Raw genomic sequence first — 70,568 nt, 5'->3', positions numbered from 1 at the left:
TGCACCCTTGGCCTGCTTCTCAGCACTTTCCTCGCCAGTCGCACTTTTAAGGATTGTCTCTAATTAAACCAAGGGGGTGAGGACTTCTGGTGGTTGGAGGCATGGGCTGAGCAGCTCCTGACTTGCTGTCTGACCCTGGGGAATGTCACACAAGGTCCCTGGGCCTCGGTTCCCCCCCTCTGTGAAAGAGGGCTAATAAGACCGGCTGTACCTTCCTCCCATGGGCTGAGGTTGTGGGGAAGGAGCCCCACAAAGCGCTCTGAGACCCGTGGAGGAAAGGGGCTAAAGAAATGCAGTAGAGGGGTATTCGTGCCCTCTCCTGAGGTTGCAGAGAAGTCAAAAGGTTGAGTTAGCAGCATGAGAAGCTGCATGGTTGGGGGCCTGTACCGGTGGGGCAGGACTGGCATGTCCGAGCAGGAGCAGTGGTTGGGTGATGTCTGTGTTTGCATCAGAGCAAGGATGGGCACACACTACCCGAGTCTTGTTTATTTTTTCAGCCTGCTCACCTGGTTCTTAACAGGATACTCAGTGATCAGCTCTACCCCGTCCATAAGGGAGGGGGAAGAGTCGGGGGGTGATGGCTATGGTGGGTGCGCTGGTTGGAGGCTGCACGGTTGGTTCCTCTCACACGTGGGGTATCCTTTCCCCTCCCCCAGGTGTCCAGTTTGAGATCGACCTGCCCAACAAGAAGGTGTGCATCGACTCGGAACACAGCGTCGACACCTTGCTGGCCACGCTGAAGAAAACCGGGAAGAGCGCCTCCTACCTGGGGGAGAAATAACCCCCGAGCCGACGGGTCCGAGGGTCAGGCTTTCTCCACACCCCAAAGGAGGTCAGTCTGCTGCTCTCCTTACACAGCTAGTGGATGCAAGACACTGAGGAGGAATCCTGAGCTCACCCGCTCTGCCCAGGGTCCCACGTGAAGTGATGTTGGGTCAGGGCAGCCCCGACAGTGCAGTAGCAGCAGGGTTTGGGCACGTTCCAGCAGGCTGAGCTGTGATGTCAGTGAGGTGGGACTTGGGGAGTCATGGCCAGTGTCGAGTTTGGCACGTAAGGAAGGTTTGGCCGGTGCTCAGCTGTGGCACGGGAGCTAAAACCACCGTAACATCCCACTCCCCTGCCCTCCTTGCCACGAGGCACCAGCCCCTTGCCCCATCCGGGACAGGATCTCGATCTGAGGAGGAAGCGTTCACAGCCAGCATGGCCGGAAGCCTACAGACTGGCCCCTCTGAATGCAGAGCTGATGCTCCCGCAGCGGTGCGTGTGTAGGGCCAGGGTGAGGGACATTCAAGAACTGTTGCTGTTTCCTGGGGGAACCTTGCGCAGACTTCACATTTGGAAACCTGTCTGCTTCCCTCCACCATGTTGACTGGCTGCAAATATGAGCTTTGGTTCTAGCAATTGCCCCGTTGTGGTTGCATCACTGTTACTTCTTCAGCAGCCACATGTGATCTCTCAAAGGGTGAGTTTGGGGGGGTTGCGTGTCCCCGGGCTCTGCTCTAGCAGGCTGTTCAGGGGAGCCAGAGGGTGGCTCCTTCCCTTTCCCACCCCGAGATGACCAAACACTGTGTGTATAGGGGGCGGGATGAGGCTGAGAGGGGCTCTCTCCTCCCACTGATGGTCCCTTCTGCCCTAGTATTAGACATGGCCCCTCATTCCGAGAGACACCCTCCTCCGTGCCAGCATGTCAGATGTGACAGGGGAATGGCCAGGGAATCTGCCATTCTGCTGGGCTGATACTCCTCCCAGGCTAGACTTTCTCCCCTGGTTAAAGGATGCCTTTTGCAGCCAACATTTCTGCCACTGGAACAGGAACTGGGGAAGCCTGACTAGGCCTGATCCTTCTCCTTTGAGCCTCCGTTCAGAGAGAAGAATGCCTTGTGCTCGCAGAGCACTTCTCATCTGTAGATCTCAGGGCACTTGACAAAAGAGGCGAGTATTGTGATGGGTTGGATCACAGAAACCCCCTTGGGAGCTGCCACCTGATGTGCAAAGACTACCTCTGCTCCTGTTTTCCCTGCCAGCTCAGGACTCCAGCACCCTGTCTTGCTGAGCCAGACACTCCCGTCTGCTCCAACACAGACCCAGGGTCTGAATCACTTGCCCCAAAGCTGCAAGTTTACCTGAAAATAGCTCACAGAAGTTTGCTTGTCTTTAGCACTCAGCTGCACAACTCCCAATGGGGTCTAAACCCAGATAAATCTGTTTTACCCTGCATAAAGCTTATGCAGAGTAAACTCATAAATTGTTCGCCCTCTATAACACTGATAGAGAGAGATGCACAGTTGTTTTCTCCCCCAGGTATTAATACATACTCTGAGTAAATTACTAAATAAAATGTGATTTTATTAAATACAGAAAGTAGGATTTAAGTGGTTCCAAGTAGTAACAGACAGAACAAAGTAAGTCACCAAGTAAAATAAAATAAAATGCACAAATCTATGTCTAATCAAACTAAATACAGATAAGTTCCTCACCAGTTCCAGAATGCTCCCTTTTACAGGCTAATCTCCTGGGTCCAGCAATCACTCACACCCCCTGTAGTTACTGTCCTTTGTTCCAGTTCCCTTCAGGTATCCTGGGGGGGTGGAGAGGCTCCTTCCTTAGCCAGCTGAAGACCCAAATGGAGGGGTCTCCCACGGGTTTAAATAGACTCTTTCTTGTGGGTGGAGACCCCCCTCCTATGCAAAGTCCAGCTCCAAGATGGAGTTCTGGAGTCACCTGGGCAAGTCACATGTCCCTGCATGACTCATTCTTTACAAGCCGAAGCCATTGTCCACATGGTATCTTGCATGTCTCCAGGAAGACTTCTTATGTGGATTGGAGCATTCCAAGATGCATTGTTCCCCAAGTGTTTCCTGATCAGGTACTTAACCTGGTGAATTCCTTCCTAAAGAAGCTGACCAAATGCCTCACAAAGCTTACTTACAATTTGTTAGTCTCTAAGGTGCCACAAGTACTCCTGTTCTTAAAGCTTACTTAGAAACCAAGCAAGCATACAGCCCATATTCTTAATCTCAAGTAGAAAATGATATATATGTACAAATAGGATGAATAGATATAGTAGACCATAACCTTTACGGAGATATATTACGTGGCACAGGCAGCACAAAACATATTCCAGTTATGTCATACATACATTTATAAGCAGCCTCCCCCATAAAGCCTTATGGGATACACTGTCACAAGTATCACTAACCCCATTTCTCAGATGGAGAATCTGAGGCACAAGGAGGGGATGTAACTTGTCCAAGGTCGCCCAGCAGGTCCATGGCAGAACCAGGAAAAGGACGGCGCTCTCTGGATTCCTAGCCCAGTGCCCTATCCAGTGGGCCACATGAAAGAGGGGAAGGCTGATTCAGCCAGTTCCAGCAAGCTCAGGGAACCCTGTCTTTGGGTACGTCTACACTTACCTCCGGGTCCGGTGGCAGGCAATCGATGTTCTGGGATCGATCCCGGAAGTGCTCGCCGTCGACGCCGGTACTCCAGCTCGGTGCGAGGAGTACGCGGCGTCGACGGGGGAGCCTGCCTGCCGCGTATGGACCCGCGGTAAGTTCGGACTAAGGTACTTCGAATTCAGCTACGTTATTCACGTAGCTGAATTTGCGTACCTTAATCCGAAGTGGGGGGTTGGTGTGGACCAGGCCTTTGCCTCTAGCGCTTAGAGACATGACTAGGTCTTGCTTTTAGTGCTGTCAGAAACCAGCCCCTTTTCCCTACAGGGCCCTGGGCCTTCTCTGCTACTAAGCCCAAGTAATGCTGAACACTACTTCAGTGAGAACAAGCAGAAAAGGAAATAGTTTGAATTTCATGGGACTTTTAATTGTTTGGGCTAGTTTTTCTGGGGAGGTGGAAGAACACCAGCCTAGCACCATTCCCAGCTGAATCGACGCTCTGCTGGAAAGTACCATCAATGAAAACAAACCCTGAACAACACAAAACAACCCAGCCAACAAGGTCCCCGGTGTCTCAGTAGCGCTAAAAGGGAGCAGGACATAGACCCAGAGAGACCAGGGCTCAGGAGATTGCTCATTAACTAAAGAGGCGCCAACCTCAAGTCAGTTTTTTAACCTAGTTGAGGACTTGAATACGTGAGGGTGCAGAAGATGGAGCACTAAGCTAGTAACGGTTTGGTGGACACTGTGAAGGAAGACAGTGGGTTTCAGTCTGGTTCCTTGTGGGTGTCAGTCCAGTTCCTAGTGGGTAGATAGCCAAGAAGCCATCACTGCAGCTTGCACGTCCTCTAAGACCTTTAGGGGAGAGGCTACAGACTGAACTGTCCTCCTGCCACAAGAGGTTGTTTCTCCAGGGCAGGGTTGAGAGACAAGTGGGGTGAGGTAGGGAGGGGAAGCTGACACTTTGCTGTACCTTGGATATCCCAAGCTGTCCATCTGGCATCTGGGCTCATCTACATTAGCAAAGTTGCACCAGTTTAATGAAGTAGATTTAAGATCTATCTAGTTCAAGCAGTGCAGATCCCTAATGTAGACGCATTTAAACCAGTTTGTGTTGGTAAATTCCTGAATTAAGATAAAGCAATTGAAGTGAGGATTAAACTGGTTTAAGTGTGTCTGTGTTAGGGATTTGCACTGCTTGAACTAGATGGGTTTAACAAAACTGATATTAAATCAGTGCGACTTTGCTAATATAGACAAGCCCTGAATTCTTCTAAAACGTTGTTTGAAGAAAGATCCTGGTTTTAAGAAAATGTCATTAGTAAAAAAAAAAAGAGTAACACAAAAATTTATGAAATCTCACAGTTTTTAAACATAAAACACTGAAGAAATATTCCATGAACAGGAAAGAATAGGAAGCCAAGAAGTCCTGAGTTCGTTGCTCTGCAGGTGACTCATGATATGATCTTGGGCAAGTCACTTAATCTTTTTATGACTCAGTCTCCCTCTCATACTGTTAGCGTCTCCCTACCTGAGCTCTGATTGGCTAAGTTCTCAAATTATGAATATTTATGCCCCGCCCATCATTCACCATTTTCTAACATACTAAATGGACAACTAATAAGAATCTGAAAATATTTACTTACATAATTGCTTAAATAAATGTACATAATTATAGCCTACCCTCCTAGGTAGCAAAAAGATGGACCAAATCTATTGTAAAGGCTCTGTCTGTTCAGTTGTCAATCAATATGTGTTAGTGGTTATATCAACCAATGAGAATGCAGACCTGAAGGGCAAATGGAAAAGTTGATTAACATTGATTATTTAGATTGAGGCTTTCCAGTTGCTGATTTAAATTATGATTTAAATCAATCCACCCTGGAGGACTCTTTGCTTAGGGTTAAATTTTCAGGATTGCTGAGCACTGACCCATCCGACTGAAGTCAATGGGAGCTGCATGTGCCCATTGCCTCTGAAAATCTGGCCCTTATCTTTAGTGTAGCGCTCTGACAATTGAAAGCACTGGGTAGCGAATGGACTTGGGATCACGTACATGATATTTGTTGCTGTTGCTACTTGAAAATCACCCTTCGAAAATCCTTCGTCTACCCTTGTTACAAGGAACCTCCTAGATAAGTGTAGCTGGAGGACAGTAAATGTTCTCCTCTCTTTTCTGGTAGTTTGCTTTACATCTGACACAATGCTTCTCATACAGCCAGTTACTTCCCGCGAATATTGCACACTGCAAGAAGGGAGAGGATTTTTTCTTTAAAATGAGGATACTAGTTGTGAAACCACCTGCACTGGCTGGGGGGTCCCGGGGGGAGTTAATACCTGGAACTCTTCAGTTCCTATTTTGAAATTGACTAGATGTCAGGTTGCTGAGTTTCCTTTAAGGTTTAACCAGCAGGGGGCACCCCAGTATAACTCCCCTCCCCACTGTCCTTGTTTTTGCAGGAGTGCTAACATGATGGCTTCAGTGAGAAGATGGCCTGTATACAGATCTGTCGACACCCTCTGTCATTTGACCCCGGTTACCCTGCCAGATGTTGGAAAGAAGAAGGCTGGGAGGAGGAAGGACCCTCAGAGTAAAGGACCAGGATCTACTTGAACCATAGTTTGTAAAACTCCCCTCTTGAAATGTAGGGTTCAGGTGTGCTCTCCCTCTCTGGCCTTGCAGTAAACGAAGGAGCCGCTTCTATTTTCAAATACATGTTCTGGTGCCCGGTGTTTTCTTCAGCCGGGAGAGGTGGCCGATGCACAAGTAGGGCTCTTAGAAATAGGAGACTGCTTGTTACTTAGGAGAGGATCTCCAACCTGCTTGTTCTCCAGGGAACTTGCACTGAGCCTTGTGTGCTGGCTACAGAGTCGGCTTGAGATAATGTCTCTGGAGAGCTGAGTTCAAATGCTGATTAGGTGATAAGTCACATGAGTTGGTGTCTCAGTGGACCTTTGTTATAGTCAGACTTTGCAGCGGGGGCCTCGAAATGTGGGAGAAGCACAAGATTTGCTGAGTGGATCCTTTGGACAGTGGAATCAGTCCCTTCCTTTTAACAGTATCATTTCCCCCATCCAAGGGAACAGTTATATTACAATAGCACCTCGTGATCCCAGCTGGGAGGTGGTGGAATCTCCATCCTTAGAGGTTTTTAAGGCATGGCTTGACAAAGCCCTGGCTGGGATGATTTAGTTGGGGTTGGTCCTGCTTTGAGCAGGGGGTTGGACTACATGACGACCTGAGGTCTCTTCCAACCCTAATCTTCTGATTGTCTGATTCTATGATTGATTCTATGATCAAATGCAAACCCTGCTAGTATTTATGGAATCTTTCCTAAGAACTACACAGGATGTGCATTGGAGCCACGTTCACGGAGTGGGTGAAACCTAGCCTTCTGGAATGGCCAGCCTGTTATGCACCCAGTTTCTTCACCTCACCGTTGGGTTCACATTAACCAGCTTTATTTATTGACTCGATGTTCTTTGCTTTGGATTTCCTTCCCGCCCAGGTCTGGCAGACACGGCTGGGCATTCATTTTAGCAGCCAGTCATACCGTACATGCATTGACTATTTTTTTTTGAGGGGGCGGGGAAGTCTGGCGTTAGCTTGACAAGGAGGTGAAGGGAACGGTGTGACGGTGTGACGTGAAGGCACAGCTACCCGCTCTGTCTCAGTGGGAGTTAAGTGGAAACAGCAGTCTTTAAGGAGCGAGCCCTCCCTGCCAAACCAGCAGGCGCTGCGGCCTTGCTGCGTTGGTAGAGGAAAATCACTGACCGTCCCACTATAAATCAGAGAATTTTCCCTCATGTCTTTGCTATGGCCGCAGAATCCACTCCCCAGCTCTTCCTTTGTTTTCCTCTCTCCTCCCCTCTTGGTGTTTCCCAGAGATGCTGGCCCCCTCGCTCCCATCAACGTCAGGGTGGATTCTCCTAAGCTTTTGCCCACGAGCCGTGCACCTATGGGTCCCATCTACGCTACCGATGGCAGAGCAGTGGATCTCAAAATGCGCTAGGCACAGCAAGGGCTTGACTGTGCCGTGGCTCTGGTGGCGCGGTGCCCCATGCTAGTGGGGCGGTGGGCAGGTTCAGTGCTGCCCAGAGCTCACCCGAGGCAGTCGCTGTACGACCCTGATCTGCCACTGTGGCTGGTAGCTTGGTACAGCAGCCGCACTCACTCCCGTGTGCCCAGCCCCTACCCACGGAGAGATGGGCAGCCCCTTGGGAGCTCTCCTTGGGCCCCCATTTGCAGACGCACATGGGAGCCAGGTGCAGAGCACCTCTAGTTAATCAGAAATGAAGTGGGAGCCTCCCCCTGTGGATAAAACCGATTCAGAGGGACAAGGGGATGGGTGAGTGGTGGTCGAGCACAGCATGGCTGTGACATGTGCCAGCCCAAGTATCGGCCTGTTTTACAGAGCACTCTGGGGCGCCCTGCATACCAAGGGCTTTCTGACTACCCAGCTTTCTGCAGCACTTCACAATCCCCCCAGATGCCATTAACCTCTGCCCCTTAGGCCTGCCTCTCATTCACTAAAAACACAGGCAAGCGGAAGCCGGTTTATTCCTTAAACGCCAGTAGGCTTGTTTGGGGCGGGAGATAAGGCCTGGATTGGGATTAAGCTGCTGTGTGTGGGTGAAGCTGGGAACAATGCCTTGACTCCCCCAGACTGTGCAAACTTCTCGCTATCGGTTCAGATGAGCATCTGCTGGGAGCGGCGGGTGCATGACAGACCCATCATTGGTGCCTGGATGCAGCTGACATAAATTCACTGTAGCGAACCGATGTCCCGGGGCTGATGCCCATCCCTGTGCCCCTATCTGCCTTGGGGTTTGAGAAATGCCTCTGGATGTGTCTAGCTGTGGGCGATCGTTATCCTAGGACACTGCTCTCTTCCCCCTGCCATTATCTCGTAATGAGAACAAAACCCTGTCATTACGGCCTCCATAATTTTCCTGCTGCGCTCAGCCTGGTGGGTTCCAGCAGCAGCCTCTGTGCCCAGTGCAGATGCCAGTAACAGCAGCTTGCTGTGGAGACAAACCCTCCCAGCCCTTTGGTGGGTAGGATCGCATCCCACAGCGACGTGCTTGGGGGCTTTTATGTGCTAAACTTGGCTGGCACCGGAGGTTGGCGTCTTCTCGTGCCTGGGGTGGCGCAGAGTGGGCAGCGGCAGTGCGTTCTCCCCAGGGCTGGCACCGCTGGAGGGCCCAAGAGAGAGGAGTGGGGTGTTCATGCCCAGCGAGAACAGACCCTGCCAATGGTGGTGTGTGCTCCTGCCTGGTTGGAACCAGACAGGCATCCGTCACTCATTTCCCATGCACTTCAGATCCGGCCGGGCACTGGGGTCTTTCCCTGGCCCGGGTGTAGCCTGAGCCAATGGGCTGTGTGAAGAGCAGGTCAGGCAAGGCTTAACCTGTTCTTTGCTTAGCTGTGGCTGAGAGGGGGCCTGGGGCAATACCTGCCCTTAGGTGGTGAAGGAGCATAGTCATAGAGCCTCCCGCTGCTTGCTCCCTGCCACCCCCTTCCCCCCACCTCCTGCCCCCAGGGAGCAGAACTTGGAGGGCTCATTGTTCCATAACCCCTTCTGCCCCGGAGGGGGTGTGCTGACCAGCAGGGTGTTCCCCCGAGCACAGAGCTACTCGTACCAGGGGGCCGTTAACACATGCTGCAGCGCGGCGGCATTCCGAGCACGTGAATGTAAAATCCCCAAAGAATGCAGCAGGATTAATGTTATGTGAGAGCAGAGCAAGCGGCGCAAGCCTGATTCGCTGCATTCCCCCTCCCCCGAGCAGAGCCTTGGCCTTGCGGGACAATGGGACGGCTCCCGGGATCCCACAACCTTGCTAGCTTATCAAAGGAATGGAGCATTTCATCCAGTCCTCACAACAACCACAAGGACACGCTCTTCCTCGCCACCTTGCGTCCTTTCTGATAAGATAATAAGCATTTGTGGGAGCCTAGTTTTCTCGCTGTCTCAGTTACCAGCAAACCACTGTATTTTATAACCCATTACTCTAGGGATTCCCGGTGCCACACAATACCCGTCCTTCCCCAAAAGCATAGTCTAAAGATACTGTCATCATCCTGGCGTTGGCGGGTGGATAACCTTTTACCTTTCAGTCTTAAAACAAGAATTTGTCTTTGTTTGACGGCAAGGTGTAAGGGGGCCCAGTCGTGCATTGGCAAAAAGCAGCCTCGCCGGCTATTCTGTAGCCGTTTAAGGAACACTGGGTTTTCCACTCTTTGTAATTAACAAGGGACATTGTGGGTCTGGTGTAGGGCAAAGGAGCAGTTAGCTCATGCGGAACAGCCAGGAAGTGAGAGAGTTTCCAAAATAACATTGCCCGGTGTGTAAAGCAAAGGAAGGCGACCACAGACAAATGGTCTTTCTGATAGGTCTGGAAGTGAAAACATTGGGCAAACTGTAAACTCTTAATGATCTTTTTGAAAGAGGAGGGATGGTTTGGCTTATGGGAATCTCAGGCTTTCTTCCTTTGGTAACAATCCAGCTGGCACGTGGTGTGAAGGGCAATGAGTGTTAGCCATTTACAATGGGGGATTCATTAAACCGAGACAGGGATTTTCTGGCATTTGCCTATTAAAATTTCACTTTTAAATTTGTGCTGTAAAACAACATGCTCAGTGCAACACACAGGCAGGCTCACACCTTCCAGTTTGGCTCTGCCCCCCAATTCTGCTCTGGAGCAACCATGAGCTAGAAATGCACCCTGGGTGATGCTTGACATGCAGGCAAACACGCAACCCCCCCCCCCACACACACACTTTGCTTCAGCATCGTCATGTACTCTGGCAAGTTGCCTCTGGAACTGGAGCAGTGTTCAGCCAGGCCAGATGTGCAGCCAGAGGCACGTGTTTCCCTCTGCTGGCTATTGTCATAATTTATAAACACCAGTCCAGGTTGCGCTACAGCCTCATGCTGATGAGGCCAAACATGACAAAACACACGTGTCCGTGTTCCCTCGGCGGAAGATCCAAGTGGAGGGGTTCAAACAGGGAAACTGGCTGGAGAAATTTTGGGTGCCTCTCCGAACTGAACCTGAACTTCGGCCTTCAGATTCACCCATTCCTACAAGGGAGAACCCAGGGCTTAAGAGAAGGAGGAGTACAAAGATCCAATCCAAGGACAGGACCAGGCTCAGAATATTCTCTACCTGCCATCAAACAAATAAAAGGAAGTATTTCTTCACACAACGCACAGTCAACCTGTGGAACTCCTTGCCAGAAGATGTTGTGAAGGCCAAGACCATAACAGGGTTCAAAAAAGAACTAGATACGTTCATGGAGGATAGGTCCATCAATGGCTATTAGCCAGGATGGGCAGGAATGGTGTCCCTAGCCTCTGTTTGCCAGAAGCTGGGAATGAGCAACAGGGGATGGATCACTTGAGGATTACCTGTTCTGTTCATTCCCTCTGGGGCACCTGGCATTGGACACTGTCGGTAGACAGGATACTGGGCTAGATGGACCTTTGGTCTGACCCAGTAGGGCCATTCTTATGTTCTCATATTCTTATTATGCTGACCCGGTCAGTTACCTCTCTGCACCTGATGCTCACACGAATCCCAAATGAGATTGCCGGCATACCAAGACACCCGTGCCAATGCACATAAGCACGGTCTTCTGACCATGCCAGGCAGCTGTCTGTGCTGTGAATGTAGCACAAGAAGGGAACGAGGACACAACTTGGCAAACATCTGTTACAGGCCCTCCCCCAAACAGATGCTAAAATCAGTAAAAGAACATCTATTAAATAAGCTTAATTAATGGTGTCAGAATATGGAAACACACACACCAGTGAAGCCAGTGTGCAAATATTTTATTTCAGAGTGACTCTATAAAAGGCTTAGGAAAGGTGGTCAGGGCCAAGTTAAAAATAAAGAGCAGAAATCACATCTCCCAGCTGCTGTGGAATGTAGAAGCACCGCGAAGAGCTGTTGTTTTGCTTCTCTTTTCTCCGGCAATTTGGCCTGGTCTAGCTCAGGGCTTGGCTTTAGGCTCCCACTGTGGAAACTGAAGCTATTCAACCATTTTGCTGAGAGCAGATGGGGAGGGAAAGAATACAAAGTCAAATGAGATGCAGAAATGTAGCTCTGGTGGCGGGATACGTTTGTAAGAGCCCCGTGCTTCTTTGGTCCTTGGTCTGATGGAGAATGTATCTGACTCCGGAGGTGCTGATTAGCATCGCTGCTTTCACGGCCCGGCAGCTGCCACAGGAAGTGGCATTTCGGGTGGCAGTGGGTAGCAGCTTGGGAGACGTCTCTCATGAATGATCAATACAAATGAATGGCACGAAAGCCTTGGCGCCTTCGCTAAGACACTCTGCCAAGCGTCCCACTCTTCCTGACTCGCAGAGAGCTGGTTCAGTTCTCTGGGAGGCTTCACAGGATGCAAGGGACGTGCTGAGCTTTGGCTGCTGTGCTCGCAAGGCAATTCGCCACTGCAACCAATACAATACATAGACTGACCATCTATCTAGCTCTCTTTCAGGGCACAAGACAGTCTCTATCTAATGTAACTTAGGAAGAAACTTTCTCTGTGGATAGACTGTTCCATAGCTACCCACAGCAGGGTTTCTTGCACCTTTATCGCTGCCGTTTCTTGGAGACAGGTCACTGGACTCAATGGATCACGGGTCTGAGCCCATCTGGCAATTCCTACGTTACCATCTATCTGCATACCCATTGCACTCATGACTGTAGCACTGTCCGGTGTGTGGGGAAGATGCTTTAGAACAATCTCTGACACTACAGATAAGTAGGGCTACATTGTGCACTTCTTTCCACCCAGGCAATCCTAATAGAAGTCAATGGAGCTGCAGTGGGTAGCTAAGGGCAAAATTTAGCCAACGGTAAGTGGAATGTTGCAATGCTTAAAACAAAACCATCCTGCTTCCCTGCTGCTATAAAATTCCCGGTGCAATACAGTCTGTTCCGTACAATCTCAGAGTTCGAGATCCAGTCGCATATTTTAAACCGATAGATCGAGAGTTGGTAAATGCATGGAGACTACGGTTTGTTCCCCTGCAGAAGAAGAGAGGAAGAGGAATGCAGAGAGGAATCCACTGCACCCAACAGTGTGCCCTCCCTATTAGATCCCGGGGCTAAATTCCCTGCTCAGCTGCTCTTGTGTGGCTCTTACTGAAGTCCCGTTTTGCCATCCGCAGGCCTCTGAGGGCAGAGTTCGGCCCCTAGAGCCCGTTGTCAGCATCATGCAGGCTGGGATTAGGTGCACAATGCCCGGTCATCAAAACAGGAGTCGCTCGTTTAATCCGTCACGTACGACACTAACAAAGTGTGCAGCTATTGTCAGAATCATTCCATTGATTTGGTCAGAAATGTGTTTAAAAACCTGGGCGATCTGACCGCAGCCTTAACGCAGACAGTGACTACTGCAGAGCGGAGGATAACAGCACAGAGTGCTCAGGATTGGGCTGCACGGAGCGGCTCTAAGAGCCTTGAAAATGACAGGAGGCAAGTGAGATGTAAATTTCAACCTCTCTAAGTGAAAAGAGGTCTTTGTTATCAAGGTTCTCCGTACAGATGCAGATAGCTTGGAGACACTGTAGTGTGTGTTACTGTTATGGCTAATATGATCGGTGCCTCAAGATAATAGCCAGAAATAAATAAATATGCCCTGCTTCTAGATATGGCCGTGTTGCATTGCTTTCCCTTTACATATTTTGCATGAATAAAGAGCATGAGATAATATTAATAGACGTTTCCAAACCATAGAGTCTGGGAGACACCAGCACCTGCATGCAGAGCAGATGGTTGAAGCCAAACCTAGTCAAAAGAGACATGGGACAAAATTGCTAGAAAACTTGCCACCAATCCAAGATCACCCTCTGCTGAGGGCATCTGGCCTTTGATCATCAGAATGGTCCAGGGCCCTGGGGTCCTTCAGGATCCAGCATTGCTAGTAGTTACTCAAATAGCTACCCATGGCTGCTAAAAAGGCCTTCTTCATGTAAGGGGGGACTGTTGTCCCCTTACTAACGTTCAGTGGGGGTGTTTGGGTTGGCTAGCTCCCAGCACTAAAAGAAGGGGGGGAGGCCAATGCTCCAGGTCAGTCTGATTGACAGGGCAGGCAGGCTAATCAGGGAGTCAGGAGGCCAGGGTGGGTCCCGTCCTCCCTGTGAGCTGGAATTGCCTGGGTCAGACTGAGTGGGGCTGAGCTAAGGAGAGAGCAGGGGCCCGAGCTGAGCTGGTGACCAGAGCCAGGCCAGCTAAAGGGGCCAGAAAAGCAGGCTAGGAGGCAGGTCAGAGCTGGGAGCAGAGTCATGGAAGCAGCCCACAGAGCAGACCCTGTGCTGGGAGCAGGGCTGAGCCAGCCAGAGACACGGCCCAGGGGGAGCAGACCCTGTGCTGGGAGCGGGGCTGAGCCAGCCAGAGACACGGCCCAGGGGGAGCAGACCCTGTGCTGGGAGCAGGGCTGCAGCCACAGAGCCAGAGGGGGCCAGAGAAGCAGCCCAGGGGGCTGGAGGCAGAGCAGCAGCGTCAGTGCTGAGGCCGAGTGGAGCCGGAGCTAGAACAGTGGAGCTGGGTCTGGAGCAGTCTGGAGCCGGGTGCGGTGAACAACTGTGTCCAGCCAAGGGGGGGCCCTGGGCAAAGGGTCCAGTGCACAAAGACACCCCCAGCCAAGGGTCCTTGCAGGCCAGACTGGGAGGGGGATCTCAACCCAACGGGGGGCTGACGCTAGGAAGAAGGGTCCCACCACCCAAATCCCGGAGGTGTGTGGCCACCACCAGAGCAAGTGTCCAACCCCCAGTGTCTCTGCAGCACAGCCAGGGCCTGAGAAGGAGCCTGGGACCTACAAGGAACAGACTGTGAACTGCCCTGACGTTCCAGAGACACTGTTTGTGATGTTCCCGGCCACAGAGCGGGGTGATGTGTTTCCTTTAACCTTTCCCATTTTTCCTTATTCTTTTTTAAATTAAATGCTGATTAAATAACTTGTATTTGCTTTAAATCATATGAAATGATCAGTGGGTCAGGGAGGTGCCCAGTGCAGAGAGAGTACCCCGGAGTGGGGACACCCTAGCCCCTGTCCTGGGTGATCACAGCAAGGTTGGGGGTCGAGCCCCCCAGGAATCCTGGGCCCAGCCTGGTCAGGGTTACGAGGACGCTGCCAGACAGGAGAGTGGAAGGTGGAGTCCTCAAGGGCAGGGAGGCCTCTGGGTAAAGGAAGTGGGAGCGAGGACTCTCATCCTTCCGCTAGTCCATTTCACCGGGGTAGTGCAGAAGCCAGGAAAGTTCCCCACAATAGCAGGATCATTCCCCCGCTTACATTCAGCCTCGGGCTGGTCAGGAGGCTGCAGATGCAGACGTGGCCATGGTGATCCTGGCATCTGGGATCTCCAGGCTTCTATTGCAGGTTGCAGTAAGTTGTTCCTAGGACTCTGACAAAAGCACCGATTGATTCAGAATGTGGCAGCCCATCTAGTAAATGATACACACCACTCAGAGCTCATCACCCTGGTGCTCAGCTCGCTGCACTGAACATGGAGTCAAATTCAAGGTCATGGTGCTAATCCTCAAAACCCTCTAAGGGGCCAGTACCTAAAAGACACCACCGGGACAGGAGGAATGGAGCTGTCAACAACAAGGGGGAGGCTAATGAATGCAGGAATGAGAGCTCCTTTGGTAGCCGGTCCTGGCCTGTGGAACTCACTGCCACAAGAGATTAGCATGACCACAAATCTTGCCTCACTCCAAACAAAATGCAGAACCCATTTTGTCTTTGATATAATAATAAATAATTATAATTATAATGCTACATTAAATGCTGTCTCTAGAGGAATGGAGGCTGAGACCCATAGACAGCAATGTGGCCTGGTGGATGTGACAGTAGAGCAGGAGACCTGGGTTTAATTCCTGGCTCTGCTGCTGCTTTGCTGGCTAGCCTTGGGTGAGTACTTTCTCCTGTGCCCCAGTTCCCCCAGGAGGGTGGTAGGGATCAATATATTAACAATGATGCAGTATTCAAATGCTACAGTAGTGGGGGCGATACAAATAACTTTGCCAGCGGTCTTTTTACTAACGGGGGCATCCAGTCTGTATCTGCAGGGTCATCTCATGTCAGAATCTTTTGTGCAGGTCTCCCCTCTAAGACCAGAGAAAGGGAGGATTTTCTTAAAGAATTTTTGTTATTAACTAAAAAGGCCTTTTGAAGAATTTAAATCATCCAAGGGAGCTTTGCTCGGAGTGAGAGCACTGGGCTGGGGGTCAGGATTTCTGTGTGCTCTTCCCAGCTCTCACGCTCACGTGATCTGTGACTTTGGGTAAGTCTCTGACGCTCTCTGGGCCTGGTTTTCCCAATATGAAAAACTGTGATCTTCACATCTGCCTTTCCAGGAGCTGAGTAAAGCAAAGAGATTGCAAAGGGTGACCACTCAATCACTTTTCTATGGAAGCCAGACAGAGGGGAATGAAAACAATTCTCTGAGCTGAGCAGTTCTTATCTTCTGTTTGTTTTGGGAGGGCACAGTTGGGCCTCTCCTGCCTGCATTCCAGCCCCCGGCCTGCTTTCAGCTCTGAAACAAAAACAAGAGCTTGGGCTAAAGAGTGCTAAGATGGGAATAGTGAAATCTCAGGTTTCGGGCCATCAGCTGATGGCCACAGGGAGCGGGGAGGCATTTTCCCCTCATGTGCATCATTGCATTTCTGGCCAGAGACATGATGGGGCTTTTCACCTTTCTCTGAAGCATCAGGCACTGCTGGATTGATGCTCTGGGATCCTACCTGAGCAATTTCTTTGGATCTTGGTGAATCATTTTTTTAAATCCCCTGAAAACCTGCAAGATGCATATATGCCTAATCCCTGTCTTCCTGCCAGCCCTCTACCCCCATTAATGAGGTTCCTTTCTCAGGCTTGCTACCATCCGGGGTGCTGGAGCACGCTAGCACCTCTCCCAAGTGCTGTCTTGTGCAGCAGGATCTCACCTTTCACTTAGAAAAACCAAGTCAGTCTCTGGTTGCCATGGCTCCAAAGAAAATCTTGAACATCTGAAGGGAGTGTAACCAATGCAGTCATGTCTGCCTGCAGAGAGCCTGAAACAAGGGCCTGGCTCTGAGAGGAGTGAACAGCCCTATTCATCTCAACTCACCAGGCAAGCCCTCCGAAGCCCAGAGAGCATGTGTGATCATATTTTAAACATCTACATAACCTACCCTGAGCAGCATCTCCAGCAGGTGGGGCTTATTTTATAGGCAGAGCTTGGAAAGGTACTACCATTTTTTTAATCCCTTCTGCTATGCGGGGAGCTGAACTCATGGCACCAAAGGTGGGAAATTTTAGAACAGAAAAATGCTTATTTTAGTAGACAGTCTGTTTCCAGCCTGCTGATCCATTTACCTCCCTAATCCTGTCTCCCAAGAAATGAGGCCTCCCCCACGTCCAGTGACTCATGTCAAGCCAGGCTATAAGCGTTCTTGCAAGTTTTTGTGTCTCAGGGGGATTCTGCTTTTGTTACACTTGTGTCTCTTGTGAAAATAAAACACGTAGCAGGAGTGTCCGGAAATGAGATTATCCTGCAGTCAGGGAACAGATGCAGGCAGATTTAGGGACCCTTCCCAGTATTTCTCACTGTAATCCCTTTGGGGGGCGCAGTAGACATTGGGAAAGTGCAGAACAGGCAAAGCCAACTATTATTCATTGGTATTGTGGTAGCACCTAGGAGCACCTGGACCCTATTGCGCTAGGCGCTGTACAAATGCAGACCAAAAAGACGTCCCCTTCCCCAAAGAGCTTACAATCTACAGTTTCCTCTCCTTGCAGGATAATAATAATTCATTCAGCTCTCTGGCCTCACTGTCAAAGTTCATGCCTATGGGGATCTTGGCAGCATATTGCCCTGTGATTTCCTCCCCCCGGTGGAATGAAGGAAGTGGGATATTGTTGGGGCAGGGGAGAGGGGGGCCCCAGGCTTTGCTCCGGTGTTTTTGCAACACAGCCCATGTTTGGCTGGAGGGATCTGCCCTAGTCTCAAACCACTCAGTTGAAACTCATCCAGAAAAAACATCATCTCCCAGGGGGGTGGGATAGCTCAGTGGTTTGAGCATTAGCCTACTAAACCCAGGGTTATGAGTTCAATCCTTGAGGGGGCCACTTAAGGATCTAGAGCACAAATCTGTCTGGGGATTAGTCCCCCTTTAAACAGGGGGTTGAACTAGATGACCTCCTGAGGTCCCTTCCAACCCTGATATTCTATGATTCTTTCTTACCCCCAGCACCCACCTGAGCTGGGGGGTATAGAGCTGGGTCCCTGCTTTATGGCAGCCAAGGAATCCCCCATGCTGAGGGCATCCCAAGATGCCAATTTAGGGCAGCCTTTCTACTGGCACAAAGGGACCTGAGCATGGACTGGAGCAGGATCCAGCCCCTTTCCAAAGTCCTTCTCTGGGCTACTAATAGCTGCTGGGCTTATTAACATCCTTTTTAAAAAGGATGCAAGTCTGAAATGGCCTTGTCTGTGGCAGCACACAAGGGGCTGAGAAACGGTGCTCTGCAGGGAGGGGTCTCTCTTACCTGGTGTCTGGCAATGGCTGCAAGGCTGGGCCGTGTTACCAGCATACAGAGAGAGGCTAAGGCCGTTTCGTCGGGTCACTGCATGATAAAAGACGAGTAAGCAGGTGAGTGGGGTTTAGGCTGGCCTTCCAGGCCATTGTATTGACCTAACTCCACCCCACTAGGTTTTATTCTACAAGTGAAAAAAGAGTTTGAAGTTTCTCTTTGATGGACAAAATTCCTGGATGTATGTTGGACTTGACATTTCCCCTTATTTATGTCGTCCCCGGGTCCGGTGTTAAAACACCTGTGCCCTCCAAACTGCAGCCAAAAGAGAACAAAGCAGGCAGCTCAGTGGGAAAAAAAACTTGATTTCCAGGGCCGTATTCAGTGGGCTGAATGCTTGTGTCAGGCCCGTCCTGGACAAGTCTGGGGCTCCTTTCACAGCGCCACTGTTATTACTTCTCGGTTTCCTCTCCGTTTGGTTTCTTCATTCAGCTGCTGCTCTGCCAGAGGAGAAGCCAAGGAAAGCAGACGCGCGGCTGATGGGGTTTTTGGGAGGCGAGGGTGGGTTTCCTTGGGGGAGGGTCGATTGCTTTTGAAGGGGCAATCCAGCCCGCCTTAGGTTGTTTGCGTAGTGAGGGTAAGAGGTGATAGACTGAACGTCTTGGAGAGTGAAGCTGGGCAAGGGCAGGGTCAGCGATATCAATAGCGCCACCCTGAGCTGCGCCATCCTGCCAACAGACCTCAGTCCTGGCCAGAAGAGGGGCAGTTCAGACTCTGTGACCCACTGAATCTTTGGTCTCTAGCAAGGTGCTGGAGATGTGAACACCTGTCCACTGCTGTACATGGCTGTCTTAAATTAGGGACCTGGCCCTTCCCACCCTGTCTGGCTTTTCCAATCTCCAGCACCAAGTCCTGCCAACTCCTCCTGCCCCTGTAGCTGTTTCCCTTCTCTGCCCCATCACCAAGAGCTGCACCATCTGCACAAGACATCAGCATGGAATTTACCAAGGCAGGTCTCCACAGGGGCTCAGAGTGGAGTGCCGCTCAGCCCCTCTGAAAACCAAGCTCTTATTACATAGCATGAGAGGGTTGCATTCAAAGAAGCCAGCAAACAGCAGCGGCAGAGATGCAAACTCTTGCCTGGCTACAAAGCACATTGGTGAATGGATAGACTGTGCTAAAGGGACAGATGCCAGAAGAAAGAGAGAACCTGGGCAGGCTCTGCTGTAGAGAATCATCTATTTTCTATGGGTGGAAAAGAATTAGGGACTCTTGGGTGTGTGATTTTAAAACATGTCCCTAGTGGGGGCTATTGCAAAAAAAACCCCTCCAGCTCTTCTTTCCAGGACTAGGATGGCAACAGGCTGGGAGCTGCTGATTAATGGAAAAATCAAGGCCAGAAAAAAAAAATCCATTCAGCTCCCTGCAGAATGGACGGGAGACTCAGAGCCGGGAACGCGCAGGGATCTCTCGGCTGGCTCCTTGTTATCACTAACGCGTTGTCAGAAAGTTTGCAGGGTAGAACTTGCCTTTGGGAGCAGAAGGAGGCTGGGAGCCAACCCCCTGACACGTCAGCCTGTGATCATAGGGATCTGCTTTCATTCCAGATGCAAGTTATCACTAGGCACACGCAGAGAGATGAAATTTCTCTCTTTCTCCCTCCCCCTCTCCCAGGACTGGAATGCTAGGAACAGCGAGACTAGAGCTGTGGGGAAAATGGGGATGTGCTTTTTAACTCCACTGAACTACATTAAACTAGGAGAGATTTGGGGCAGGCAAGAGCAGAAAAGTGGTTAATCTCTCTCTGACTTGCCATCCATCAGAAAAACAAACTCCTTCGCGGATTCATCACTTAGCCCCTCTATTGTTAATTCCCTGGAAGGCGACAAGTTGGAGCGGCAAAACCCTTGAGCTCAGTAATGTCACAGTAAAGACGGACACACTGCGGAGAGCTGGCTGGCTGGGATCTTCTCTCTGTAAAGTCCACTTGGAACAGGGTAGCATGGGCCAGGTAGCTTGTGGCATATCCCTGGGAGCCAACACAATTGTCCAACCCTCAGGTCACTTGGGAGGGGAAAGGACTCCTGGCTAGTGTCTGGATAGGTAGGTAGGGGTGGGGTGTGTGTGTGTGTGTGTGTGTGTGTGTGTGTGTGAGAGAGAGAGAGAGAGAGAGAGAGAGAGAGAGAGAAAGGGAAACTTCTCTAGAAGAGTACTTGTGGCACTTTAGAGACTTTGTTAGTCTCTAAGGTGCCACAAGTACTCCTGTTCTTTTTGCGGATACAGACTAACACGGCTGCTACTCTGAAACTTCTCTAGAAGAGGGTTGCAAGCTGCCTAGATTTGAGCACGCGCCCGGCTGCAGAGCTAGGGCCTGATTCTGATCTTACATCTGTTTTACACGGGTGTAACCCAGCAGATTAGGACTCTACCATCCAGCCTCTAAGGCTGAGTTGGTACGTTCCTACCTCTTTAGCTATCAGCCGGCTCCCCAGTGATACAGCAACAGAGTTAACTGGGATTCTGATCCCGGTTACAAAGTCTGTCTCGCACTCAGAGCAGGGCTCAGGCAGGCAGGTTAATACAAGTGAGGGAATGAGGCAGGTTTCTTGGGGCTGGGCTGGACCAGAGAAGCAGCAGAGGGGCTGCTCCTTATGGGAGCTGTGCGGGGGAGAAACATCACCAACATGCTTCTCTTCCCCCCTCCAAAATTTTCCACCCCGAAAGTCAAGAAAAAAAATTCTTCAGCTGATGAGGAGTTGATGCTAATGAACAGGAACAAACATTAGGACGGGACAATTCTGATTGGCTAGTGAAGGCTCCCACTCTATAGATGAGACATTTTAAACCGGTTGTTACAAAAGCGTCATGTTAAAACCGTGTTTCTAAAACTCCATTTGGACCCGATTTTTTAAACAACAAATAATAACTTGCTAGCAGCCCCCACCCGGCAGCTCCTTATTGTGGGGAGCCAGGGGGCGGAGAGCTCGGAGAGTCAGCACTTGCATTCAAAGCATTAACAGCTGCCAGACTGAATTGTACTGCGAGGGCAGCCATCCCTGCAGGGCCAGGAAGAGAGCTCACAATGGGGAGTCTTTGTCCTGCGACTTGTGATCTGGACCCAGGCCACAACAGTTTGGATTTAGTTCCAAACTGCCCCAAAGCTCTGGGCTCTTTGGATGCAGGTGGGTCGGTTCAGACCCACCTCTAATCTGATCTCTTTCCACACCGGACTGGCAAATGGTGATGGGTAAAGACACAGTGACAGTCACTCCTGGTGGGGAATGGGAAGCCACTGCTGGTAATTCACCAGGCTCCTGGGACCCGTAATCACTCACTCCAGCTTCACCTCATATGCTGCTTTCCCAGCTGATCAATGGATGCAAAATGTTTGCCGAGCTCATCGTGAATTTTCTCCCCCACACACTTTATTTAAACAGCTGCATTTGTCCAGCTGTGATCAGTTCAGGGAGGGTCTAGGCAGGGGGCATGAGTCATGGGTTATAGTAGGGTGACCAGACAGCAAATGTGAAATCAAGACGGGGTAGGGAGGTAATAGGAACCTATATAAGAAAAAGACCCAAAAATCAGGACTGTCCTTATAAAATCGGGACATCTGGTCACCCTAGTTATGGTGATGCTTCAAGGAGAGACAATGCCAGTGGCAAAGGACTAATTTCAGTATATAATTTGGTTAATTTTAGCAATCTTAAAAGTGAAGGATCACAGAGTTAGTTAGAGCCAGGCACGGGATGGACAGTCCTGGTGCAATCTTCCACTCACACAGCTCTGCCAGTGCCTCTCAGTTAGGGTGACTAGATGTCCTGATTTTATAGGGACAGTCCCGATTTTGGGGTCTTTTTCTTATATAGGCTCCTATTACTCCCCACCCCCGTCCCGATTTTTCACATTTGCTGTCTGGTCACTCTACTCTCAGTCTGAGTCCTGCAGCACCCCTGCTATTTCAGTTCTGGCCACACAAACACATTCGGCTTTGCTGATGCACCTCTGCCCCGAGGCACGTGACATCCCCTCTTCTATCTGTCCCAAGCATCTCATGGACAGAGCACCAGTCTTGCCAAATTGTGCCACACTCTGGTGGTTGCCGATATGAGCAAACAACTGCTGCTGGAGGGGCTAGTCTGAGACCCACCCAAACTCATTTCACTGCAGCAGCAGTTAACCCAGTACTCAACGGGTTCTTTTCTGCATCATCAAGGACTTAAAAAACAATGTCGCTGTCTCCGTGGTAAAGGATCTGAAGTATTTTATGTTTGTTAATATATTCTGTTGGGTTATTATATTTTTAACCAGACTAAGTTTCCGTGTTTCTGTGCTTTCTGATTTCTTTAGCCTTCCTATCAAAAAAATCCTATCAAATTAAATCCACTCGGATTAAGCAAGTAGTCTCTTGGTTCATTATTCCGTGTATGGAATGAAATATTTATGCATGGCCATAAATATCTGGGTGGCTGAAGACAAGGCAGGTGAGGTAATCTCAAGCTTGTCTCTCTCACCAACAGAAATTGGTCCAGTAAAAGATATTATATCTCATCTTGTCTTTCTAATATCCTGGGCCGACACCACTACAACTACACCGCATACAACAATGGATTGCCAAAGGCATAAGAACTCTTATGTACATCAAATTCTTCGCCCTTTTCTCTCTCCACTATAAAGTCAACGTTAATCACCGGCCTAGCCAGAGGATTTTATAATGGCTCATAACAGTATTGAGAAGAGTCCGAGAGAGCTTGGAGATACTTGTGACCGGGACGCTGGGGCTTTCCTGCTTGCTCTATTGGTTTTTGGTCTGTTCCTGAGAGATACTGAGCATTCGCAATTCAATAGCAGCAATGAACAAGCAACAGCTCTCTGCATCAACCTTATTGCTTTATGCCTGAGAGAAAACACTCAGCCAGGGGCTGATGGCTTTCCAAGGATGCCTGGGTCCTTTTTAACCATTCCCCGGGATCAGCTTGTGCTGTGTTTACAATGTACAGTCTCTTTCTTCTAAACAGGGATGTGGGGCCCTACCACATATGCTGAGCTTGTTTGACCAAAATCAATCAATTGCTATCCACTTGTGGAGCCCTTTGAGTTTGGAAGCAGGATGTTTTGCTCTGTACGTCTCAGGTTGGAGGGCATTTTTCAGCACTCTTAAGTGGCCAGAGATGTTGGTGTGACAGCCCTAAAGATGGAAAGTCTGCTTAGCCACAGAGAGGGTTAAGCACAGACTTGCCCAAACCGTTAACACAAGCAATACAAATGCCACTCACATAATGCACAAATATAAACACACGCTCTGCCAGTGTGCCTGTGGTATGTCTGTTGTAAAAACACACACACACGCCCGACTCTGTGTACCATGCTGCAGAGGCTTTGTCTGGGGACGAGCCAACGTTACTGCTGATGTACAGACTGGTTACCCTTACACGCACACTAATAACAGCTTGACTGTGAGTGATGCCAGTGGGGACGTGGCCTCCTGGGATCCCTTCAACTGTATCTCCCAACTTATACAACCACATCTGCAGAACCACGCCCCTTGGGCAGGATATGGACATGTACTGTCCCCAGCTGCAGGGCAGCCATTTTGTACAGCTGGCAATAACACAGGAAGGAGGGAGGGTGGGGGAGAACTCACACAGGAGACACCCAGTGCAATCAAGTCACTAAACTACTTACAGGCTGAGGCAAGAGGGGGGAGCATTTAACAAGCGTTCACTGAAGCTGAGTGCTATTAAAAGGACAATAAAATCCCATCTTCCAGCTGCCACAAGGGAATTACTACATTTTCCAGGCTTCTGTTTCATTTTCATGTAAAATCACTCGCCCAACACCCCCCAAACAGCCTCCCCTAGTCTCATTTGTCATCAGCAATGTGCAGGCCTGAACACAGTTTTTGTCACTGTTCTGGTTCAAAGCAGCAAACTTCTCCATTAGCACCTCAAGAAACCAGAACTTCCAAGCCTAGGCCAAGATTTCCCAAAGTCTCGAGTGGTTTGGGATTGCCTCTGTTTTTTTGGGAGGTGGGTGGGTGTGTGTTTTTTGGGGGGGGGGGCATACGGAGAGGCCTTAAATGGAGCCTGATCTTCAGTAAGTGCAGAGCACCTGCCCTCTGCGAATCAGGCCCCTTTAAGGGCTCTCAAGTTGGCAGGCCCCAAAATGGAGGCACCCAAGCGCAACAGAAACTTTGGAAAATCTTGGCCTTTGGCTGTAAAGGTCACTGTCGAATCTGCAACATGGAGTGCTGAGTGAATCAAACAAGGGTCGGCATCATGGGCCCAACCAACATCCTTCATCTGGAGGCCTCTGCTCTTTCACCAGCTCCATCCTAAGCAGCTACAGCCCTCTCTTCGGGACACTGCCCTCCACGCAGTAGAGCTCACACAGGCACTTTTGGCCCCATTCTTGTGACTAGCTGGACTCCTAAGGGGAAGCAACAAGAGGCCACAACACATGTATGGTGGCTCCCATAGGGACCAGTCTTGCAAGGTGCTGATCAACCTCAACTTCCATTGACTTCAATGGGAGAGAGCTCAGCACCTCCTGGAGCAGCATCTTTCAGGAGCGGGGGCATACTGTGCCTTCTCTCCTGGACTGGTCTTTTCAGAGACTTGCCCTTCCCTATATAAAATTTGCAAGGCCCCAGAGCAGTTGACTTGATTGTTTCTTGGACACCTCTCCTCACCTCAGCATCGCCTGCCTTTCTCCCCATCCCGCAGGACATCTCCTCTCATTACAGGCGGCATCTGCCATTTCTCCCCAGTGAGGCTTGTTCACAGCATGCACCCACTGTCCCTGGGACTAGCAGTTGCCTGTCAGGCACACGCCAGCCCAGCACAAGAACAAGGGACCCCGTCACTCTGTAGCTTAAACTGTTCCTACTTGTTATTCCTGCTGCTTTGGCCTGCAGAGGCCGGGTGGCCAATGTTTGGATGTTATGAGGAGGCCCGGCCCCCGCCCAGGTGTGTACATCACCCCTCCCTTTTAGAAGGGCCAGGTCCTATTTATCCAGGCACAACAGCTACCATCATCCCACTCTCCATCCAGACACCTCTCCTAGTCCAATGCACGTCAAGGGCGTTCGACGGTGTATCCTGTTTATCTCCTCCTAGTCATAGCTTTCAAATGCTGGCCATACGGTACGTGCGTCCACAGAGGAGCCTGGAAAGGTTCTCAGGCCAATCTGGGCCAGGTGACGGGGGCTGCCCAGGCGTTGCCCTGTTTGTTGTGTCCCTCACGCTGAGCCTTCGTCACCCGTTTTAAAGGCCAGCGGCTTGGAGGGGAGAGAGCAGTGCTAGCACAGCGGTCTGATCTGGGTTTTGCTCTGAGCAAGGGGTAGCGGCTGGTTGCACTGCCCTGGGAGCGTGCCAGGAAGCAGACGGTGACGCCCAGTTCCTGTCTCTGCTGGGATATGCCCTACCCCAGCCCTATGCCTGGCCCAGCATATGTCTGTTGATTGGCGCATCAGCACAGTTGCACTAGACAGTACATGGGGCGAGGGGGTGGAAACAGAATCAAGACTTCACCCGTTCCCTGCCTGCAGCATAGTTGGGTGGGGGGCTGTAAAAACCCTCCCAGAGATGCGCCTCCCACCCCACACAAGCGTCTGCAGTATGGCTAGCCTGTGCAGATGAGTCGGGGGCAGCTCACAGCCATGGCGTGGGCGCTCCGGGGGCAGCACTGTCTGGTCCATAGGCTGCAGAGAAGAGTTTGGGGGTCTGAGCCTCTGCTTACAGCACATTTGCCTACCAGGAACAGGACCTGCGAAAGGCCTACAGGCCTGACTGCCCGCTGGGTGACCCCAGTGAAATCAATGGAGTTATATCAGCAGACAGCTGGGTCCGTAACTGCCTGAAAAGGAAGGCTGATACCTCAGCCTCTACCCAATGGCCAGGAGGGGTTTATGGCTGGACGCTGGCTATATTTGAGACCCAGCTCTGGATGAAGCTGAAAGGAAGTTAAAGCTGAACATGTGGGCGCTGAGGGGGTCCTATGCCAGCGTCGCTCTGAGATCTGCTGTGTTCCAGAGGACGTGGGTTCAACTTCCCCCCAAACCGCTGCTCCACCAAACTCCTGGCGGGGAGAGGAGGTGCAGTTGAAGGAGATGATGGAGAAGGTGTGTGTGTGTTTGAGAGAGAGAGAGAAGAGACAGCCTTCTCCTTATTCAAACATGCCCACGTTTCATGTCTGTGAGGCGAGGACAGGGGAAATGAGAGATCTGCCCTGCTACGGGGTAGAATGCATAGCGAGGAATGTGGGCTGTGACTCTCCCCCCATGGAAAAAGTGAACTATCCCGCAGTAATGAGGAGCTGCGTCTGAGCAGCAGCAACAAGTCTCTCCAAAGATCATGATTCACCACACAGTCATGCACCGCTGGATTGATTCCTCCCTCCCATCTCCCAAGTCCCTGGCATGCTGCTGGAAAGCTTTGGGGTTGCAGTAACATCTGCTCATCTTGCTGCATTGCTCTCTAACTAATCAGCAGCCCCACTCGCTAGTCATGTTCTGATTAGAATTTAAAACCTAATGCTTGGGCAAGCCCCCCAAGGCTATTTGCAGAGCGGTGGGTTCCCTCAGGCTCTCACTAGACTGGACTGTCACTAGAAAATATCTTGCAGTGGTAGATGGATGGGCTAAATCAGGGGTTCTCAGACTTTTGTACTGGTGACCCCTTTTACACAGCAAGCCTCTGATTGCGACCCCCCTTATGCATTAAAAACACTTTTTTATATATTTAACGCCATTACAAATGCTGGGGACAAAGCGGGGTTTGGGGTGGAGGGTGACAGCTCGCGACCCCCCATGTAATAACCTCGTGACCCCCTGAGGGGTCCCGACCCCCAGTTTGAGAACCCCTGGGCTAAATGGATTAGTAGCTCTGTTCCACCCCTTAATGTAATTGCTGTGATTATGCTGCAGTGCCTAGAGTGTACCTGCCATACTAGGATCCAGTTGACTGGCTAGTGTGGGTTCATCGGTCCCCATGATGACAGCACATGCAATCCTGTGATGTGAGCATTGGGCAGTCGTGTGCTTTAACACACATCCAGCCAATCTCCTTGCCCAGCCCACTAAGTTTCTTATAAATGAGGCAAAGGGGGAAACAATCCTCAGCCAGGAGCTAATGACACACTCTTGGTGTGCAAAGATGCCTGGGCTGTGCAAACATTCCCTGGGATAAGCAAGAGTCCTGTCTGTTCTGCATTTACTATTTCTAGTCTTTCTTATAGACAGGGCTATGGGTCCTCACCAGACAAGCATAAACCATTCTGAGCAGTGATCATTAAGTAGAATATCATAGTTGGAAGAGATCTCAGGAGGTCATCTAGTCCAAACCCCCCCCCTGCTCAAAGGAGCACCAATCCCCAGACAGATTTTTGCCCCAGATCCCTAAATGGCCCCCTCAAGGATTGAATTTACAACCCTGGGTTTAGCAGGCCAATGCTCAAATCACCAAGCTATCCCTCCCCCCTGATTTACTCTGGGACAGTTGCATGGTGTATGCAAGACATTTAGTGTTCAGACTCCTATCAAGCAGAGGCTGATATATCCAATGACATTCCTAAAGTGGTCCCTAAGTGTTGTATTTATTTATATATGCCCTGCTTTATATACCGTCCACTCATGCGCTGCCGATTGAGACAGTCACTCCATTTGCTCTGGAACTAAGTCGCTAGGGAAATTCTTCCAAAGCTGAAAGAAGGAGGCGCTCCTTGTACTGCAGGATTTGTGAATGGGAGAGTCTGTCCTTTTTATTCTCTGTCCCCTGGCCCTTCCCACAATTGCCTCATGCACAGGACTGCGAGGTATCACTGCTGCTCTGAAGAACTGCAATGGGGCTGTGATGAAGAGGCACACAGCTCCAAAGCATTGGGTCTCCTAATGGATAAGTGTGTCCCTTCTAGAGAGCAGCACATTTCTTTGGAAGGGGAGGCAGCCCCATAGGTGCTGGAACAATTTGTGCTGAAAGCCATTGAACAAAACTGTAAATCCTGTATATGATGGAAACCACTTCAAACCAGGGGGTTGCTGCCACACCCCCAGCACCCCTAGTTCCAGCACTTGTAGGCAGCCCTCTAAGGGTACATGGTAAGGATCCGATTGTCAACTGGGTGAATCGGCATAGCTTCATTGACCTTTATGGAGATAAACCAGTTTGCACTGGCAAAGAATCTGCTCATGGGTTCCTCTGCATACAGGGGATCAATGGAAATTGTGTGAACAAGGCAAAAACATTTGTGGTCAAACCACAGACTGTTTCACATGTTACATATGGTGATTTATTGTCATGGAGGGCACTGAGCCAGTCCCTCAGATTGGAAGGATCACAGCCTGACGGAGATCTTTCAGAATAACATAAGCCTTGAAAAATCAAGGGCTGGCTGTATATTTCAGTCTGGTATCTGGATTGAAGAGGGATGGTAGGGAAAGTGAAGTCAGTAGCCAAGCCCTCTTCGATTGGATTGCTGGTGAAGCAGTAGTGAGTGGTGTTATCACACAGTCAGGACTTAACCTCACCATCCATGTGAAAACAGAACCATGTTATGCCGTAGAGCTGGAGGTGTGATCGTGCAGTGAGTTACTGTCGTGTCTAGCAGGCCTGAGTTCAAATCCTGGCTCAGGTTAAGAGCGAAAATGAGTTTAAATGAGTCTTTCATCTTAGCCCCTAGCGGATATTTAGCCCTATCATGAATCTCTCAAAATGATTGACAGTCTCTGATCAGGAGAAGCTGGGGCTGTGACAGCAAGGAGTGATGCAAATCAGGACCGAGGTGCATTCAGACAGCTGTGTAGGGACCCAGGAGAGGAATAGCAGGGGGTGCTGCAGGTTAAAAGTGAAATGCATTGACAGCCTGTTTGTAGGGGCTCAAGTCTGGAGCAGCAGAGAGTATTGCACAGCAGAATGAGTTGCGCTGTAGGAAGTCCAAAGATTGATATAATCCCTTCCTTTCTTCCTATACCATTGAAGAATGCTTCTCAGCTTTATCCATTTCTTCCATCTTGTTCTCCGAGCGTTCCATCACCTTCTCCTGAGATGCAACTTCTACCACATATAAGATCTAATCTGTCTTCAGTGAGCCAGACACATCCTTCCAGCATCTAAAATATTATTTTGTGGCCTCAGGAAGCCTTACAATACCCGCGAGACGTTTCCATAAGAACGTTTTGCTAGTTCTGAGTTGTCCACAGGTCTTCATAAAGCTGGTGAGGTTGGAGGGTTTAGCCAGTTCTGCCAGCTTCTCACTTCCTGGGCAATGCAATCCCCCCCACCCAAGACAATAAAATAAATCCAGGGCTAGCAATGTGCCCGTCAAGCATTATATGTGAGTTGTGAGTTGTGAGTTCAGTCCTTGAGGGGGCCACTTAGGGATCTGGGGCAAAATCAGTACTTGGTCCTGCTGGTGAAGGCAGGGGGCTGGACTTGATGACCTTTCAAGGTCCCTTCCAGTTCTAGGAGATAAGATAAGATAAGATAAGATATCTGCCGGATATCCTGAACTCTGCTCCTGCAATTTACACAGAGGATGGAGCTTCTTTCCTGCCTTAGACAACCCCGACCAGATGGAAAGGGGCATGTGTGCTAGGACTCCGACTGCAAACATTGTGACATTATAACCATGAGCCCATGTCATGTTTTCTGATGTAATGCACGGTCAGGGCAAGTTGATTTTTGCTTTTGTGCATGATCAGCGCTTAGCTGCCACGTATATGAAGAAATCCCTATTATAATTATCTCCCTTCCTCTGTCATTTGGTTCTCCTTAGAGGAGGTTTTAGCTTTAGGCCAGAGTAGAGAGCACTGAGCAGTTGCCACGTTGTCAGAACGAAGAGGGGGTGGTTCCTTTCTTTCTTTTCTTTGGTAAATTTTTTTCCAGATGTTTTTTATCTTAACAGGACAAGTATGAACAGCTGCATGATTTCAACGCTGGGCTCATTGAGAGGCATGACCAATCCACTGCAGAGAAGATTCAACTCTGCAGGGACAAAGATAATGAAGTGCAGCCTCAGAAAAAATGACTTCTAGTGCCAGTGTGAAATCTCCTTGTGGTATCTCATTCCCAGCTCCCCTTGCGAGTTGTCCATGTTAATGACTGAGGCAAAAGACATTCAACACTCTGGAGGGTGGATGGCCATGCTAGGCTGGCCCTCCTGAATCGTAGTAAATATCTGGACGATCCCCTCCTCACAAACCCTAAAATGGTGGTCTGGTTTGCCCTGCCAGCGGTGCTGGCTGATGCTAACATCTTCATGTCAGCACAAATGGTCAGATTTTCAAAGGTACTTAGGTGTCTAAAGATGCAGAGAGGTGCCTAGTAGGGGTTTCAATGGGAATTAGACACCTTGGAGCTTTGAAAATTCCACTAGGCCCTTCTCTGCATCTTTAGGCACCTAAATACCTTTCAAAATCTGGCCCTACACTCCTAATATCCACCTCTTCAAGGGGAGCCCCTAGATGAATCTCATCCCCCTCTGATTGTCCCATTGTTTCAAATGAAGTCAGGGATCCCATCCTCAGTGATGGGTTCCAATATTAAACCTTCCGCCACACTGGAGTTCTCGCCTTTCTGATCACAGTTCTTGCCTTTCTGATTCTAAGATGTTATTGAAGCTTTGTTGTGACCCATTCCCTGCCCTCCCCTGGCACGGTTAATGCTTATTCACCCGTCTGCGCCTTTTATTTGTTGCAAAGTGCTGCGAGAAAGGATGTCTGAACCAGGCTAATGAAAGCTCACAGAATCATGGGCACCATAGATAGAAAAGAACTACTAGAGTCCATGGAGTCACAGTGTCCATTCCATCCAAGTGTGGTCTATAGTTCCCTATTAGGTACTAAATTGATACTACGATTGACCAGGAAGATACATACCATTGTATTGTATTGTCCAAATCAGGTTTCTGGTATCCATTGTCTATTGTAAGCCTCTTAGTACCCATTGACCTGATGGGCTACCTCTACAAAGTCCAACCCTAGCCACCAGAGTGGATGATATGAGCCATATTGATTCTCAAAGGTCTCTTGAAGAGTAATTGTTTCTTTCTCTGGCTGTGTGTGTTATCCATAAGCGAGGGAGAGTCATTCAGAGTCACGGCATGGAGACTTGGTGTTACAAACATATAGAGCTTCACATTCCAGTTGGTATTATTGAGGGGTGTTAAATGAGCTGTACTATGTTGAAATGGGGTTCACTCGCTGCTGTGGCACTCCCAAAGAAATGTCCTCGTGGCTAGGGATCAGCTCTCATCCAGTCTAGCACCCCCTTCTGTTGCTTGCTTGCCCTGCAGCCAGGGCCGGCTCTAGGTTTTTTGCTGCCCCAAGCTCCGAGAGCACAACTGCCCAAGCAAAAAAAAATAAAAAAATAGCCACAATGCCACCCCTGGAATTGTGCCGCCCCAAGCACGTGCTTGCTTTGCTGCTGCCTAGAACCTGTCCTGCCTGCAGCCCCTCTCATCTCCAGGCCTCGGGGTGCTCTCGCTTCATGACCCAGCCCTCCCACCAGGTCACTACAGAGTTTTCCCCTTTTGGGGCACTGACATCTCGCTGGTCCATCTGTCCAGTTGCTGCTTTCACCAATCCTGTGCCACTTCCCCAATGGCTGGTAGCGGAACCTGGGCCCACTTGCTACTCTGGGTTCCAGCCTGGGGACCCTATAATCATCAGCCAAGGCCTGCACAGCCTCAGCCCTCACTGCGGCTTCCCTGGACTTCTTCCTACTCTGCCTTCCACAGGCTTTCTTCCCCACAGCTCCTCTGGATAAACCCTTCCTGCAGGGCTAGGATCCCAGGGCTTTTGTTCCTTCTGGATTTCCTCCTACCAACCTCTCTGTGCCCAGACAGTGACTGCAGCCTCTGTCCCGGCAGCATCTTTCTGCTGCAGACTTCCTCACGTCATAATCCCTTCCCAGCTTCTCTCCCAGCTGGGTTTCATCAGCCATTAATATTTATAAATCCCCGGGCCTCCAGTCAGGTGCAACCGTGAAGGTTAATTGGCCCCTTCTGAGCCCCAGGGCTCGTGTAGAGTAAACACACCATCACATAGGACACACCATCACAGGGAATGGATCTCTGTTCTGTTCATTCCCTCTGGGGCACCTGGCATTGGCCACTGTCAGAAAACAGGATACTGGGCTAGATGGACCTTTGGTCTGACCCAGTATGGCCGTTCTTATGTTCTTATGTACATATGTCCAGCCTGGACTTCTGGTCTAAAGCTCTCTGGAAAGCCTTTATAAGGTTATAGTACTGTTAGGGACCAATCCAATGCCACTCAGCTCAATTACCCTAACATCAATGCAGACAGTGCCCCTTGACCCTCACCTTCTCCTTATGATGTGACATAGCTGGCCAATAAGGCTGTGTTGTCCTGGGCTGCCATAAGCAATGCTAAATCAACGCATGGGGAAAGAGGAGTTGAACTAAGGAGTCGGTCCACACTAAGGAAAGTGCCAGCGGTCTGACATTGGGAGGGAGAAGCCCCTCTTTATACTGGACATGAAGGAACCTCCTTTTGTCAGTTTACCCTTGCTTGTGAGTTTCTGCTGGTGCTGAGTTATAATCTGAAGGGTCAAAATATGGAATGGAGCCTGGAGATGCCATAACATTTAACTGTCTGGTAATTTACAGGATACAAACCTGTGTGGTTTGTCCAGTAAACATGGGCTCAGCTGATCCAATGGGAGGTGTCCAAGGAAGATATAGATGAAGTCAACATTGACGTATTAGGGGCTGCGGTTCCATATTAAGTATTTATCTAGTGATACAAAGTATATGAGATGTCCAGGGATTACCCTGCAGGAGCTCTGGGATTAAAGGTATCACTCCTCCTTCCCCCCATAGACCCTCGGTAGTAACGATAACGGCAGAGTTAATAAGAACAGCCATACTGTGTCAGACCAATGGCCCACCTAGCCCAGTGCCCGGTCTCCCAACAGTGGCCGGTGCCAGATGCTTCAGGCAGAGTGAACAGAATGGGGCAATTATCAAGTGATCCATCCCCTGTTGTCCAGTCCCAGCTTCTAGTAGAGATTTAGGGACACCCACAACCTGGGACTGCGTCCCTGACCATCCTGGCTAATAGCCATTGATGGACCGATCCTCCATGAACTTATCTCATTCTTTTTTGAACCCAGTTATACTTTTGGCCTTTGCAACATCCCCAGGCAACAAGTTCCACAGGTTCGCTGAGTTGTGTGAAGCAGTACTTCCTTATGTTTGTTTTAAACCTGCTGCCTATTCATGTCATTGGGTGACCCCTGGTTCATGTGTTATGTGAAGGAGTAAATAACACTCCCTTGTTCACTTTCACCACACCATTCATTTATAGACTTCTATCATATCCCCTCTTAGTTGCCTCTTTTCCAAGCTGAACAGTCCCAGTCTTTTTAATCTCTCCTCATATAGAAGCTATTCCATCTCCCTAATTGTTTTTGTTGTCCTTCTCTGTACTTTTCCCAATTCTAATATATCATTGTTGAGATGGGGTGACCAGAACTGCACGCAGCATTCAAGGTGTGGACATACCATGGATGTATATAGTGGCATTATGACATTCTCTTATTTTCTATCCCTTTCCTAGTGGTTCCTAACATTGTTCGCTTTTCTGACTGCCCCTGCACGTTGAGCAGATGTTTTCAGAGAACTAGCCACAAGAACAGACAACATCGTCCGAGCACTCAGAAAGCCTTATGTTCTATCCCGTTCGGTATCCCAAAGGATGGACTAAGCCATCAAACTGGAATGTTTTTACTAACAGTATTTAATATGTGTATGGCGGCAGAACATAGGCGCTGCAAGGGGCATAAGGGCCCCATTGTCCTGTGCACTACACAAACGTAGGCATAGACACAGTGCCTGCCCCAGAGAACTGGCAAACTCATTGCAACCCTGCAGGTGATCGCTCAGCTGAAAATGGGGCAATGGGCATCCCTGGGAATCCTCGAACAGCCCCATTTCCCTCTGATTGCTCTGGTCTCATCGTTTGAATGTCGGCTGTGGACTCAGAATCCATTTTGGGAGGAAGCAGGGGAGAGGGAAAGTTAGGACAGCCCACCCGAGAGAAAGGGAAGCGGAGCAAGAGACAGAATTGGAAAACATAGAGGAGGAGGAGGAGGGAGGGAGACAGAAACCCTGCCCAGTGCACTGAACGGTTTCCTCTTGCCTGGTTCTAAAACGTTCAGATTCCTTCAGACCTTCAGAGAGCCTGAAGTTTTCTCATCTCTGCTGCCCTGTCTGCGAGGTATGGCATTAACCCTTCTCCCTGTCCCTTCTCTATTTCAATTATTTCTCATCACTTCGTTATCGCTAATCTGGCCAATTCCTGCAAAGCGTCTAATACAGGAATCTGAACTGTTCGCTGTACAGAAAGTTCTGCCCATTATTCCTAGATAGAGGGGGCATGCTTGGTTCTGTTGATAAACCAATGCTCTATCTATCTATCTATCTATCCCCAGACACCCCCTCTATTTATCTATTTATCTATCTATCCCCAGACACCCCCTCTATCTATCTATCTATCTATCTATCTATCTATCTATCTATCCCCAGATACCCTCTCTATCTATCTATCTATCCATCCATCCCCAGACACCCCCTCTATCTATCTATCTATCTATCCCCAGACACCCCCTCTATCTATCTATCTATCTATCCCCAGACACCCCCTCTATCTATCTATCTATCTATCTATCTATCTATCTAAAACTCACTGAATTCCTTCTCCTCCAGAGCTGAAAACCTTATTATCTTTCAGTTGCAGATTAACAGTGTTAACTATTATGTGATCAGAAATACTGTATATGAGTTTGCAGTCTTTTCTGAGCTGGTTCAGTTTATCCTTGTTCCTTTCTTTTGTTTTTCAGTTGCTATAAATAGATAGCTGTTTATTTATTTGTTTAGAGAGAGCTGAAGTACCAGCTTGCAGGCATGTCACATTTACTGCACTGAGAATCAGATTTAGTTATAAATCAGCGCCGATTAATTAAGTCCTGGGGCGGCATACTGTCATTTGATACCTTGGTGTCCCATGCTTTTGGAAAAACAAAGTTTTGCAGATTTTCTTCTCCTGAACTCTTTTTACCACATTCACTTCTTTTTTCTTTTTCCTTTCTTTTCTTTTTCCTTCAACGAAAGGTATTCTATTCATTCTTTTTCTTCCAAGCAGCTTTTGAAATTATGTCAGGTTCTTCTTATCCCTCTAATGGTTTTGTTTACTTCTAGCTAAATTGTAAAGGACAGGGATCACAGGAGAGAAAACAGAATTTTGGGTTGTTGTTTTTTTTAAAAAAAGCCCAGTTGAGAGCCATTAAAAATAAGGATCAGACACTCCCGTTATTTATGTTTGTCCAAAAGAACAAACCACTTGTTTCCTTTAAAGGCAGCAGCTGCCTTAGCAGTCCAACTGCCTCCCTCACAACCCAGAAGAAAAACTTTGTCTCAGAAGCATGGACACATTATTACCGCAAAGAAAAGAAAATTCAGCTGGATGGTGACTAAATTCCCATTCAGACTGAAGGGCAGGATCTTCCAGTGAATCTGAATTTGAGTACTTTGTCTTTATTATCCAGTTAAAACACCCGGGGGGAAAAAATAACAAACCTAAAGGAACAGACTGGAAACTGCAACAGATTGTTCTCCTGGAAGGGTGGAAGAGACGGGGGGAGAAATAGCTTTAAATGGAAGTAAATGGCTGCAGTGTTCTGTGAAACAGTTAAAACAAAGCATTGTCTGCCACATAGGCAGAGGCAGGAGATGGGGGGCGGGGGGGAGGAAGGAGGGAAAGAGGAGGACCAACTTTTCAAACTTTTTTGCAAGCCCCACCTCCTGCAGAACCTCTCCTCTGACATGACTCACCCCCACTGGAATGCTGGCTCCCATGGAAACCCTTGCAGGGTCCTCTGCTGGAGCCAGGATGTGGAGCCTTTATCGCTCAGACAAGCTGCTGAAGGCAAGGAGGCGATGTTCAGCGGGACCTTGGGGGAATGTTCTTCTGAGCCTTTGCAACCTGTCTAGAAGTAGGGTGACCAAAATCGGAACAGTCCCGATTTTTGGGTCTTTTTCTTATATAGGCTCCTATTACCCCCCACCCCCTGTCCCGATTTTTCACATTTGCTGTCTGGTCACCCTATCTAGAAGCAGCAAAGTCCAAGGGTGTCTCTGTGCAGCAGCCAAAAGGCCATCTCTTCATCTCTCCCCTTCCTCCTTTCTAGTCTTCTCCTGCAAGCGTGCGTAAGCTGGTTCATTCTAACGCCTAAGGAGGCAACAGGGCCTGGGTATTTTTGGAATAGGCACTGAAATATCCTTATTCTGAAGTGAATGACACCGCCGCCCTAGTAATGCTGCATTTGGTCTGAATGAGGACAGGAGTCTGTCCCAAGCGAATGAGAATATTTTCTGCCTCATTGGGGGACTGTGTCCCAGGCAGAGGGCAGTAATTCACTGGGCAGGATTCAACTTTACTTTGTTTCCTTATACCGGGTAGCTTAGTCCAAGAAATGGATCAGAAAATAGATAGAGCCCAATTCTGCCCCTTACTCACGCTGGGTGGTGCCCTGCTCCACAGGGAGTCCTGCTGAAATGAACAGTGGAGTAAAGTACTGCTCATGGTGAGTAGGGGGTGGAGGAACCCAGCCCACAGAAATGTGTTAGCGCTAAATATTTGCAATTCGACAGGACGACTCTCTTCTCCCTTTGAAGTCGGCTCCGCCTCTCCCAAGCTAAACCCATCCATCTAGCCCTAGAAGTGTCAGAGCTTGATAGACGGATCGCACCTACCTCCTGAAGCAACCGAGTCAGAGAGGTTGCTCACAGAGGACTCGATCCTGCAGGATGTTGTGAGCCTCCTGAGAGCACTCTACAGTCCAACTGCCAAGGTCCATGGAAAGTCCTCTCTGACCCAGGCTGCTTTCAAACCCTCTCTTCAATCGCATTCCAAGAGAAATTAACAAGTCACTGTTACGTGTGGCAGTGACACAATTGGCTCAATTACCAGAGCCATGGCTAAACTGAGTGGCTATTAATTCCACCTGACTGATAGCCTAGGCCTGCTCTACACCGTTTTGGGATCAATTTAACTATTCCCACAAGGGGGTGCGATTTTCTACTGAACTAGTTAAATCAGCACAACCTCTAGTGTGGACAAAGTTACATCAGGATAAAGGTGCTTATACTGTTCCACCTTATTCTTGTAAGGAATGAGGAATAAGCTATGCCTTTTTAAGCACCATTATCCCAGTATTCCTGCATCCACACTCGAGGGTTTGTACCGCTTTAACTATTCTGGTATCCCTATAGCAGAACAATTTTTTGTTTATGGACAAGCCATTCCTCAGCCTTAATCTAAGGATGTAGCTGCCGTCTTTCCCCCTGGCTCTAAGAGTAACACAGGAGTGGGTGTGCTGGTAAGTTGAAGCGAGTTTCTGCAGGTGTTGGGAACCATCCAGGCTTCCATCCAACCCCAATTTCCTGCTTCTTCTCTCTTGAGATTTGGTGCTGAGTGCTGACAGTCCCGCGTGGAACAGCTGGGCTAGCTGGCGTAGGTGGCACGGGATCTGAACAGGGACCTGACCAAAACTACTGTCAAACCCGAGACAGTCTAAACTTGGTTTTATCCCAGAACCGATTTGTTAAATCAAATTGAAAAGAGCCTTGTTTGCCTGGCTCGGGCGCTGCTTCCACGGTGGGTTCACGGTGCTCCCATTATGTTTATGTAATGGTTGTTTTCCTCCTGTATCTTGATGTGCTTGGTATATGGCTGTACTTTGATATACTGGCCTTTTTTCACTGGTATCTTCATCCCCTTTTATTTGCTCTGAGGAGCTGCAATGTATTATAGACGCTGCAGAGCCTTTGATCACTAACAAATACTAATGCAATATTAGTAACACACAATCAATGATATCATGCACCTTTCATACGCTGACCCTAAAGAGCTTGAGAAAGGGAGGTGAGTATTATCACCATTTTACAGAGGGGAAACTGAGGCAGAGAGCAGTTAACATGTGATTTTGCCCAAAGTCACAAAGCTAATCTGGCGCAGAGTCAGAAAGGAAACCCATATCACCTGACTAACCTAGCCTTATCTAACCACTAGACCACACTCTCTCCTCTCAGCCACAACAGCAGTATATGCTATAATAGCAATAGGTTCTGCCTAGACTCCTTAAGGACATCACAAGCAGAGAATGGAGATGGCAATGCTGTTCTTGTAACCCCAGCCTGCACTCAGACTCTTCTATGTTATGTGGGGGGGGGGTCAGGGTGCCCCACATCTTGATGATTAGATTCAAAAGGAAAAGCAGCAAAGGATCATTTTAGACTTTCTAAAAAACCCAAAATACTTTGTCAAGGAACTCGGCCAGATGATCATTTCCAGGCTCACCAAATGCCAGCTCCAGCTACTATTGAGCTCCATGGCAAAACTCCCATGGACTGTAAATGGAGCAGGAGCAGGCACTGAGAGATTTTATTTAAAGCACTAAACTGGTGCATCACATAGAGGAACTGATTCAGGCTGGAGGAGGGTTGGGATTTTCTGTCCTGTCTGCATATCTTGAACTGGACTCCAGGGGGAGTCCTCTCATAGGCTGAGCAGCACCGTTCTCCTCCCTGCACCCAGAACTAAACGTGGCATCCTATGGGACTTACGTAACCTTGGCCTAGGGCGTCTGCCATATGGACTACGTCATAGCTTCCAAATGGCTCCCCTCTGGAAAAGCTGTCCAGCTGTCCCGCCCCCAGATGTTCCTTTTCGTCCTCCAGGGGAACATCCAGAGAGAGGAGAGGCAGAGGGGAGCAAGAGATACTTGGGTTCTGTCTCCTCAGAGTCACTTGCTTCTGAAGAGAACTCAGTGCAAAATTAGTTTGTCCGAAAACAATAAAACAACATAAAATAAATGCAGTGTAAATTCTACCCCGTATTTCAGGATGTAATGGGGGGGGGGGGGGAAGGGAGCTTTTTGATTATTTTAAAATCAACAAACCAAAGAAACTAAAACATAACGTAGAATTAAAAACCTGAGCAGCTTCAAAGCAGTAAAGGAGTTGCCGTTTTGAGCCTAATTTGAAGTGATATGTGGATTTATTTTTGTTCCTGACCATGAGACTCTACCCTTCCATCACCAAACCTCTTTTGCTGGCCCACTGCCTACAGATGTCCGAGGCCTCCAGTTTGAGGGTTTGTTAGACAGAACAGATGATAAAGAACATGGCAACTTCTCTGCTAGCATCTGTTATGAGCTAACAAAAACACACCAACAAGGTAGAGGCCAGCCTCCGAAGAGTTGCCACATCTGGTTGTGAATTCTGTGACCTCACACCAAGACAAAGTTGCCTTAGTGGAAGCCTTGTCCATCTAAACTCTTGTGCTCTTCCAAGTTTATCTGCAGTATGCGTATATTTCAAACAGTGGTGAAAGGTGATTGGTTCAGGAGGGAGCTAAGCTAACGATGATCGTATCTTTACATGGTGACTCCTATCCAAATGGATATTCTCAAAGGGTTTAAGTGGGACCCGGGTGTTGTCTAGGCCTTGTGTTAGAGAGGGGTAAATTTGACCCAAAGTGCTTTATACGTTTAACAACCTGATTTTATGCATTGTATCTATTGGAATCACTCTGCCAACCAGCAAAGTGCAGCCACCTCAGGAGCGACACGTGACAGCTGTGATTCAGATTAGGAAAGGTGAGGACGCAGGCTCATGGCTAGTCCTGATGAGTTATGTTAGGGGGTTTGGTTGAGCGGATACAGAGCAGTCAGCATTGCCTGAGTTTAGCAGAGCAAGTCCTGATGCCCTTATGTTCCTAAAGTAACATCCCCAGGGAGGAATATAGGAGTGTCTTTTTAGATGAACAAGTGGGATCTATGCCTAGTTCCTCATTAGTGTAAGGTGTCCAAGGGTAGGAGCTAGCGCTCATACTCAGGGTTTAACAGTGATGATATTTCACTAGCAAAATCCTGGTTTATGCACAACTCTTGCTGGTAAAATAAAACCCTCATAATAAAAAAAAAAATCCGGTATCAATGGCACAAGTGTATTATCCTTTATATTATGATAACTGAGATCAAGGACCCCATTTTACTAGGCATTGTGCAGACACAGAACACAAACAGTCTGCCCCACAGAGGGTAGGGTGGGAGGGGAAATCGAGGCACCGAGTGGTGAAGTGACTTGCCCAAGGTCACACAGTAGGTCAGTGTCAGGGCTGGGAATAGCAGGCAGGTCTCTTGGGTCCTAGTCCAGTATCCTAGCCCCTAGACCACACTGCCTTTCTGTAAATAAAGAAAGGGAAGTATCTGGAATGTGCAGCCCCCTGGGCCAGGACTGTGGCAGATGGATGGCAAAATTCAAGCATGTAGGAGAATAAAGTCTAGGGAGCAGTGGCAGCAGCAAAGAGGGGTGTGAGGGCCAGGAGAACGGCAGGATCTGTTAGAGATGCGGATGAGGGGAGGTGCTAGTCCTGGGGAGGCCAAATGGGTCCAGCTGAGCAGAGAAAGAATGAAACCAGGCCAAGGGGGGAGACAATACAGGGCTGCCACAAGATTATAATGCAGAGCGGCTAGATATTGTAGTAACAGCCACTTGAGAAAGGCAGCCAGGCAAACGACAGACACTTCTGATCCCCAACACGAAGGCAGCAGTAAATTCGTGGACAAATTGAAAGACAACGGGACAGATTCTGCCCCTTCCCTGGTTCCCCCAAACCTTTCTTCCACCTTGTGGAGTACAGGGGATTTGAACTGCAGGGGAGTTCCCCCCAGCACAGGGGCAGCATAAGGCCAACAGAGGTGGCCCTGCTGTGCAGCTCCCATCGGGGCATGGTGGGGCATGGCCAGGGAAGAGAGGAAGTGTGTCATGGAAAGTGGGAGCATGTCCAGAGCTTGGCTATTCTGAGCTGCAGAGCAGATTATAGGCTGCCATGCATGGCTGCTGTGAATTAGAATAGCCCTGGCTGGATCCAGGAGCAGCCCAGCCCGAGGGAGGTGCAAACGTCGCATTTGGCCATCATTGCCCCTCTCCTCTCCCTCCGCCACTCCCGGTCTGCACCTCCTGAGAGTCAGAGCACGGAATCAGGCTCCTGGGATCTCAGCTGTGCTGGGTTTGAACCGTGCCCAGCGCAACATGGCCCCATTCTCGGTTCACCACCGTAATAAACAGCATAAACAGTAACAACAAAATGCAGGTTTGTGAAAAGATTCAGGGGATAAATTAATCCCAGGGCTCCTGGCATTTTTAGCTCTGGCTGCCCCAACACCTTGTCAATTAGCCAATCGGGCTTGTTTATGCCCACACTTCAGCAACATTAGGGGCATTGGCAGCAGATCGAGGGACGTGATCATTCCCCTCTATTCGACATTGGTGAGGCCTCATCTGGAGTACTGTGTCCAGTTTTGGGCCCCACACTACAAGAAGGATGTGGAAAAATTGGAAAGAGTCCAGTGGAGGGCAACAAAAGTGATTAGGGGGCTGGAGCACATGACTTATGAGGAGAGGCTGAGGGAATTGGGATTATTTAGTCTGCAGAAGAGAAGAATGAGAGATTTGATAGCTGCTTTCAACTACCTGAAAGGAGGTTCCAAAGAGTTTGGATCTAGACTGTTCTCAGTGGTACCAGATGACAGAACAAGGGGTAATGGTCTCAAGTTGCAGTGGGGGAAGTTTAGGTTGGATATTAGAAAAACTTTTTCACTAGGAGGGTGGTGAAGCACTGGAATGGGTTACCTAGGGAGGTGGTGGAATCTCCTTCCTTAAAGCCTGGCTTGATAAAGCCCTGGCTGGGATGATTTAGTTGGGAATTGGTCCTGCTTTGAGCAGGGGGTTGGACTAGATGACCTCCTGAGGTCCCTTCCAACCCTGATATTCTATGATTCTATGATGACATTCAAACGTAGCCTAGCTGGTTCAGTAGGAATGGTGCTAGCTGTTCTGGATGAGCAACTCAGCAAGTCATGACCACGGCTGCCAGGAAGCCAGCCTTGTTCATGAGCAACAGAGGCCTGGTGATCCTGGATAAGTGCTGTGTGTGGGTCAGCCACTGAAATTCATAGGAGGTGATACCAGCTTCTTCCCAGACCCACCTGCAGTTCAGCAGCAGTGCTGGGGGGAGAGGAGGGGTCCTGGCTGTCGGTGTTTCCCCCTGAAGCTCTGGTACGGGACACTGTCAGAGAAAGGATACTGGGCTAGACAGACCATTGGTCTGACTCAGGCTGTTCCTATGTGTGATGCTGCTTGGTCAGCTTCATTTTCTTCATTTGTTCCTCGTGGGCTGGGCGGGAACAGAGCCTTCGAAATGCTAGATCTCTGCACCAGCCCTGTTTTATCCCCTCCAAAGTATCTCTATGCTACATCCCTTCACCTCTGCCTCTCATGCCTGGTCCTAAGGGCTGAGGAGAGCCAAGGGCAAGTGCAGAGCCCAGAAATGCCAATTCCAAACACTTCAGAGAGATGAATACTGAGCACTGTGAGGCTCTCTCTTCCTCTGCTGGTTCAAGGCACTTCCAACCACGGCTGGCTCAGGGCGAGGGATTCCTGTCAGGTCTCTCATGGTAGCCCAGGTCACTGAGCTCCTGGGATGTCCCACGGGCTTTTTCAGAAGATCCTCTCATCTCATGAGGGCTTTCAAGTCATCCTCACCTTGACCTGTCCTCAGAGTCTGGTCACAGTCTCAGCATCACCATCTGCTGAAACTCAGTGCGGAATTTACTGGAGACAGGAACATGCATTGGATGTGGTGGGATGAATAGATACCCTGAGAGCCTGCAAAGAAGATTGTGCTGCCCCTGTCCTCTCCATGGTAGGTAGAGAAACTGGGAAAGTATCCTCCATGACTCACACCATGGTAGAAAACCTTTTGCTACAGCACTAGCACCGTGGAGTGCAGAGCCACTGAACTGTTGCCGAGGGGCTATATTACCACATAAGAACAGCCATATTGGGTCAGACCAAAGATCCATCTAGCCCAGTATCCTGTCTTCTGACAGTGATCAATGCCAGGTGCTCCAGAGGGAATGAACAGACCAGGTAATCATCAAGTGATCCATCCCATTCATCATTTAGGAAGGGCCATTCATCACATTGCAAAGGAGCTCGGGTCTTCCAGACCCTGAAAAGTCCTCAGGGCAAAGTCTCAGTGCAGCTCCTCTCGAAGGCTGGGGGTTTACGAGAGTTTATTTTAATTTTGTTTTTTAAGTAAACTTGTTTTCTTGCCTCTGGCGCAAGACATCTATGCCCTGCTTGTTTGCTGGAGAGTTTATTCAAGTTCTCCCTTCCTCCAAACACAACAGTGGGACCTCAGAGCGTCTCCTGGCTTCTAGTGAGCATCCGATTCAGAGACCCCAGCTCAGCACAATCCCCTGTTGTTGTACGGGTTTAGCGATGGGGACATGATCTACATGCAATCCAGGTTGGTTTGGGGGCTGCACTTTTTTAACACAAGCCCATTCTACCCACTCAACTCCCCCTTCCTCTTTGCTCAGCACGGTGAAGTTTCCATGCCTGAGACAGAAATGGAGCAAAAGGCAACTTCCAAGCCAAACAACCCCTGTTAGCAGACACACAAGAAAAGCCCTCACAAGGCAGGGGACGGCGGCGATGGAGGAAACAGCCAGAATCGGCTGTACTTTTCCACCCAAAATGCCCATCAAAAGGGGAAGAACTAGTGACCTCAGCTTCAGGTCTTGGCAGCCACGGGAGAGCTTTCAGCAGCCTCCAGAGCAAATAAAGGAGAGAGGAAGGGACTTGGTGTACGGAACAGGAGGATGGGGGTGGAGGGAGGACCCTGTATGCACTAAGCAGCAGCCAAGCCACAGGAAATAGATTCCCTCCCACCCCCTGCTTCTCAGCACAACAGCCTCTGATACCGAAATGTCAGCTGCTGCTCTATATCCATTGGCTACTGCGCAGTGTACCTTCCAGACCCACCGAAATCCACGTTACCACTGCGCTCTTGCATCCCAGGTGGGGAGTATATACATACATCTGCCACGTCTGTGTAAAATACGTCACGGCCTGTACATTGTGAAATATTACATGGTCAGCCAGTCTCATCACTTAAGCTACAGGCCTGCATGCTATTTTAAATAGATTTCAATATACCTGTAGCTAAAACGTCCTGCATTTTAAAGAGCGTGAAAACAGGCCGGTCTGTGGATAGGTGAGATATCATTTTGTGTATTGGGAATTTATAGGGCATTCTTCTTCGGCCAATGCAATAAAGACAGACAGACATTGAGAAGGATTCTTGATTGTCCCCTCCTAAAACACAGGATTTGTTCACCTCTCACTTACCCTGGGGATTAGCTCCAGTTACAGCCATTGATGGCCACTGGTATAGACACACCATTCCAACCCCCCAGTGTAAACAAGCTCCCCTTAGCCGGGATTTGCATTGGTGCAGTGTATCCCTGTTGCAGGCAGGGTTAGGTTGCAGCCGTGCAAATGGGAGTTTCTAGCGGATTTGCCGAAGTGATGGTGGCCACCAATGTAGACAAGGGCTGAGAACCAGCTTGGGAACTTTTATTCTGGGTAATTCTCTGCCCGTTACCAGGGGGGAGCTCTCTTTCAGAGCGTCACAGCCTAGACATGTGCCAGCAGAGACAGATGGATGGGAAGCCAGGAGGAAAGCGATTTGGAAGGCGCGGGACAAACGCTGGGGTTTTTGCTTTCACGAGAGGGAGGTGGCGACAGGAACTTCCGCTCGCACCGTTGCTCCGTCCCGCCGCCAGATGCGAGGACTCTGCCAGCCTAGGCCTTTCCACCCTCTGCTTTCAACACTCAGAGGGGTTTGATCCCTCCACACAGGAAGCAGGGGGGTGAAACAAGGATCGATTGATTTCACCAGCTGCCACTTTTGCTTTGGATGGATTTAAAACAAGGCTCACTGCAGCTGGCACTAACTGGCCCCCTATTGGCAGGCCCTGCGGAGAAGCCAAGCACTGAATGGGCCTGAGACCCTGATCTCCCCTCTCAGCCCTAGGGAGAAGGGTAGGGATCCTGCCTCCTTCTCCTGCCCCTGTGCTCCGTTCCAGCGGTAGATAGGGGCTGCAAAGCGCCTGCAAGCAGCCTGGGGAGACTTCCCCCAGCGCCAGCATTGCATAGGGTCGCCATGGGCAGCCGTGCATTGTCCCCAGTGCAAGCCCCAGTGTAGAAATGGGCTGGGAGCGGCAGGGTGAGTGGAGGAGGGGGGAGGACCATAGCATGGAGCACTATGGACATTCTGGGCAGCATGAAGGCCCATCGGCAGACCAGGCTGCTCCAACTTACACCACTCTGGTCCCTGGAGTAGCCCAGCATCTGCAGGGTGCAAAGCTGGTGTCAAGGCCCCCGGCACGGGACACAACACAGAGTCCTCTCGAACTCTCTCCGAGTCAGTTTTGAGGCCCATTGGCAGGGCAGCGTGGGGGGAGAGGGGGTAGCCTGCGCTGCTGCAGTCCCTGCTCTAATAGTCTGTGGATCAACAGAGGGCATCAGTCTCCTGGGTTTCCCTCGGTTTGTTTGTCTAAGGCCTGGGACACGTACTCAGCAGAGTGAGGCCAGGCAGGTTGCAGGCCTGAATGCAACAGCAGGAGATAAAAAGTTAAGAGCGGCAACAAAGATCTCAGCCCTCTGGGAAGGCAGGGACCGGGTGAGCTGCCTCCGCTCACACACCGGCAGCCATGCTCGGCAAACACCAAGGCCCTGGGTACAAAAAGAAAACGATCTGGGCGATGCCCCAGCCCCTTTGACCAGGGTCCTTTCAAACAGGGTGGAGATGGTTTGGCTGCTAATGCAGACAGGTCCAGAGCAGAGAATGCCCTGCCATTGTCCTCAGCAGCTGAATTCCAGCCCTGCTCTGGGCTCAGCTTCTCCTGTTGATAGCACAGGGGACTTGCACAGACAGGATATTGGAGTCCCTGCATTTTTGGCAGTCAGTTCATTCCGGGAGTCAGCTTGTGCTGGTGCATGGAGAGCAGAAAATGCCTCGGGAGCCCATCGAGGGGACTAAGGGCTTGTCTATACAGTGGGAAAAGCCTGCAGTAGCTGGTGCGCGCTGGCTAATCCACACCGACTCCCTGTGTGGACACTCCTACTGTGCACTACAAGCGCCTTTGTGCGCATTAGCTTAATTCGCTTTGGAAGTGTAGTAAGCTAACCCACCTGAGGGGGCTCTAGTGTGCAGTGAGAGCGCCCATCCTGGGAGTACAGAGCAACTAGTGCGCTTCAAATTCACCCTAGCTCACTGAGCACTCACATCACTGTGTAGGCAAGCCCTGAGAGTGAGCAATGGTGGGAAATGAACTTATCTGAGATACACGCACAAAGCCTGAGTCCCCATAGCCCTCTTAGAAGAGAGACGCAGATACTGTAGGTCCTCCAATATGTTTTATAGGAGAAAGGGTGGACATCGGTTTGCCCACATTGCATCATGCAGGCAGTCAAGTTTGATTCGTTTGACTTTTAAGATAAAGTGCCCTACTGCAATCTTGAAGGTAGACATCTTCAGGGTAGGTTTGAGGCCTAGTGACTTGTAGAGAGAGAAGAACTTAGAGAATTCTGGGACTTCTTGAAACTTCTAAAACTTCTGGAAAAGTTTTATGGGGTTCACAACAGATTAGAGCTTCATTCTGGAGCGTTCTCTTTCTCCCTCTCTCATTCTGTCGCACTCTGACTTCTTCTTCCTCTTTTGTTCCCCAATTTCTCTTCTCTGAATGGAACAATATATGATGCTGTGTGAAGTTTTATATGCTATACCTAGAGCTGGTCTAATCTTTTTCAATGAAAAACAACTTTTTGCCCAAAATAAACATTTTTGCTGAAGATTTTCATTCTGACTGCAATTTTCGGATGTTTCAAGGAAAAAAATGGAAACCAAAAACCAAGCACGTTTTTTCCATCAAATTTTTAATGTTCAAAAACCATTTTTTCCCCCACTGAAGACAGTTTTCGATTTCAGTTTTTCACCCAAAAGCCAACATTTTTTTTGCAGGAATATTTTTAAAAAAATTGTTTCCCCATGAATGTAATTGGCCATTGTATAATTGTAAAGTGCTTTGAGATCTTTAGATGAAAAACACTGCAGACATGAAATCATGGTTATTAGAAGGACTCCTAGTTCACGAAGGCCTTTTCCACCTTCCATCCAAGCTCTCTCCAGACCCAGACACCCTCATGCAGTGAATTCTGCAGGTGATAAAGCTTCACTGTGTAATGCTAACGTCCAACCCTTGTTCTTTTTCTTTCCCATTTATCCAGGCTTCATTGAAAGATGCAGGCCTGGATCTTCTTCCTTATCTGCCTAGCTGGCAAGGCGCTGGCAGCACCTGTAAGTATTGTGCCTGACCCTCATCCTACCACCTTCCCTTCCCAGAATGGGCAGTCCCTGCACCAGGGCTCTCATTGGGGGCACTGCCACCAGTAGAAAGTTGTTAACTTACACCTCCCCAATAAATGCCAAGGCACATCCTGTATTGGGTGGGGTTTTTTTTATAGAGCTCCCTCTTCCGTCTCCTGCATCGTGGCACTGAATGGACCCTCACTGTAATTGCCCCACTGTGACTCCCTTTTCCACAGCTGGTGGAGCTAATGTGAACCTCACGGCCCGTTTTTCCATAGGTTTGGGATCCTAACTCATCTTCAACCATCACCCACATCCTTGCGGTGCTATGGTCACCGCCCGATCTTTATCTACTGGTTCCTATGAAACGCTTCTCTGTCTCCCTGTATACCCTTGCTCAGGGGAGGAAGCCCTGGAGCCATTTTGCAGGAGGTTTAGAATAAAGCCATGAACCAAAGCCAGTGAGAGAACAGAACAGAATCCCTCGGGAATGGCGCGCTTACTGATTATGTGCCTTGTAAACCCCTGCACAAACTCACGCCCCAGGGCAAGAAGATTTCACAGGGGGTGCAGCCCAAATCAGGGCCTAGGCTAAAAAGTAGGAATGCACGGACATTAAGCCCTTTGATTCTGAATGAAATAACCAGGCATAGCTGGGAAGGGAGAGAAAATGCTCCTCCTGGATAGCCAGAAATGGCTATGGGCCATCTGATATCTGGTGAAGGGGTTAAGGGACCAGAAGACCAACACATGTTCCGTCAGGATCTGCTCCGAACAGTACCACTTTGGATCCCACACGGGAGGGAGGGCACCTGAAATTCCAGTACAGCCGGACTGGGAGTCAAAGGAGCTGGAACGTCCTCAGCCAGGCTTAACTCCTAAGACATTAGTTCAGATTCAGTAACCCAGTCCATTGGGGCATCTAGCCCAAGCTGTGCTCCAAGAGTGGCCCTTGGAGAAACCCGATGCCCCTTGTGAAGTCAGAGGTAGGGCAGATTTTAAGAAGGTCTCCACTAGTAAAGCAAAGATCCAAGAGAAGCTGCCCAGGGAGGTGCCCCTCTCTCCTCTGCACGTTGGGAGGCACGAACGTTATTAGCCCATTGGCCTGCAAGCGCAGGCTCTCCGCGAGCTGGCACTCTGCCACTGGGTGGGGGGAGTGCATGCGGTGAGGCATGGCCAGCAGGGAGCTGCTGCCCGAGAGTTGAGTGAGAGGAAGCGAGTAGGGAGCTGAGATTGCAAGCTCTGTGGGGCAGGGACCCTCTTTCTGGTCATCTGTGCAGTGTCTAGCACAATGGGATCCTGCTCTGTGACCGGGGCTCTTATTCATAGAATCATAGAATCATAGAATATCAGGGCTGGAAGGGACCTCAGGAGGTCATCTAGTCCAACCCCCTGCTCAAAGCAGGACCAATTCCCAACTAAATCATCCCAGCCAGGGCTTTGTCAAGCCAGGCCTTAAAAACCTCCAAGGAAGGAGACTCCACCACCTCCCTAGGTAATGCATTCCAGTGCTTCACCACTCTCCTAGTGAAATAGTGTTTCCTAATATCCAACCTAGACCTCCCCCACTGCAACTTGAGACCATTGCTCCTTGTTCTGTCATCTGCTACCACTGAGAACAGCCGAGCTCCATCCTCTTTGGAACCCCCCCTCAGGTAGTTGAAAGCAGCTATCAAATCCCCCCTCATTCTTCTCTTCTGGAGACTAAACAATCCCAGTTCCCTCAGCCTCTCCTCGTAAGTCATGTGCTCCAGACCCCTAATCATTTTTGTTGCCCTCCGCTGGACTTTTTCCAATTTTTCCACATCCTTCTTGTAGTGTGGGGCCCAAAACTGGACACAGTACTCCAGATGAGGCCTCACCAATGTCGAATAAAGGGGAACGATCACGTTCCTCGATCTGCTGGCAATGCCCCTACTTATACAGCCCAAAATGCTGTTAGCCTTCTTGGCAACAAGAGCACACTGTTGACTCATATCCAGCTTCTCGTCCACTGTGACCCCTAGGTCCTTTTCTGCAGAACTGCTACCTAGCCATTCGGTCCCTAGTCTGTAGCAGTGCATGGGATTCTTCCGTCCTAAGTGCAGGACTCTGCACTTGTCCTTGTTGAACCTCATCAGTTTTTTTTTGGCCCAATCCTCTAATTTGTCTAGGTCCCTCTGTATCCAATTCCTACCCTCTAGTGTATGTACCACGCCTCCCTGCAATGCAAGGACTGAATACAGAACAACAGTCATTAATAATTGTGTGGGAGGGGACTCGGCCTCACTGACACCGCCAAATGCCTCTTCCCAGGCGGGGGCCTTTGGGATGAGTATCCTTGTTCTGCGTTGGAGAGTGGGGCTGGAGCTGCTCCAAGGGCAGCAGATGGGGGAGGCTTTTCTTCAAAGCCAAACTCTTATCTGGCACAGCTCTGACTGAGACCCCCGCTCATCCTCTGCCCACCGGGCATCACGTGCCAGACTCCACACAACATTTATATTACACTAACCAAGAGCTCAAGAATTCCTGCAGCTCAGAAAGGAGTGAGAAACGGCTGCCTCCCATGTCAACAGCGTGGGAATGGCTGCCTCTCTCCAGCAGGAGAGGTCCCACTTGGCTCTGGTGATGGGGGAGGGATAGCTCAGTGTTTTGAGCATTGGTCTGCTAAACCCAGGGTTGTGAATTCAATCCTTGAGAGGGCCACTTAGGGATCTGGGGCAAAATCAGTACTTGGTCCTGCCAGGAGCTGCGCCAGGGTTTTTGCCGCTCTAGGTGGCAGCGCTCCTCCTCTGAGCATTCGGCGGCAAGGGTTCTTCCGCTCCGTGTCTTCGGGGCACTTCGGCAGCGAGTCCTGGAGCGAGTGGAGGACCCACCGCCGAATTTCCGCCAAAGACCTGGAGCGGAAGGCCCCCCCCCGCCGCCGAATTTTCGCCGAGGGCGGAAAAATGCCGCCCCTCAAATCCTGCCACCCTAGGCAACCGCCTAGGGTCGCCTAGTGGAAGCGCCGGCCCTGGGTCCTGCTAGGGAAGGCAGGGGGCTGGACTCGATGACCTTTCAGGGTCCCTTCCAGTTCTGTGAAATAGGTATATCTCCATCTATTTTTATATTTATATTTATGCATTGACGAAGCAAACAAGGGCCGGGCACAGCTCTGAGTACCAAACAACTGCCCTCTCTGCATACAGGCAGAGCGTGTAGAAGTGCAAAAGTGCAGGGAACAGAGACAAAAGGTATCACTATTTCATAGCTTCCCCAGCTGGCAGGGTTCCCCTTCCTGAGGATGCTGACCTGTCCACACAAGGATCTGGGCTCGGCCGTGCAAAGGGGGCCGTGGGGCAGGAGATGTGAGATGTAGGGGAGGTCACGTTTCTGACAGCACTTTCCCCCTTCTTCCTCCTTTCCAGCAGGAAGCCCTGCCAGACGAGATTGAAGTAGTGGAGGATCCTACAACCGTGGTATGAAATGACCCAGCATTGCCTCTCTCTTGTACACTTCGGGGGCGGTGCTTGGGGTGGGAGCAGCATGCCGAGTGCAGCCCCCTGGCTGCCCCTACACGTAGGAGCTGGAGGGGGGCCATGTCGCTGCTTCCAGGAGCCACGTGGAGCGACCCCCGACCCTGCTCCCCAGCTGGAGTGCCGGAGCGTGCCAAGCCCCAGACCAAGTTCCCCAGCGGGAGCTCGAGGGCCAGATTAAAATGGCTGGCGGGCCGGATCCAGCCCATGGGCCGTAGTTTGCCCACCCCTGGTTTAAAGACTTCAAGTTACAGAGAATCCATCATTGACACTAGTTTAAACCTGCCCCATGCTGCAGAGAAAGCGAAAAACCACCAGGATCTTTGACCCAGGGGGAAATTTCTTTCAGACCCCAAATCTGGCGATCAGATAGACCCTGAGCATGTGGGCAAGACCCAGCAGCCAGACACCTGGGAAAGGATTCTCTGTAGTAACTCAGAGCCCTCCCCAGCTAGTGTCCCACCACCGGCCGTAAATCATCTGTCCAGGCTTCGGCCTGGGTGTGGAACCCCCCACCCCCACCTCTTTCAGTGGGACCGGCTGAATGGCACAGGGTCAGATTTCCCAGCGAACTCAGCACCCAGCACTGCAAATCTGGCCACTCCCTGAGTTCTCGCGCTAATTCTGGCCATAGTGACCATGCGCCGTATCCCATTGGCCAATCAGAATACAGCTACGGCTGAGCTGATCTCCTGTCTTCCAGGAGCCTGTCGGAGTCAATCCCGTCCAGGTGGAGGTCGGGGAGTTTGAGGAGCCCACCGAGGACGTGGAGGAGATCGTGGCTGAGAGTAAGTGACTCCCCACCTGCCCACTCCCCGCCCTGCTCTGCAGCGTCCCAGCCCACGGACCAGAGACAGTTGTCCCTTCCTCCTGATGGGGGATTGGGCTCAGATCCAACGTTGCTTTCCCGCCCTTTTTCAGATCCCTGCCAGAACCATCACTGCAAGCACGGCAAAATCTGTGAGGTGGACGACAACAACACCCCCATGTGTGTGTGCCAAGACCCCTCCACCTGCCCACCCAGCGTTGGCCTGTTCGAGAAGGTGAGCAGAGAAATGAAGCGCTATTAAGGAGGACAAGGATGGGAGAAGCCGAGCTGCTGCCTGTACGTCACATGGTGACCAGTCCGAGGCCCTGAATGGCTTAGGAGACTGATCATAGGAGATGGGTCCCGGGTTTGAATCTGGCCCCGGTCAGCAATCCCCAATCTGGTGGCCCATCTGCAATAAGTTCGTTGCCTCGCTCTCGTTCCTGTAGGGAAGTCGTCAGAGCCAAGAGTTTGCCAGGCTGACTCGCCGGGAGTCTCTCTAATGTTCTGTCCCCTTCCCCGCAGGTGTGTGGCACTGACAACAAGACCTATGACTCCTCCTGCCACTTCTTTGCCACCAAGTGCACCCTGGAGGGCACCAAGAAGGGACACAAGCTCCACCTGGACTACATCGGGCCCTGCAAATGTGAGTTTGCACCTGCAAGGAGGCAAACCAGCCCCCGCATAGCTCCTAACAGGTGTCTATGGCACATTTCCCCACTGCTCAGCAACCAGTTATCTCCCATGTCTGGCTTGCAACCCGGCAGCTCGTCCACGGTGCTGGAGTATAGACTCCCGGTGTCAGGCACACACAAGCCAGGGATCAGCTGCCGCCTTCTAATCAAATCCTGAAAGGGCAAAGGGGCTGCAGGAAAGACCCTTCCCCTTCCCTCCACTAGAACCCCTGAGCTGGGGGAGGAGGTAACCATTTAAGGGGAGCGGTCCCGCAGTCAGGGCTGACGGGGGCCGATCATCTGTTCGTGCCAGGGGTTCCTGATCCTGCCTTTTAATAAGATAGCACATCCCCTGTCCCCTAAGGCCCCTGATGGGGCTTGCCCCACCGAATGGGCTGCAGTCAGGAAATTCTCCCCAGTTCTCAGTGTAAAAGCAGACAGGGACTGCCAGGAGAACGTACGTTCCTGCAGCATTTCCTGATGCTAAATGGGTCCCCGCGTCCAGCTCCACCACCGTGACAGCCTAGCCATCAGCACCTTCCCTGCCCAGCACCTTCTGGCCGCTCCTGCATGAGAGTTAAGGAGAGCATGCTGGGACCCTCTTTGTCCCTCAGCCCCCCCGGGCACCCGCCCTGGACCCTGCCAGCCTGTGGCACTCCCTGGCCCCAACACGCAGCACCAGCTAGGCTGGGGATGTGACCAGGGCTCTGCTACTCATTTATGAAGCCGCAGTAAGTGTCATTGGACTGGGCCCCCTGAGCTGGCTGCCTGCCTCTGCCCAGCACAGGCACAAGAGCTTGAGGGACCTTTGGGTGGCCACTACAGCCTGGCGCCAGCGTTCCTCCCAGGGAAACGGCCAGAATTTGGCCTTAAGGGTCGTGCTTTTTCCTACCGCTGATCTATCCTTGGAAAGGCCACCGGGCTCGATCACGGGCAGCACTGTGTCTCCCCAGCCTCTGATCTCAGAAGCACACGCAACAGGCGCCGACAAGGGCGCAACCTGCCCTGCGGGCTGGTGCTCTCTGTTTGGTCCCACCCACCGTCCAAGCCTGGCCCGTGACCGGCCCAGGTGCCCAGACCCCACAACCGGTGCCGCCAGCCCTAGGGACTGTGGAATGCAAAGGGAAGGCAGCCGGTGGACTCACCGGAGCGGCCAGGGCAGAGGGAATTGCGATCACTAGACAAGCCCCACTGCTAAGCGTTTTGCTGGCTCAGCACTTCGGCGAGGCGGGAGGCCTGACAGGAGCAGATTGTTTCATCCTGGAATGCCCATTTCAAATGCAAAGCCGGGCTCTGTCCAGACCTGCCCTGCCCACCTCCCCCCGAGCAATCCCTGGCATAATAGCCTTATTGTGGTCAGGGTGTCTCAGTGCTAGACGGCCACTAGCAGAGCACAGGAGGCCGCTCAGGAGTCTGATTCAGCAGAGAACTCCAGGTGACAATGAGGCCTCTGTATTTTATCCAGCGCTTCTCTCTTAAGCCTTATGCTGCTGGAGTTATTCAGGGGGCAGGGGTGGGAAGGCTTGTAGACAGCTGCTCATCACACAGTGCTCCATACAGAGAGCCTTCATGTACAGGGCTGTATCAGAAAGCACCTTGATTGGCATTTGCTGGGGTTTCTAGGAGCAGCACCAGCCGCCTGCTGATAGCGGGAGTTTCAAAGTGAGGATCTGGTGCCCAAAGAACCAGCAGCCCACGTGGGCTGCATGTAGGGACCTGCCGTTTTGCACAGGAGCCAGGAGCTAAACTCACGGGCATTTAAGGACCCGAGGGCCGTTGACACCTGGTGGAGGGATGCTGAATCTCTTTAGCAACAAACCCAGATGTCAGATGATCAATTCTCTACATTTATCTGCATGTTCTTTAGCCACAAGGGACCACTGCAGGAAAATGGAATCTGTACGCCCTCAGATTTTCATCTGCTCCTGCTGCTCATTCCCTACTCGATCATCCTTAATCCTCCGTGGGCGACCGAATAAATTCCACAGCAATCAATTGGCAGGGAACAGACCGAGGGTTTGGACTCTGGGTGGGAAATAAGTGGCAGGAGCTGGCAGACCCCTCAAGCAGGAGAAGACATTCAGGAAGACATCTCTGGTAGCAGGGGGCTGATCAAGAAGAACCATAGAATTGTTTCTAAATATAAAGAGTTTTCCTTCCGCCTCTCCCATTCCCCCCCGGCCCAGGTGTCTGCAGCTCGCCAATAAATCGGTGGTTTGCTCTTTCCAAAACAAGCGTGGTCAGCACCGCGGCTGGTGTGTTTTGCTTCCCGCGGTGTCCTTGTCCCGTGCAGGCAGCACACCGCATCTCATAGTAGCGGCAGCAGAAAGCTCAAGTGAATAAACCAAAGCCCCAGGCAACTTTTCTGGTGGCAGGCTGGGAAGCAAGAGGGGAGGGGATGGGGTTTAGCCGGGAGACAGCAAACAGAATGCAGGCTCAGGCTAGCTTGGCTGGGGCAGGCGACAGCACAGAGCCACCAGGTCTATGGATTCCTAAGTTAAGGCCAGAGGGGACTGCTATGATCATCTAGTCTGACCTCCTGCAATAGGATTTTCCCCTGGTGGTTTTTGCACGGAGCCCAGAGGTTCGTGGTGGAATTAGAGGAGACGTCCCCTTCCGCCACCACGGCTGGATCATTCATGGGCCACCGGCAGTGGGTTGCATGAAGGTTTGGTCCCAGCAGCCCCGAGGGAGGTAGGGGTGTGCCCAAGACAGCGTGTGCCGCTCCAGGGGGTAGAAATTCGACCACGAACCCAGCAGCAAAACACCCGGGTACATAAACTGTAACAGGCCGCAGCAAACAGCAGAGCCGAGGTGAAGCCCCTCCCAGCGGCTCAAGGGCAGAGGAGGCGATGCCCTGCTGCAAGAGGCAGGGTGGGAGCAGCTCCGCTCCATGCGCTGATGCCGACTGCAGCCGAGGGACGGTTCCGGCCCCACTCGGGAAGCTGGGCAGGGCCCCGTTCTGACGGCTCTGTGCTTGGGTTCCAGACATTCCTCCCTGCCTGGACACGGAGCTGACCGAGTTCCCCCTGCGCATGCGCGACTGGCTCAAGAACGTGCTGGTCACCCTGTACGAGCGGGACGAGGACAACAACCTGCTGACGGAGAAGCAGAAGCTCAAGGTGAGTGGACATGTGGGGAGCCCGCCCCGGTGCCCCGGTGCCCGAATCCCGTGTGCCCTGGTGCCTGCAGGGAGCCCCGCTCTGCGCACACACACAGCCCAGTTCTGCACACGCTAGTGCCAAAGTGGATTCCAGCCAGCACACGCTGGTGCACCCGAATCCCAGCTTAATTGCAGGCTGGTGGATGCACACAAAGTCCACCCTAGTGAGCAACTCAACCCCCCCCATTCACACACGCACTAGTAATTCTCTTGCTCGTCAGCACTCCATCTTCCTAGAGCAACCCCCTGCCCAGCCAGTCTCTTTATCCCCCTCTGACAGTGATCCCCCCGCGCCAGCGGCTCTGTCCAGGAGGCGGGCTCCCAGCCGCAGCCACGGGGCAGCTTCACGAGGTCTCTGCTTTAACAGGTGAAGAAGATCCACGAGAACGAGAAGCGCCTGGAAGCCGGCGAGCACACTGTGGAGCTGCTGGCCCGGGACTTCGAGAAGAACTACAACATGTACATCTTCCCCGTGCACTGGCAATTCGGCCAGCTCGACCAGCATCCCATTGATGGGTACGGCACTCCCCTCCCAGCCGGGCCCATTCCTTGGCCTTTCTCGGCCGGCTTGCTGGGCTCACACCCAGAGCACGTCACAAGTGCAATGAGTGTCTCGGGCTTCTCCCAGCCCCTGAGCGTCTGTGCACATCACAGACCCACGGCACATGGTTGCAGGTGCTCTGTGCTCCAGAGAAGCCCCGGAGCGGGAAGGACATGGGTAGCTTAGGGTTGCAGTGAACTAGCCAAGCTGGGCATGGGGCCTGGGACTGGCCTGAGGTATTCAAGGCTCAATTAGCAGAGCTTTGCTGGGGAGAGGCCTGCACTTTGCCTGGCTCACAGACGGCGACGGATCACAGCACGGGCAGGCTAGCAGGAAGGAACGGGCTGTGCAAGGAAAAGGATGCCAAGCCCTGCTGTGAAGACGAGGATGACAAGGCTCTATAAATACATGGAGCATTAACCCTCTGAGCTCTGTGCTCCATGTCAGCCTTTACTGTGCCCCAGCACGCTGGGCTGTGACAGGACAAACACCGTGTGTCTGAGTTGCTGTCGGGATAGCGCTGGACGGCTCAGGTGGCCAGCGAGTGCTCGAGGGAACGAGGTCCCACACTGGCTGGGCGGTTTCCAAGGGAAGGCATTGCTCTTAGCCAGACCCCAAGGAGGAGATGGGGAGTCAGCCCCATGACCCGCTGCCCAGGCCTGGCCCAGCGCAGACTGAAGCCAATGGAAGGACTCTCATGAAGTCCACTGGGCCCTGGAGCGGGTCCAGAGGGCGTTCTCCGGTGGGAGGATGTGGAGAGGAGCCCAGGGGAGGACGGGATGTAGGAAGAGGGAGAAGCAGTCTGAGCAGAGACAGCAGCCCCGTGGGATGCCCCTGTGAACACTGCTTGCCCCCTTCCACACACCCCTCCCCAGCAGTCCCACTGTACCAGAAGCCACACACGGGGGGGGGGGGGGCGAGGAGGGTGCAGCGACGCTCCCCGCCCCATCAGCAGAGAGAGGCTGTGGTGCATTGTTGGGGGGACTCTGGCCTGGGCTCAGACCATCTCGGCTCTCCTGGCAGGTACCTGTCCCACACCGAGCTGGCCCCACTCCGCGCTCCTCTCATCCCCATGGAGCACTGCACCACCCGCTTCTTCGAAGAGTGCGACCTGGACAACGACAAGTACATCGCCCTGGAGGAATGGGGCAGCTGCTTCGGCATCAAGGAGAGTAAGTAGCTGCCGTCCCCGCCCTGGCAGCAGCTGGGGACAGTAGAGGAAGGGGCGGGCAGGACGCAGGGAAGGGTGGGACCGGTCCAAAGACAGCTCTCAGAGATCCCAGCTGGCCAAGGGCTTAAGAGGAAGCAGTAGCAAAGGCAGGGGGAGATTTGTGCACCATTTACAAAGTCTGGTGTGGGGCGTCCTTTCCCTGTCTGCCCGGAAAGCGGCGGGCACGCTTTGGGCACTAAATACATAACAGCACGAATAGAATTCATGCCTTTGCGTGTCAAAACGCTCCCCTACACGGGGTGACCTCTGCCCCGGCCGCAAGCAGGGCTGAGAAAATCCTAGACGCTTAGGCAATGGGGACGGGGGGGGGGAAATCGATTGGTTCCTCCGCGGTGGCTCAGCGTTGGCCCAGCTCTGCCCCTTCTGGAGTCAGCGTTAGGGCTTTTGTCTACCCCGTTCGGACTACAGAGGAGGGAACCGCAGCACGCAGTAGTGCACTGCATTGTAACTGCCCCGTGTGAACGCTGTGGGTGCGAACTGAGGGATCTAGTTTGCATTACCGCTAGTCCTATTTAATAAGGACGGCGTGTCTCTCCTGAACCGTGCAGGATTCATTAGGCTGACGATCCCCGGCACAACAAACTCCCATGGCTTCAATGTAAGCGTTAAAGGGAGCGGGATAATTCATTCCTAACCGAGGCCTTGTTCATTATGATTTAACATTTCTACTGTGGTAGCACCTCAAGGCCGGGCCCAGTTGTGCAAGGTGCTGTACAAATACATAGCAAATAACAGGCCCGGCCCCAAAGAATGCGTGTGCAAGTGAAGAATATCAGAATAGGTGGCAGTGCTTCGGAGGCAACAAACACGACCGTTGCTATTTCAGAGAGCGCCTGAGTGACCCCCCCTTAACCTTGCCTAGAGGTCATTATTGCTGAGTGAACTGTGGGAGTCATTGCCAAAACCCAACAGATCACTGCCTCCCCCACACAAAAAAATTGGTGTGGAATGCCTCTCCCAGTGGAGTCAGAACCTGGGAATCCCTGGGAACTTCTACCGCATGAGCTAAAGCCCCCATCCTGAGAGCTTTCTGCAGCGCAGAACTCACAGCTCAGGAGGAGAAGGGTGCTAAAGTGGCTTTAAATTAAGCATGTGCTATATGCTGGGATCCCTCCCTCAATACGCCCCTTCCATGACCAGCTCTGCCCCCTGGCACACCTGTGCCAGAGCTTGCAAAGGGCCTCTTGCACAATGCTTGTGCTGGGGGAATCTTCCTCCTCTTTTAGAGCCCTTTCATGCCTTTCCAGCCTTTTTATCCAACATGAAAGGAGTCAGAAGAGGGGTGAGTCTGAACTTGATGGCAGTAGTAGTCATTAACGTCTATGTGAGATGTAACCACTAGAGGGGGACAAAGAGCCACACGGCATTAGCCTGGGTTACATATAGCACAGTCTGAATGTTAGTGAAGACTTTCTTAACTTCTTCTCTCTCTCCTTTTGCAGAGGACATTGACAAGGACCTCGTGATCTAAGCCAGCAGCTTCCTTTTCTGTTGCCTCCTCTTTTTTTTTTACCTCCTGTTTCCTTTTATTTTTAAACCTTTTTTGTTTTGTTTTTTCCCCTGGGGACAAGGTGCTAATATAGATCTAAACGTATATTAACGGTGCTAAAAGAGACAACAACTTATTGTTAGTAGCCTAATGAATACCACTAGAATACTCTGCTCACTCATCCATTTCAGCGTGTTCTTCTCTGCTCTCTGATTCGACAACAAAGTTACAATAACCAGCCCTGTTCCTGTGCTAAATAGCTACTCCCTCTTCTTATCCACTCTTGGATTTTTTTTTTCAAACTCCTTACTAACATGTTCTTCAGATCTCTCAATGTAAAGCAAAGCCATCCCAGAGGATTAACTCCCTGATTTCCAGACGGCAAGTGAGGGAAGATGTATCCAGAGGATGTTAGAAGATTGGGCTTTCCAAAGTTTAGTGGAGCAAGTGGTGGTGAAAGTTTGGGGTGCTGGATTTTAGTTCCTGTTAGGGAGGATGGAGAAAGGAGTGGGATAGACACTGAAGATCCAGAATGGCAAAATTTAAATTCCCAGGGCTTGAATTTATTAATAATTGGGCACAAATAGTTTTTAAAAAACGCACAAATTAAAAAAAAAACCATCATGTAAAATCCCCTCTAAAAATAAAGGTTTGAAAATGCTACAGGCTTTATTATTACTCGGTGATTGTACTGTTCTTGTGTTTTCCATGCTTTAAAGTTAGCTTTTGGTGCTGACGTGTTTGGTGGTGGTATTTTTATTTGATCTTGCTGTTGCGATTCCGCTGGAGCCAAGACAATGCTTTCCGTGGCTTTCGCGACATTACACGTCCCCCCATGTCACTTTCCATCACTGCCTCTGGCACTCTTAAATTCCAGCCCTGCTCCACCAGGGAAGCTCTGTTCGATGTGGAGGCGACGCTCCTGCTCAGAAAAATGCGCGTGACATAGACAAGCATGTGTTTGCTTTTTTTTGGAAGCTGTTGTGGTGTTTCGATTTTGTTTTGTTTTAGTTGGGGTTTTTATGGAGCGGGTCTTGTACAGACTCACAGGAGATGGTTAGATCTCGCAGGCTGAGAACTTTTTACCTCTGAATGTTCCCCGGTGCCTTTTATTATTAAATTCTTGCCACAGTGTGAGCAATCTGACGAGTCTCTCGTAATAAAAGATAATTATTTGAAACCGTGACACTAAACGAGCTGACACTGTTTCCGGTCTCCCTGTCTGTTTCTTGTCATCCTCCTTTGGAGGTCAAAGCTGAGCACCCAGGTCAACTTCTAGGAGTGGAAGGTCGTGCCAGGTGCCACTTGAAAGCTAATTCCCCCATGAACTGCAGTCACAAACCTTGCCCCTTAACATTCCCGCTGCACAATGAATCTAATTGAATAACACTACATTCCTGGATCAAAGAAACCGTTTCCCTACAGAACAGGTAGAATTTTAAAGAGCCCAGACTGTGGGTCGCACCTTTGGCTGGGCCCTAATCGCAGTGCCATGAGTCAATGGGTCTCCTCACCTGCTTAAAGTATTTTACTGAATCAGAGCCCGAGTGCTCGGCACGTGCCAGGATCAGTCCCTTTCCCTGTGTGATGTGGGCGTTCTGAATGCATGAATGTCTAACGTGGGCTTCCCTGTCCTCTTGGGCGTTGGAAAGTTGTGCTGCTCTTTGTTATTCAAAGGTTATTTGCCGTAGATTTGGAATCAGGTCTTGGTGACCCGATGTCACAAAATATTAATGATCTCCATTAGTACTACTGCTCCCCAGGGGTTCACGACGACTGAGTTCTATTAGAGTACCATGATCACCACAGTGTTATCTCCAGAGCGATATTAATGTTGACATTTGTTAGGATTCTATGAAGGAACAAGGATAAACCCAGTTAAGAGAATTAATTAATTTCTAATGTAAGCAATTTATTCTAAAGCCCCTCCTCCACCCGCCCCTTCTTCCTCCTTGGGAGTCGGGATTTTCTGCATTTCTTTCTTTTGCAAAGCCCTCTTGCCCGTGCTATTCTGAGTCAATTCTGCCACATCCTTTATCTAGAGCAGGGACCAGCTGACACTGTGGGATTAAACTAGTTCTCTCTCACCCCACAAAAAACACACCTGGGTTTCATGAACCCCGCCACCACCACACACACACACACCAGAGTTGAATTGAAGAGTCCCTGTGAATTCTATTTTCTTGTGGACATGTTGTTGGCCTTGTGCTGGTTTGTCATTGGAGGGCTTATTTTGAGGGGCGGGCTGGATGGCTGGCAATACATCTTGTTGGTTTTAGTGGTTGGGTTCCCCCTCCCCCTGCCCTTTATAAATTATTTTTAGAACAAGAGAACAATGAAGACTTTGATGTGAAATGTTTTAATTGAGAGTGACCAAAGCCAAGTTCTTCTCACGAGATCAGTGATTCTGGGTGTCTTTCTATTTTGGATGCCTACCTCAAGACTGTCAAGGGACCTGATTTTCAGGGCAAAGGTATGCGGGAGTCAAAGTCACTCACCTCTCTTGAAAATCTTGGCCATGGACTTTACCAATCAACGCAAGGGGGAAAAAAACATGGAAGGTCAAATTCTGGCCCCTACCAAACATGACGGTTGGATTGGTTGAGATGGTAGTAAGACAAACGTGATGCTATCGCTTTGTCTAGTGCTGTGTGTATTCTCCACAGAGAGGACGGGTGTGCAGAGAACTGGTAGGAAGTAGGAAATCACTGACACTATTTACCAGTAAGGGCTCATTCAATTAGTGCTTAGATTATCTATGCAAGATTGACAGAACTAAAGGAAATTTACAGCGTAATCACTTCTGTGCTACCTGGACAGCTGCAGAGTGGACCAGCAATAGATGTCCCATGGGAATAAAGCTAGGCGGTAGATATATTAAAGATCACGCTTAAATTTTTAGGGCTGATACATGCTGTGCTATTTCTAGCAGCAGGATAAGATCTAGATAATCCTAAAGTATACATAGCACCTCCCCACCATAGGCACACACACAGTATACTTGCTATCATTTTCATGATAACATGGACAGATGCCCATGTGAGCAGATCTGAACATAAATGTGAGCACGTGTTTGCTAAATAAATACAAGCAAACCTTCCTTCCAGACCAGGGTCCCGATCTAGTTTCAGTCACAAATTAGAATAGTCCCAGTCTCAGCCTAATCCAAACCACAGCAGAGAGCAACATGATGGACACTCACTGCCCAGGAAGGCAAGAGACATGCAGGTCAGGACAGAGGTGCCCTGGTAAAGCTGCATGTGCGTGTGAAGCTTGCACAGAACCTACCTGGTCGCAGCTCTAAGCCCCTCACCTTCCTGAGCCCTCAAATTCGCAGAGCGCTGTTATAAAAATAAACACGGACGCGTGTGTCAGCCAAAAATATCTGAGTCGTTGAGTGGTAGCTGGGGACTCCGTTGGCCTGGGTAAGCCATTACATCACCCACAGTTAGTCAGGAGAGAAAGCTGTCGGAGCTCCCTTCCTTTCGACTACACAAAGCTGCCCTGAAATGTTCTGCACACGCGCTGGCTGCACCAGCTGGGGTCTCTCAGGACGGGCAGCGTTCTGTAGGGCTATGCCATCCAAGCTGGGTCGTTCACTGAGTCCGGAGCACCCATAGCTGCAAATAGCCAAGGATTAAAAAAAAAAAAAGGAACCAATCCTCCAGGCTTTCAGCTCAAAGCTTTGAGAGATCTCCTCCATACCCAGCCATGTGCCTGGAGTAGCCTGACACCTGCAAGGTTTATCCCTCAGAAGGTAGGGACGGGGGAAAAGAGCCATAACCCTGGGCTAATGTTTTCCCCACTGGTTTGCAGCAGTCGCACATTGTGGGGTGTGACTGGGAAAGTTTGCATGAGTTGAGTGGCTCCAAGGGACAGGGACACTGTCGACCCGTTTAAGCCAAAAATGTTACTTTCTTCAGAAAGCCCCGACAGCATCCCTGGATAACACTAGCACTGTGCACTTCTGCAGCACCTTCTCTTGGAGGATCTCAAAGCACCTTGAAAAGATGAACAAATTTAGGCTCACAACGTCCCAGTAGGGTCCTCTCCACCGTGGAGCAAACTGAGACCCGGTAAGGTTCCATGATGTACAGAGGCAGGGCTAGAAAATGGGCAGAGCTCCATTTGCAGTTAAGTTCCATAACCATCGGACCATCTGCCCTCCCTCTCCGGCAATTCCGGGAGCTAAATAAGTCAACAGCCAGAATCCATCTGAGCAGGACGTAGAAAATCAGCCCTAGGAGGGAAAGAACAAGAATCAGATGGGGACAGAGCCACGATGGGAGAATTCAGGTGGGAACAGCCACAGTCAATCCCACATCGGGGGAGCAACCCTCAAAACCTGCCCTGAATGAAACAGCGCAGGCTTCGCTAGAACCCACCTGCCCCTGGCCTGGGATTACTATACCAAGCTAGCTTTGTATGCAGCGAGTTACTGGTTCTCATGCTTAGAACTCCCAACAGTGTTTCCACCTTTGGCAATGACCCACAAGGAGATGTGTAAAGTGAGGAGGAGGTGTGTTCGTTTCTTGGGGACTGATGGCTTGGAGACCCATTGGTTCATCTAGTTTGTCCCCAGGTATTTTACAGGCTGTCAAAGGACATCAGTGACAGGCTCCTGGATTGCTGCCAATCCTGAATTAAGAAAGAAAATTCCCAAATTTCCTTTGGCAGGTTGCATCTACAATGCCATAAGAAGCTCCCAAGGCAACTGGCAACATCTGGCGTTCTTGGCTGTGCCGAGGGTGAATATAAATACAATTTTACCCACTCATTCGAAGACAAGTGTGTGTGTTTGGGGCTGGGGGGGGGGGGGGGTAGAGTCTACACTGGTCATTTGAAGGGGCAAGAATACCCGAGCTATGAGTGTAATAATAATAATCATCATCTCTAGCTTTTATAGAGCATGTGAGATCTACCGATGATACAGCAAGTAGTGCAGTATTATCCCCCTTACACAGATGGGAAACTGAGGCACAGAGACACCCAGCCGGCCCATGGCAAGCTGCGAATATAGCCCAGGCCTCCCGCATGCCAGTCCAGTGCTCTCGCCGCTTAGCCATACTGACTCCATGAGCAACTACGGGTCGCTGGTTTCCCCACAGTTAAGAGCCACCCTTGCCCCTACCCTTCCTACAGCTTGCCATTTTCATTTGCGACGTCTGGATGAGGCACCTTCTGTGTCCCGGCAAACTGAGATGGTACAAGTGGTCCAAGATTCCTTTGGGGGAGTAGCCTCCAACCCCTTCCCCACGGGGCTCGGCCAGCAGATAGAGTTCTGCTCCTTTCCAAGAGGTCCAGCCAGCTCCAACTCCCCGCAAAGATGTACCAAATCAGCTGGGATAACAAAGCTCCAGGCCTCCGCAGCGGCTGGGAACCAGGCCGCCCTCTCACTCACTGTCCCGGAGCCATATTTGCCAGGGTTCTGGATACAGGACAAACAGAGAGATGGACGGATGACAGCACAGAGTGATTGCTCTGAGAACCTGCTTTCCAGTCGCTCCCTCGCAGCCAGAAAAGCCAGGCCTGGATCAGCAGCCAAAACAAGGGGAGAATTCCTTCCAAGGGTGCGCTGTTTGCTTTATCCAGCCCAGCCAATAACAAGAACCCACACACTAGCCATTCAAGGGAAAGCTTTCAAGCGCTGAGATGGATGTGAGTCCGCCCCGCTTGCTTTGACCCAAGGCACCGGGATGGGCTGGGAAGCTAGAGAGCTCCACCTCGTGGGATTTCCATGAGAACTGTCTAGTTTTCCACTGCCAGGGGCGGGGGCGGCCTGGCTAGGCCTGTATGCAGTGGTGGTGCAGCTGTGTTGGCAAGGGCTGTGCATTTCGTTCTGCATGTCGGTCATTGGAATCAGCCCTTATCTGACAGTAGCAATGTCTGCATGACATTGGCCTAATATGACACAAAGGGATCAAATTCAGACGTGGTGTAAGCAGGTACAGCTGCACTGGTTTCAACAGCCTTGTAATCGCTTTACACCAGATCTGAATTTGGTCTGAACACTAACGCAAGAATCACAGCAGGCGATATCAGGGCAAAGGCATGTGAATTTCATTACCATTATGGCATTATTGTCCATGCCATAGTTCAAGTTACATTGGGACTTTCATTATAAGTCCCCCTAGTTTTCAATTACTTACAACTTTCTGAAAAAAGTCACCTTTACGGCTAGCCTTGCGCCAAAGATGATTATTGATTTTTTTCCCCAGACAGGCGAGGGTTTACAAGAATATTATTTTTCTTATTATAATGAAAACAAAGCCTTTTGTACATGCACAAGAAGAAAACAATGGCTGAACTTTATAAGCTGGGGAAAAAAATACAAAAACAACCGATATTCACATCTGGGAAAAGTCAGTTTGGCACATATGCAGCATGAAATTTTCTCTGACGTCAAAGTTATGTTACTAGTTACAGGACAATATATTAACACACACAGGTTGTCCATAGTTGCACTGGGGCAGTTTTGAGTTGCTATTTCTTTGGGAATGACCATAACTGCATAAGATTTTTACTAGGTACCTTTGGAATTAGAGCAAACGAAATACAGAGATTAGAACACCAATCTCCTCTTTTTCTTTTTCTTTTATAAAACAGGGAAATTAAGGACAAAGCTGATGTGAATGCAACATTAAGTTTACATTTTAAACCATCAAAATTCAGGCAATGCAAAAGTTAAGGAGCCTTGACCATCACTGTTACTGCAATTTTATGCTAACACAACTCCATTGACTTCAAGAGCCAAGATTCTCAGGTGTGATTTAAAATCAGTTGAGTTAAACTAATGGCAAAGGATATCGTGGACACACTTAAATCGATGTAAGCCAGGTTTATATCAGCTTATCTTAAAACAAGTCTACATAGGAAAGTCACATCAGTTTAACGTAATGTGTCATTTTAAATGGATTTAAGTAAGCCTGGTGCAAAAGGCTGTATGGACACTTATTTTGGTTTAAACCAGGCTGATTCTGGTTAGGAACAAATTTAAACTAAACCAAAACAAGCCACACCTAGAACAGAAATAAATGTTCATATTGGGTTTTGCATCAGTGAAAAAAATGATTTGCGTTTACCCAGGACAACTTCTGTGTGTCGAGAAGACTTCAGAGTAACCTTAACTGATACACAAGTGGAGGAGCTGGCCCATAAGGTATAAGTCATCCTAGCTCAATTGAAGTCAATGGAGCTGTGACAATTTAGATTAGCTGAGGATCTGGTCCTTCATATATGGGGCCAAATTCTGCTCTCAGCAACACTGACGTATATCTGGAGTAAACCTCACTGCTATCATGCTCCGAGCCCTTCGTATCTCTGAGGGAGGGGGAAAGACGGATGGTCCTTAACAGGGCCGGCTCCAGTGTTTTTGCCGCCCCAAGCGGCGGAAAAAGAAAAAAAAAAGCCGCGATCGGCGGCAGCTTTACCACCGCTTCATTCTTCAGCGGCAATTTGGCGGCAGGTCCTTCCCTCCGAGAGGGACTGAGGGACCCGCCGCCGAATTGCTGCCAAAGAGCCGGACGTGCCGCCCCTTTCCGTTGGCCGCCCCAAGCACCTCCTTGCTGCGCTGGTGCCTGGAGCCGGCCCTGGTCCTTAAAGGAACAACGAATAAGAATTACATCTATGGCGGGTTTTGATCAAGGTCCATGTGCAGTACCATGATGAAGCTAGGGCCTCTGCTGATAGAACAGAGACGCAGAAGCATTGCCCATAAACAATCTGTCAAATAACTAGAACAGGGGTCAGCAACCTTTCAGAAGTGGTGTGCTGAGTCTTCATTTATTCACTCTAATTTAAGGTTTCGCGTGCCAGTCATACATTTTAACGTTTTTAGAAGGTCTCTTTCTATAAGTCTATAATATAACTAAACTATTGTTGTCTGTAAAGTAAATAAGGTTTTTAAAATGCTTAAGAAGCTTCATTTAAAATTAAATTAAAATGCAGAGCCCCCCGGACCGGTGGCCAGGACCCGGGCAGTGTGAGTGCCACTGAAAATCAGCTCACGTGCCGCCTTCTGCACGTGTGCTATAGGTTGCCTACCCCTGAACTAGAACATTAAGCAAAGCGGCTACTTTGTTAGGATCCCAGAAGACCCAGGAGAGCCACAAGGGAGCAGAGGAAACATGCACAGGGCCAGCCATGCTGGGTGAACCGAACTTCACTCAGGACCTGTGGAGCCACAAGGTGTCAGTAGACAGCAAGGAATGTGTCTGGTTGCTGCAGAGAGAAAGCAAGCACTGGAAGGCCCATCCTCTGGCTGGCACCAGACTATGATACCTGCTATCAGGCCGGGTCCTAAAAACTGTTTCAGGACATGATAAATAAGCCTCGGGAGACAGACTTAAAGCAGGGCAAAGAGCTGCACCCAGAATGCACTGCAGGACATTCGCCGGGCTGTAACTATGGGGTCTTGAGAAGCATGGTGCTTAATATCACATCTGACAGCGAGGAGGGCAGGGAGTGTGGCAATAGATTTCTCCTACCTCCGGCACTAGGCCCAGAGGAAGGCAAAGCCGTGTCACCTTGTGCAGCTGGTAGAATCCCAGAAGCCCATGTGCTTGGTCTGTGCCTATGACCTAGTGCATTGTGGGCCCAAACAGAGATCCAGTTCAGGTTCTTTTAGTCCCAGGAACCGTATCAAGACTGTGCAGAAACCCAGCCAGCTCTGGTTTCTCCTCTTCAGTTGACATGACTGCACAGACCAGGGGAGCTCCAGTCTTGTCTGGCTCCAGCACGGGCTGTCATACAAACAGGGACCTTAGACGAGGAAAGGACTAGTGGGGGGCCAGAGTGGACAAGTGACCGATACTGATCGATTTTGCCCAAGGTGAGGGATTGTCCCTCCCAAACAGGGACATTTGCCTTGGGTGCAGTTCTCTCCCTTGACTCTCTACAGCTAATTCCTGACTAGATTCTTTTCCCCACCTGGATCCCAAGGCCCAAAATCTCCAGGTTAACACAGTAGAGTCCAGCCCAGGACTTTGGTGCCAGCTGGGTCGTTAGCAGATTTGGCTGATGATTTGTGCCCTTTTGCTCCTCCGGGGGTGCGTTGGGCCCTTTGGCGTAATGAGCAGCCTCCTTTCTGTACTTTTTTTTCCATAAAAGTTTCTTTACCACATGCTGGTTCATGGCCAGAACCGCAGAGAGCTGGGGAAGACACTATGTTTTCACAAAGAAAATAAATCACCGGTAAAAAAAAGAAAAAGAAAGGAAGGAAGGAAGAAAAAGATACAATCTAAGCAAAAGACACCTCAAAAACGATGCAGATAAGGAATCAAGCCTAGGCTGTAGAAGGAAAACGTATCCAGCAGCAAGGAGGTCGTCCCAGGGCTTCACTGATTGAAAGGAGCAGAGAAAAGCAGCAGTGGAGAGGGAGAGATGAGAGGCTGGAAGAAGCAGTTGGAGAGTTGGTCGAGCTGGGACCCAGGTCCTGGGGAAGGCTTCAGAAGGCCCCCAGAGAGCACAGGACCATGAAGAGGGGCCGGCGTGACCCTCCGACTCTAAGGGGGGGTGATTAAGGAGTAGTCGGGGAGGGCTGAAATTCTGTGTTTAGCTGGGGACATTTGAAGCCAGAGCTCAGAGAAGAAAGCCTGTGAGTGATTGAAGCCGCAAAAGAGCCAGAGCCCCGAAAGGAGGGGCGGTGCCCAGCGGGAGATGGGGGGAAGGAGACTGTGTTTGAAGCTCCTGTATGTTACTAAACTAGTCCCCAGGAAGGGATGTGATTCAGGCCTCAGTAGATTTATTGAGGAGCTCCTGGGGGAAGGGAAACTGAGGTGGGTGCTGCAGAAACACTCCAGGCCAGAAGGGGGCACTGCAGAGTAGTGGCACCTGGCTTTGCGGGAGGTGATGAGGGGACTCGCTCTAGGGAGCTGGCCCAGTAGTTTGTTTTAAATAGATAATAATTAACTTTTATTACAGTAACACCTCGGATCCCTTGCCACGCCTGGACCCCATTGTGCTCGGCTCCGTATGGACACAGAACAACAGGCTGATTTCTGCTACACCGTGGCCATGATCCCTTGCAAAATGAAACGCATACCCTTGGTTGCACGCTCGGCCTGAGCAACGTCTGCTCCAGTCTGAAAAGTTACGTGTTGTGGGCACTGGAATAGCAAAGCAAAGCGGACCCCATGGTGCACACATCTCAGGACCCAGAATACCCTGCCAGATGATACCTATTTCACAGTACGGCTAGAATCTGAGCTCTACGCTTGGGTTGTGCTTATGGTTGCACCGGGTCCTTTTCTGTGCAATTTGCAAGCAAGAACTGTGGCTGGCTCTCCTGCTTTTAGCCTCTGGCCGTACCTTCAACATGTGTGGGCAAAAGCAGGCTGTTCAGTTGCAGGCAAAGGAGATGGTGCAGGTTCCATGTGGGAGGGAAGGAGCAGATGAAGGATAAGGCCGTTGGGAGGAGCAGGATAAGGCCGTTGGGAGGAGCTGGGCAGGGCCCAGTTTTCTGGCCTAGCCCCCTTCTAACAAATATTCATAAAAGAAAATCTGGGAGGAGCCAACAGTCCAGTAAGAAATCAGTTCTAACAGGCGGGTAAGGGAGCAACAGACATGGGGGTGGGGGAGCTTGAGTAATTTCCGCTTCTAAAAACTCATTCGCAGGGAGCATCGGGTACGGCCAGCAACTGAGAGCCTGCAGAAGGTGACTGCAAGCTGGAATAAGACACCCTGGGTGTCCTTTGTACTGGGTCTCTTCTCAAACCGCTTCCTCTTGTTCTCTGTGAAATGTAAGAGCAGACATTCTTTTCTCCTAATGTTTGTGCCCTGCCGCTGTCAATCCATCACACACACCGAGCTCGCCAGGTTCCCCGACAAGTCTCCTCTTGTTTATTGACTGACACTGTGGCACATTCTCTCCCTCGCGCTCTCGCTGGTATTTCTCATGAACTCGTTTCACGTATTCGGTTTAATTCTGGCCTGGTGCAGCTCCCTTCACTCCCGTGGAGTTACCGCCCCCAGGCTGCTGTAACCCAGCACGAGATGCCTTCAGCTCTGTGCGCTGGACTCTCCTGCTGACCGATGTGCAACGAAAGCCGCTCTGTGCCTGCTCCCCGGAGGCTGCAAGGCAGCCATAGAGCCTGGCTCTTTAGCTTCAGCTGTAGTGACTTGGGTTTTTAGTGCAGGAGGGCCCCGGTTTAAGCCCTGATATTAACCATCACCTGGAACCTTTGCTACCACAAGTGCTGCTCCTGCTCACCCATCCGTTTTCCCTCCTTTAACTCTCTCACTCTCCCTTTCTCTTTCCAGCTCTTTTTCCCCCTTCTTTCTTAGTCTCTTCAACCTTCTTTCTCAGCCGCGGGTGAACTCTTTGCATTGCATTGGGGCTGATATTAAAATCAAAGGCAGAAGGGTACCCAGCCAGCCCTGCAGGCTCCAGCCCCGCTCACTTAAGGTGGGCGATCTTTCTTTCTCTGACAGATCTTCGGATCTGCAGGTTTGGGAGGCCCTGCCCCCTGCCAGCTCCACAGTGTGCTCCCCCCTCACACCCACCCACAAGCCCCTGGGGGGATATTTCCCAGGATGCACAGCAAGGGGAACCTGATGGCATTTTCCGTCCCCGGCGTGTGGGTTTTTTGGTGTGGGTGGGTGTGGCGGGGGTGATCAGGCCCCTCTGTCTCTGTCTCTCGATCCCAGTAACCAGAGCCCTGCATAGTGGGCCATGAGGGAGCACACGACCAAACCAAATTGGAAACCCTTCATGCAAAATCAGCAATACGTTCCCTCTTCCGCCTGCTACCCATTGCTCCCCGCACACTGCTGCCCTGTAGGCGACCAGGGCCCGGTACTTCCCACCGCTAGGCTGTTCACCTGCGTGTTCATTAAAGTGTTGGGTCCCCCTGGCCCCCTTGTAGTTCAGCCGTTGGCACTGTCTGGACAGGCCCCCTTCACTATGGCTTTACCAACGGCGGCCTTTCTGTGTCCT

General features: G+C 50.4%; 2 protein-coding genes across 3 annotated transcripts in view; both read left to right on the top strand.

Moving 5' to 3' along the window:
• ATOX1 (antioxidant 1 copper chaperone) overlaps nucleotides 1-6,111 on the top strand; it is an 11,121-nt gene extending 5,010 nt beyond the window's left edge. Inside the window, exons 3-4 of the mRNA XM_024212495.3 lie at nucleotides 657-832; nucleotides 5,856-6,111. Coding sequence (XP_024068263.1) covers nucleotides 657-781 — 125 coding nt within the window. The 3' untranslated portion in view covers nucleotides 782-832; nucleotides 5,856-6,111. The remainder of the gene's footprint in view (nucleotides 1-656; nucleotides 833-5,855) is intronic.
• Nucleotides 6,112-34,030: 27,919 nt separating this feature from the next.
• SPARC (secreted protein acidic and cysteine rich) lies at nucleotides 34,031-59,829 on the top strand. Of its 2 annotated transcripts, none has more exons than XM_026659529.2 (10): nucleotides 34,031-34,165; nucleotides 47,152-47,221; nucleotides 50,623-50,670; nucleotides 51,431-51,515; nucleotides 51,649-51,770; nucleotides 52,061-52,181; nucleotides 55,198-55,331; nucleotides 55,740-55,888; nucleotides 56,937-57,085; nucleotides 58,587-59,829. In XM_026659529.2, exons 2-10 carry the CDS (start codon nucleotides 47,165-47,167, stop codon nucleotides 58,613-58,615), a joined length of 894 nt encoding a protein of 297 aa, XP_026515314.1. In that variant the 5' UTR covers nucleotides 34,031-34,165; nucleotides 47,152-47,164; the 3' UTR covers nucleotides 58,616-59,829. The 2 variants fall into 2 exon arrangements, with proteins under 2 accessions (XP_026515314.1, XP_026515313.1); XM_026659528.2 differs by having other exon boundaries at nucleotides 34,032-34,165; nucleotides 50,620-50,670.
• The last annotated feature ends 10,739 nt before the right edge of the window (nucleotides 59,830-70,568 follow it).

This window comes from Terrapene carolina, unplaced genomic scaffold, assembly GCF_002925995.2.
Source record: "Terrapene carolina triunguis isolate 2854851 unplaced genomic scaffold, T_m_triunguis-2.0 Scaffold629, whole genome shotgun sequence".
NCBI classification, from domain to species: Eukaryota; Metazoa; Chordata; order Testudines; family Emydidae; genus Terrapene; species Terrapene triunguis.
This window is presented reverse-complemented; position numbering and strand designations above follow the sequence as displayed.

Excerpts from the sequence above, each read along its gene's own strand:
- SPARC (XM_026659528.2), top strand. The coding sequence starts at position 47,165 with ATGCAGGCCTGGATCTTCTTCCTTATCTGCCTAGCTGGCAAGGCGCTG. Across the intron at positions 51,516-51,648 it reads GGAGGAGATCGTGGCTGAGA|ATCCCTGCCAGAACCATCAC; the intron begins GTAAGTGACTCC and ends GCCCTTTTTCAG. Across the intron at positions 55,332-55,739 it reads CGGAGAAGCAGAAGCTCAAG|GTGAAGAAGATCCACGAGAA; the intron begins GTGAGTGGACAT and ends CTGCTTTAACAG.